Raw genomic sequence first — 72,089 nt, 5'->3', positions numbered from 1 at the left:
GGAACCCACTAAGGGCTTGTTCGGTTAATCCCCATCACAAGGGGATTGGAGAGGATTGAAGGGGATTGAGGTGGATTTTGACTTACAGGGGATTTAATCCTCCCCAATCCACTCCAATCCCCTTCAAATCCGTTGCAACCGAACAAGGCCTAAGGAATACGAAAGGCACGACAATGGTGGGGACGCCATACTCTTCGGAGACGAGTCGGGCGATGGCGCAATCGACCCCGCCAAGATGGGCTGGGTCGTTGACCCAGGTGAGGACGAGGTGCTCCACGACCACCTCGACGTGGATGACTCCAACATTGATGCGCAGGCAGCTCTTGAGCGGGACATGGTGTGCGGGGGCGTCGAAGAAGAGGTTGGGTTGGGTGTCGGGAACAGGTATGGGGCGGCGAAGGAGGAGAGGCGACGGTGCGTGGCGGCCGAATCGGTGTTTGAATCCCACCCCACGGCTGATGAGTTCACTGGGCCCAAGCCGACGGGCAGGGGAAGGCGACGAATGGCTCGCTAGGGCATTTTTTCTGTATGCACGGTAGAAAAAACAGTTTAAAGAACCAAAAACGGGAGGACGGATTGCTGGAAATAAAATCAGCGAGCCAAGTGGTCGTGCGTGCGGAGCGAACGAACGAATGAAAGACGACCTACAGACTGCTTCATTAGAAGTGAGAAAATAAATAGTGAAAGCACTAAAACGGCCGTGCGTTGCAACGGGAGAAAAAAAACATACTCCCTCCTTTCTGGTTTATATGTCTCATTTCAAAATTTTTAGATTTCCATTATATTAGGCTCATTTTGGGTCTAATTGAGTTAAAGTGCTTTGAGTCCCACACCATATTTAATTAATAGAGTTTAGAGAAAAGAGATGAGTGGTTATGCATGCATCATTTTTTACATCCACCATGCAAGTCCAATGAGAAAGAGGATGCTACATTTATTGCCTTGGAAATTAAATATGTGAGAAATATTTCATTGGCTAGTTAAAACTAGTGTCAACCACTCACAATTCACCTTGGTTGATTAGATTTCAGATTTGAGCCTTATAAACCGGAAATGAGGGAGTAATCTTGAATTATGACGACCACATTATGTTCACACATCATCGCTTGATTTTAAAATTTTGTGCACAAATGCAAAAAAATGTTTCTTCTTTTAAATTTATTCACAAGTTGAAGAAATATTTACATTTAAAAAAAATCATGGTTGTCAAAAATCTTGGTAACTCAAATAATTATTCTCAATTTCAAGATTTTTTTAGTAAACATAGAATAATAATTCGATCCATCCAAGAGTTAATTCTTCAAAAATCACATGGGTATATTTTCACAAAGACTTATAAGCATTAATGTTTAACTACATACATTAGATCTTTCATGAACAATTTTACAAATACGAGAACAATTTTAAAATCGAGAACATTTTTTACAATTTACAAACATTTAGTAAAATCGAGAACAAAGACTTAGAAACATTTCCTATAGAGTCATCATCGTTCTAAGCTTTGAGCTGTGAGTAAATAAAAGTTTGATGATCATCATTATTAGAGCATTGTCCCATGTTAGGAAACAAAGAGGCCAAAGTTGCCCACAATAAAAAAAAGAGGCCAAAGAGCCCAAATAAAAAAAAGAGAGAGAAAAAGAGAGAAGGGACAATGCTACTATCTTTTTCCACACTTGTGCTTCATAATAGCACCATGTTCTTCATGATTGAGAGTTTCTTGCTTTGTCACCACCATATACTAGTGGGAATCTTTATTATATAACTTGGCTTGTATATTCCAATGATGGGCTTCCTCAAAATTGCCATAGGTCTTCGTGAGCAAGCAAGTTGGATGCACACCCACTAGTTCTCCTTTTGAGCTTTCACATACTTATAGATCTAGTGCATCCTTTGTATGGCAATCCCTACTCATTCACATTGATATCTATTAATGGGCATCTCCATAACCCTTTGATACGCCGAGTAAATGTGATCATCTCCTCCTTTTTTGTCTCACAACCACCACCACACTCTATTCCACCTATAGTGCTATATCCATGGCTCACGCTCATGTATTGCGTGATAGTTGTATAAGGTTTGAGAAAGTAAGAGTGCAAAAACAATTACTTGCCCAATACCGGGGTTGTGCATGATTTAAATTAGTTGTGTGGGGATGATGGAGCATAGCGAGACTATATGATTTTGTAGGGATAACTTTCTTTGGCCTTGTTATTTCGAAAGTTCATGATTACCTTGTTAGTTTGCTTGAAGTATTACTGTTTTCACACTACAAGAAATATGTCAACTAACGACCTTCAATATTGGTCACTGAATGGTCATTGATTTCCATTTGTGACCTTTTTATTACCAAAAACAGAAGGTCTAAAGCTGAGTGTCTTTAATGAATTATAACGACCTTTTTCTGGATTAGTCGTAGGATTTTATGACCAAACAAAAGGTCGTAGGTTTAACGACCAAATGATTTGGTCACTAGTAATCTGCCCGCACCATGTCAGATCCACCGTGACAGGCTGACGTGGCAGAATTATGACCAAATGAAAAGGTCGTAAATAAAATTCAACCCGGTCCATTCCGGTCGTCTACATGGGCCGGGCCCAATAATTTGGCCTTTTATTTTCTAGAATATAATCTTTTACTGAGCAGGTTTTTTATTAGTCCACTTTTCTTTTGGGCCTTGGCCTACTCTTTTTAGTCCAGTTCTTGTTTGGGCCTTGGCCTACTCTTTTTTTAGGCCCAAGCCTTTTTAGACAAATTCTAATTTGGGGCTTGGCCTACTCTTTTTTTAGGCCCAAGCCTTTTTAGTCTATTTATTGTTTGGGCCTCGGCCTTTTTGCTGTCCAAACTAACTTTAGTGCCCAAACAAAATGGTCCAAACAAAACTTAAATAATTGACAACTTCACAGGTGCGCAGCTTCACAAAATACTTCATCAGGTTCACAGGTTCAAATAGAGCAAGGCATTGTTTCATCACCAGAATGACCAATCAAGTGGGCTACAACTTCACAGCCGCCATAGTTTCTTTCTGCCTTGTGACTCTATCAGGTTCATCAGGATCCTCTTTGTTTGTCCTGGAGGTGGGGCCATCACCCTTCCTGGAGGCATTGCAACAGATGCTTCTGAGCTCTTCCTCTTCTTGCTGGCTGTCTTCTTAACACCAGGCCTCTTCGTTCTAGATTCCTTCAGTGCCTTGTATAAATAGCACAGAAAAAATTAGATCACAAGATAAATATGTGAGCACAAGGAAACACAGAGCATACAAGAACCCAAACCCTCCAAGCAAGACAGAGTTTGCACCTTAACAGTCTTGTGCACTACAACTTCATCCTCCTTAGGATTGTACTCTGGGTCATCACTGATAACTCCACTACCTTCTTCAACCCCATTAGTTGTACCTTCTTGTACATCATTTGTTTTCCTAATCATTGACGCTATTGCATCAATGCCAAGGGACTGGAATATCCGATTGTTCCTCATCATATTTCTAGCACTAACCTTCTCGTACTCGGTGAGAGGATGCTCATCTTTGCAAGGCAAAGTAAACATAATTATTAGGTTAATTGTTGGAATGCTTGGACAGGCAACCAAACATATCTTATGATATTTTATTATCATTTAATCCTACTTACTCAGCCAAGGAAGAGTAACAGCACACAGGCACAGCTAAGCCAGCTAATTCAGATTACAGCAATACATTTGCATAATAAAATCTGACATTATTTTACATCACCAACCTCCAAGATATTTGACTTAGCATATTACATTTCTCTTAGCATATTAAGACACATTTTATAAATCTGACAGTATAACCACAATGAGCAACTTGCATACCACTAGTTGGCCTCGGGTTTGACCTTGTCATCCTTGACATGGATGATCTTGAGGTGGTGCTTGCAAAATAGAATAAACAACAATCAGATACAACTGGGATAAAGCAAAATTATGCACTTATATCAATAAAGGAAAGCATTTAGACGAGCATGCACATACATGTAATACATGTGAAGCAAACTTGTTGGATCAACAATATAGTGATGTAGTTAATGCATCAGTACTAATACATGTAAAACACTTGGACCAGCATGCACATACACATGTAGAAATGCACATACAGTTAATGCATCAGTACTAAACTGACAGTTGAAGCAAGCAACTAAATTTAAGCACTTGGACTAGCATGCACATACAAGTGTAGCAATGCATCAGTATTAAAACATGTGAAACAGGAGGTAGTAATGTACTAAACTGATAGTTGAAGAAAACTATATATGTGAAGCAATGCATTAACTATTTACAACAATTACTTTTATGTTTTAACTTGCAATTTTATCCATGTACCTGCAATCATCTATAAGCAAAGTAATTACTCAATTGTATCCCTAATGGAGGCAAACATATGCATTCATAGCAACTGGTTGCCCAACATTTGGTGAATAAAGAAGCAAGCAGTGTGCAAGCAAGCAAGAAAAGTGCATAAGTGCTACTAATACAAGCAAGCAAGCAAGCAAAGTGCATAAGTGCTACTAATACAAGCAAGCAAGCAAAAAAGAAGTGCTACTGACAGAAACAAGCATAGTGCTACTGATAGAAACAAGCAAGCAAGGAAGAAAATTGAAGAGGAGCAAGCAAGCAAGTACTGTTGATACCAACCCTAGTAGCTTCTTCTCCAAGTGCTACTGATACAAGCAAGTATTGCTGATGGAAACTCTAATTAACCATGTATTCTAGCAAGCAAGCAAGCCATAGTAGTCAAGCAACATGAACATGAACCCTAACCCCATGAAGCAGACTACCAGAGGGGGATAGAACGAACCACTAGGAATAAATCCCATGAACATGAACAAGAACCTCCAGGAGCTCCTAGATTGACTGGATCCTAACCCTAGATCGACCAGGTGGGGGATGTACCCCATTTGTTACCCATCACAAATGCAGGACCCCATGATCCAGCCCCATTGATACAGCCCCATGACAACTACAACCCTAACCCCATGAATCTACAGAACCACGTGAGCGGTCATATTTACCCCATGAACCCTAACCCTAACCCCATGAATGTACCGAACCATCCCCATTGATCTAGCCCCATGAACCCTAGAAGAACACATGAGGGTGATCTATCAAACCCTAGAAGATCTACCAGAAGAACACATGAGGGGATCTATCAACAGGAGATGGGTCGAGGGGAGAGGTACCTATCGTCGTCGATTGTTGATTATGTAGATGTACCCGCTGTCGTCGTCGATGTAGTCGTAGCCGTCGACATCAATGTAGATGTAGCCGTCGTCGTCGATGTAGATGTAGCCATCGACATCGTCGATGTAGATGTAGCCGTCGACGTCGTCGATGTAGTTGTCGTCGGGGAGAGGGGAGAGGGGCGGCGCGGAGCATGGGAGGTGCGACGGGGCGGCGCGGAGCGGGGGAGGGTCGGCGGAGTGGGGAGTGGAATGGATCCCGCGTGGGTAGTGGGGAGTGGAATGGAGAGGGGAGTGGGAGAGGGAGTGGTGGGTCCTGCGTGGTAGTGGGAGAGGGAGTGGAGGGAAATTTTGGTGGGGTGAGAGGGAAAATTTGGTGGGGTGGGAGGGAAAAATTTCACTCGTTTTTGGGGTTTGGACGCAGACTTTTTCTTTTTCTTTTTTTAAACATTGTAGAAATAATGGTTAAAATCATACCGAATAGTTCAAGAAGACATCGGTACTCAAATTTATATATCTTTTCAAGTTGGCAGGTCACATGTGATGATGCGACACGAAGGTTCCCCATTTTTTGATTTTTTTGAATTTTTCATGGCCATTTCAAAATGCGGTCGAAACGGCGGGCATGACCGTTCCTACCTAGTGGTTGAATCTTGGAAACCTTTTGGAGTTTCTATGATTAAATAGATACTTTTGTACCTACAAATGATTTTTGGAAAAAATAAAGAGCAAACTATAAGGCAACCGTAGTTCAAATTTGACCCGCTTCGAGCTGATTCGACATAGATTTGTCTTTTTCACGAGACATGGATAAAAGATTTTTACACCCAACCATTTTGTCAATTTTACATTAAATATGGCCTAGTATGTTACAAAAATGATTTGGACCAATTTTGAAACAACTATATGGTAGGTCCTTCACAAAAAAACTCATTTCGGGAACTTGAAAAATGAAAAATGAATTTTTCATACAAGGAAGATGAAAACTTCCTTAAGCAACATTGTTTGTCATTCCAACATGCACCATTATGCAAAATATGAGACCATTTGAACAAACTATGCCATGAATATAGCCATGAGATTGATAATGTGGCTTGAAAGCCATGAATCTTCACACATGATAGCTCATTTGTGTGAACACTTTTTAAAAATAATTGTCGTATTACAAGTTTATTATTTTACATGGTAACTTTATCACATATGATGACATAATGCAAAGGTTTCCCATTTTTTTGATTTTTTTTTGAATTTTTCATGCCCGTTTCAAAATGCGATCGAAACAGCAGACATGATCATTCCTACCTAGTGGTTGAATCTTGGAAACCTTTTGGTGTTTCTATGATTAAATAGATACTTGTGTACCTAGAAATGATTTTTGGAAAAAATAAAGAGCAAACTATAAGGCAGCCGCAGTTCAAATTTGACCCGCTTCGAGCTGATTCGACATAGATTTGTCTTTTTCACAAGTGATGGATAAAAGCTTTCGACACCCAACCATTTTGTCAATTGTACATGAAATATGGCCTATTATGTTAGAAAAATGATTTGGACCAATTTTGAAACAACTATATGGTAGGTCCTTCATAAAAAAACTCATTTCGGGCACTTGAAAAATGAAAAATAATTTTTCATATAAGGGAGATGAAAACTTCCTTAATCAACATTGTTTGTCATTCCAACATGCACCATTATGCAAAATATGAGACCATTTCAACAAACTATGCCATGAATATGGCCATGAGATTGATCATGTGGCTTGAAAGTCATGAATCTTCACACATGATAGCTCATTTGTGTGAACACTTTTTAAAAATAATTGTCGTATTACAAGTTTATTATTTTACATGGTAAATTTATCACATATGATGACATAATGCAAAGGTTTCCCATTTTTTTTTTGAATTTTTCATGCCCGTTTCGAAATGCGATCGAAACGGCACACATGACCATTCCTACCTAGTGGTTGAATCTTGGAAACCTTTTGGTGTTTCTATGATTAAATAGATACTTGTGTACCTAGAATTGATTTTTGGAAAAAATAAAGAGCAAACTATAAGGCAGCCGCAGTTCAAATTTGACCCGCTTCGAGCTGATTCGACATAGATTTGTCTTTTTCACGAGTGATGGATAAAAGCTTTTGACACCCAACCATTTTGTTAATTGTACATTAAATATGGCCTATTATGTTAGAAAAATGGTTTGGACCAATTTTGAAACAACTATATGGTAGGTCCTTCACAAAAAAACTCATTTCGGGCACTTGAAAAACGAAAAATAATTTTTTCATATAAGGGAGATGAAAACTTCCTTAATCAACATTGTTTGTCATTCCAACATGCACCATTATGCAAAATATGAGACCATTTCAACAAACTATGCCATGAATATGGCCATGAGATTGATCATGTCGCTTGAAAGCCATGAATCTTCACACATGATAGCTCATTTGTGTGAACACTTTTTAAAAATAATTGTCATATTACAAGTTTATTATTTTACATGGTAACTTTATCATATATGATGACATAATGCAAAGGTTTCCCATTTTTTTGTTTTCTTTTGATTTTTTCATGCCCGTTTCGAAATGCGGTAGAAACGGCAGGCATGACCGTTCCTACCTAGTGGTTGAATCCTGGAAACTTTTTGGTGTTTCTATGATTAAACAAATACTTGTGTACCTAGAAATGATTTTTCTAAAAAATAAAGAGCAAACAATAAGGTAGCCGCAGTTCAAATTTGACCCGCTTCCAGCTGATTCGACATAGATTTGTCTTTTTCACGAGAGATGGATAAAAGCTTTTGACACCTAACCATTTTGTCAATTCACTACAGGAATCACCTTCTTTGCCGTCTGCCATCACAGACGACAAAGACAAATACCCGGACGGCAAAGACCGTACCACAGACGGCAAAGATTGTCACGGCCGACAAATTTTCTACGTCAGCCTACGACGGCATAGGACATTCTTTGCCGTCTGCCCCCCCAAAGCGGACGGCAAAGCTCTTTGCCGTCAGCTTCCCTGAGGAGTAGTTGGCAAATAGCTTGAGACGGCAGCCGAGAGGCGTTGCCTCCGTTAGGGGTTAACGGAGGCTCTTTGCCGTCTGCCTGCTGGTCAATCTTTGCCGTCTGCCCTATTGCATATCTTTGCCGTCTGCCGTGTCCTCCCCTCCCCCTCTCTCCACTCCTGCCCCTCCTCCGTGCCCTCTTCTTTGCCGTCTTCCCCCCCAGCAGGCAGACGGCAAAGAGCCTATATGGCCAGCTGCTACTGCCCAGGAAGCATAGCTGGGTGCCATGTGGCACCTTTGCCGTCTGCTGGCTGATGGCAAAGGCCTTTGCCATCAGCCAGCAGACGGTAAAGAGCCCATATTGTCACTGTTTTGTTTATTTTATGTTATTTCACAGCAATAATATATATAATTCATAGCACATATATGATATATAGTTCACAACACATATATGATATACATATAAAGTTCACCAATGTCATTTGTTCATCAATGGACATCCATATATCGAAAGAAACCAACATATACAAAATTTCATCAACTCAACACATTGTTCATCAACACATTGTTCATCAACACATACAAAGAACCAACACATTGTTCATCAACTCAAATGAAAAAGGAAACTAAAGCACTCTAACGCCAGCTTCCATGCATGTAGTACATCCAATCTGCAAAATGGGAATAAGAAAGTAAGTACAAGAAGAACAACAACATATATGACAAATAAGCTAAATTGAAGAAGAAATAGAAGAAGCAATAAGAGAACAAGGAGAAGAAAAACAAGAAGGAGGAGGAGGAGGAGGAGGAGGGGAATGGGAAGGAGAAGGAGAAGGAGAAGAAGAAAAAGAGAGAGAAGAAGAAGGAGAAGAAGGAGGAGAAGAAGGAGAGAAGAAGAAGGAGAAGAAGGAGGGGTCCTTCTCCTTCTCCTTCTTCTTCTCCTCCTTCCTTCTCCTTCTTCTCTTCTCCTCCTCCTCCTTCTTCTCCTCCTTCTCCTTCTATTCTTCTTCTCTTCTTCCTCTTCTTCTTCCTTCTCCTTCTTTTTGAGCAAAATATTCCAATTATGTCATTTTAGAGGAAAAGAAGCTAAGTATATAATATTCATGAGCTAACCAAGGTTCTTATGCCATTTTGAGCTTATTACGGTATTTTGGAGCTAAATGGGCTAACTATGTCATTGTTGGTTAATTAAAGCAAGGATAATATGAAATAGGGAGAAGAAAGAGAGGAGGAGGAGAAGAAGAAGAAATCAAGAAGAAGGAGGAGGAGGAGGAGAAGGAGGAGGAGGAGAAGGATAGAAGGTCCTTGGCCTTCTCCTCCTCCTCCTCCTCCTCCCCCTCCCTTCTCCTCCTCCTCCTCCTCCTCCCCCTCCCTTCTCCTCCTCCTCCTCCTCCTCCTCCTCCTTCTCCTTATTCTCTTCTTCTTCATCTCTTCTTCTTCTTTCTTTTAATTTGAGCTTATTATGGTAGAACAAGAAGAAGAAAGAGGAGGAGAAGAATAAGAAAGAGGAGGAAGAGGAGAAGAAGAAAGAAATCAAGAAGAAGAAAGGAGGAGGAGGAGGAGGAGGAGGGAGGAGGAGGAGGAGGAGGAGAAGGCCAGGGGGCCTTATCCTCCTCCTCCTCCTCCTCCTTCTCTTCTTCTTCATCTCTTCTTCTTCTTTCTTTTCATTTGAGTTTATTATGGTAGAAGAAGAAGAAGAAATCAAGAAGAAGAAGAAAGAGGAGGAAGAGGAGAAGAAGAAAGAGGAGGAGGAGAAAGAGGAGGAGAAGAAGAAGAAGAAAGAGGAGGAGGAGAAAGAAGAAGAAAGAGGAGGAGGAGGAGAAAGAGGAGGAAGAGAAGAAGAAGAAAGAGGAGGAGCAGAAAGAGGAGGAAGAGAAGAAGAAGAAAGAGGAGGAGGAGGAGGAGAAAGAGGAGGAGGAGAAGAAGAAGAAAGAGGAGGAAGAGGAGCCTCCTCCTTCCTCCTCCTCCTCCTCCTCCTCCTCCTCCTTCTTCTCTTCTTCTTCATCTCTTCTTCTTCTTTCTTTTCATTTTGAGGTTATTATGGTAGAAGAAGAAGAAGAAATCAAGAAGAAGAAGAAATAGGAGGAAGAGGAGAAGAAGAAGAAAGAGGAGGAAGAGGAGAAGAAGAAAGAGGAGGAGGAGAAAGAGGTGGAGAAGAAGAAGAAGAAAGAGGAGGAGGAGAAGAAGAAGAAAGAGGAGGAGGAGGATAAAGAGGAGGAAGAGAAGAAGAAGAAAGAGGAGGAGAAGAAAGAGGAGGAGGAGAAGAAGAAGAAAGAGGAGGAAGAGGAGAAGAAGAAGAAATCAAGAAGAAGAAGGAGGAGGAGGAGGAGGAGGAGGAGAAGGATAGGCCTTCTCCTCCTCCTCCTTCTCCTCCACCTCCTCCCTTCTCCTCCTCCTCCTCCTCCTCCTTCTCCTCCTCCTTCTTCTCTTCTTCTTCATCTCTTCTTCTTCTTTCTTTTCATCTTGAGATTATTATGGTAGAAGAAGAAGAAGAAATCAAGAAGAAGCATCTAGAGGAGGAAGAGGAGAAGAAGAAGAAAGAGGAGGAAGAGGAGAAGAAGAAAGAGGAGGAGGAGAAAGAGGAGGAGAAGAAGAAGAAGAAAGAGGAGGAGGAGAAGAAGAAGAAAGAGGAGGAGGAGGAGAAAGAGGAGGAAGAGAAGAAGAAGAAAGAGGAGGAGAATAAAGAGGAGGAAGAGAAGAAGAAGAAAGAGGAGGAGGAGGAGAAAGAGGAGGAGGAGAAGAAGAAGAAAGAGGAGGAAGAGGAGAATAAGAAGAAATCAAGAAGAAGAAGGAGGAGGAGGAGGAGGAGGAGGAGAAGGATAGGCCTTCTCCTCCTCCTCCTTCTCCTCCTCCTCCTCCCTGCTCCTCCTCCTCCTCCTCCTCCTCCTCCTGCTCCTTCTTCTATTCTTATTCATCTCTTCTTCTTCTTTCTTTTCATTTTGCCTATTTCTTCTCCTCTTGTCCTCTTGTTGGAGCTAAATTACCTAATTATGTCTTTTTGAGCTAAATTGGCTAATTATCTCATTTTAGAGGAAAACAAGCTAAGTTTGGAGGAGAAACTTACCGTAGTGGTCATCAAGGAGGAGAAACACCACGGTTGCTCGCGCGGCTTCGTCCTGAGACGTGCTCCTAGAAAAGGGCCCTCGACCCGCGCCCACCATCTTTCAACACCTGCCATGATAAAGATTAAAAGAAATTAGTACAACATAAAAAAATTGAATGATCGACATGAATAATAATATGTACATGAATAGTAAATATTAAAATATATATAATTTAAGTTTTGAATCTTACAAACTAATAATCATCATCAATAAATGCATCATCATCATCACTATCACGCATGTCTTCATGAATGACGTGCTCATCGGGTTCAACGGCGTGAAGTTGTGAAAGGCCTTCCTTTAATCGTTGAAGCATTCACAGGTCATCCGCATCAGTAACCTCTACGAGTTCCAGGTCTTCTGGTTCCGGCTCAGGGCTGGAGTCGGATTCATTGTCGCTGTCTACTTCCATGTTATTGGATGAAGCACGGCGGTTCTTGAAACGTTTCTTGGAAAGACGTGCTTCTTGGAAGAATTCTCCATCATATGTGTCTGGGTTAATGTGAGGTTCATAATCCTGTTCATTTGGGAGAGGTGGTCTGACATGTGGCGGCACTTCATAAACAACATACCAACCTTCCAGATTCTTATCCGTTTGGCATGCCCACGGTAGGTAGAAAACTTGGGTCGCCTGTTGAGCCGTAATATAGACATCGGGAACATCTAAATGGGTGTTTGGATTGATTTCGACTAGTCCTATATGTTCATGAGTCCTTCTAGTCTCCTTCGGCTGGAACCAATAACATTTGAAGACTACGACGTTCGGTGGGTTTTCACCATAGAATTGAAGTTCATAAATTGCTTCAACTCTTCCATAATACTCGATAACACCTTCGTCGATAGCAGAGACACCACAATTTGTAGATTTCCGGTCAGGCATAGATTGCTCTTTGCCAAAGGTACGAAAGAGATACCCGTTGATGTTGTATTTCTCAAATGAACGGACCTTATAGTCAAAACCATTAGCGACTTGTCTCAATTCGGCGTCCATAGACTCTGAATTAGCCTACAAGTTTAATACGAAATGGTTGTTGCATTAGCCGCAAGTTAGACCAAGAATGAAATGGTCCATTATTGATAATTACCGTTTGTTTGAACCAAGAGATGAAACCGGGATAGCCGCCTCCTGTCTTTGACAGAAGCTCATACTCTTCGACGGAATCATTTTCGATCACCGCTCCATCCGAGAATTTGACGACGTAACAACTGTTTGAAATATCCGGGAATAAGAGCAATTCAAATGAATTAGAAGTTACGGGAAAATGTGTCGAGAACTCACTCGATGTACGGCCGCACTTCTGTTAGGTTGTTGAAGATATACAAAGAAATGTTCCGCCATTCTTCGATATCCAACGTTATTGGTTTCGAAGCACCGGCTGGTGCGAGCTTCCCTTTGAATAGGATGAGGTTGGACCCACCTTTTTTAGGGTCTCCATCATTGTGCCGAGGCTTCGGATTATGCAAATGATGATTTTTGGCTTCGTAGTGTGCTGTCACAAAGTTTGGCACCTCCTCAGTAATGAATGCCTCAGCCATCGATGCTTCAATTCTACGCTTATTTTTACATTTAGCTCGAAGGGTCTTCTGCATCCTCTCAGTTGCATAGCACCAACGATCTTGCACCGGCCCACCCAATCTTGCCTCGGTCGGTAGATGTAAAATCAAATGCTGTATTGGATTAAAGAAGCCCGGTGGAAAGATCTTCTCTAACTTGCACAACAACTCCGGTGCAAACTCCTCCATGTCTTCTACCACGCCAGGCGACAATTCTTTCGCACAAAGAACACGGAAGAAATAGCTCAGCTCCGCCAGTACTAGCCATTCATCCTCAGGAATAAAGCCACGTAACATCACCGGCATTACCTGCTCTAGCCATATGTGCCAATCATGACTCTTGAGACCAAAGATTTTTAATTTTTCAAGACTCGCTCCCCTCTTTAGATTCGCTGCATACCCATCGGGGAACATCAAGTGCATTTTGACCCACAAGATAATTTCCCTCATAGCTGGCCTTCCAAGATTGAACCAGGCCTTTGGCTTCGACCACTTCTGCTTTCCTTTGCCTTCTCGCATGTTTTGTAACGGTCTATGACATAGTGTCTCTTGATCGACTCTAGCCTTAATATTATCCTTTGTCTTCCCATCTATGTCGAACAATGTACCAAAAATAGCCTCTCCGATATTCTTTTCAGTGTGCATCATGTCGATATTGTGTGGAAGAAGGAGGTCTTTGAAGTACGGCAGATCCTAGAAGCATGGCTTGTGAGTCCAGGCGTGTTTTGAATTATACCCCTTGAAATACCCTGGACGCTCTGGATCAGGCTCGAGGGCGTTTAACTGATCCAGGATCTGTTGGCCTGTGAACGCATGTGGTGCCAAGTTTTTGACAACTTTACCTTTGGTAAAGTTCTTCTTGTCTTTTTCTGAACTGATGGTCAGGATCCAGGAACTGTCTATGCAAGTGAAAGCAAGAATACTTCCGACCCTCCTTCAACCAATGAAACTGAAGAGTTGCCTTGCATTGGGGGCACGTGAACCTTCCATGCACACACCATCCAGAGAATAGCGCATACGCTGGCAAGTCATGCATAGAGTACATGTACCACATATGCATTTTGAAGTTTTCTTTTCTAGCGGCATCGTATGTCTTGACCCCATTTTCCCAAGCTTCTTCCAATTCATCCTTAAGCGGTTGCAGGTACACATTCATATTCTTCCCCAGATAATTGGGCCCTGGAATTATCAACGTCAGAAATATGTTCTTTCTTTGCATAATCTGCCCGGGGGGGGGAGATTCAGTGGAATGACAAATACAGGCCAACAACTGTATTGGGATGCCGTCATGCCGAAGGGAATAAAACCATCCGTGGCGGCGCAGACTCGAGGATTTCTTGGATCTGCCGCTTTATCCTGATGCAATCCATCGAAATGTTTCCACGCTTCCCCATCCGATGTGTGTACCATCATCTTATTCCCATCCGCATCTAGTTCGGTTCTTTTGCCCAATTTGTGCCATGTCATCTGTCTGGCTGTCTCTTCGACCATGAAAAGACGTTGAAGTCTTGGTACGATTGGCATATACCGAAGAACACTAACTGCGATTTTGGTCTGCCTCTTCTCACCCATACCGTTGTCTACCACAAGATACCTGCAAGACTCGCAATTGGGACAATAGTCCAAGTGTGCATACTCCTTCCTAAATAAGACACATCCTTTCTCACATGCATCTATCTTCTCATAGGGCATCTTAAGTACACGAAGTATTTTGTCCGACTGGTACAGGTTTGCAGGCATGACATGGCCTTTGGGTAGGAAACGTCCAAATAGTGTCATCACCGCGTCGTAGCATTCTCTTCCCAAGTTGAACTGAGCCTTCAGAGCCATTACTTGTGCAATTGCATCCAGCTGACAGAGCTCGGTGTGCTCATGGAGAGGACGTTTTGAAGACTCCAACATTTCATAAAAGGCCTTTGCAGATTCCTCCATCTCATCTTCCGAATCCCGAGCATCATCAAAGTCTTGCACCATGTCTTCGATCCCAGTACCATGCTCGTCCGTGCGACGACGGACCACCTCATCTCTTGTGCGTTGTATAGACTCACCATGAAATGTCCACAACGTATAATTAGGCTTAAAACCCCTCCTCTGCAGGTGTTTAATCATTACAGCCTCTGTCGTCTTTTTATAGTTGTCGCATCCAGGACAGGGGCAATAGTTTCTTTCCTCGCCATTTGCGAATGCGGCTTTCACAAATTCCTTTGTTTTAAAAACCATTCTTTCGTCATCTCTTTCTGACTAGGGTGACCGGTATACATCCACGCACGATCACTCATCCTGCGTAGCTACTAAAGACAGAAGAAATATATTTATATATAATTCATCATCTATATTCATCGGTTAATCAGGTTCGCCATTTTTATTACGTCCACGCAACCTACACGCTAATAGGTAAAGATAGGTCCTAATCCCACCCGAGTATGTGTAGACTGGGTTCGTTTTCCCATGCTCTGCTCCGGATCCAACGCAAAATTTCGGCAGCACCTCCCCGCTGTTCTCCTGATACACGTCTCCGCAATAAACAGAGAGGATGTGCATCCGGAGAACAACAGGGAGGCACTGACGAAATTCCGCATCGGATCCAGAGCACAGCATACGGGAAAACGAACCCAGTCTACACATACTCGGGCTGTCCATGGATAATGTTGGACAATTCGAAAGGATGGCGGTTATAAATATGCAAACACATGCATATTTATAGATGTCGCCCTTTCGAATGGGAGACGCATACTGGTCACGCATACTCATGATTGAAGAAACCTATAGCTAGCAAGTTTCATCGGCACGAAGATCGGGACAGAGCAAATTAAGGGGGTAGGAGGAGAAGTCATTTGTGCTCACCAACAAACGCAAGGGCGGAGCTCGTCCAATGCACGTGGAGGTCGTCGAACAACTGCACATTGAAATTCACCCGATCAACACAAATATGATGTTTTTATAATTAACATAACTATATGACCTAACTCATAACTATGTGGGTCAGTGTCATCGGGGGTCGAAGGTCACTGGCGTCGGGGATTGGGGTCTTTTCGGTCAACAAGAGGCCGAAGAGGTGTCGGGGCTCGGGGGTTGGGGGTCAGTGGCGTCGGGGGTCGGGGTAGGGGGTCGGGGGTCGAGGGTGAGTGTTGTCAGGGGTCGGGGGTCGGGGGTCGAGGGTCAGTGGCGTCGGGCGTCGGGGGTCGGGGGTTAGTGGCGTCGGGGGTCGGGGTAGGGGGTCGGGGGTCGAGGGTGAGTGTTGTCGGGGGTCGGGGGTCGGGGGTCGAGGTTACCTATAAAACTTTCTAGGTTACCTATAAAACTTTCTAGGTTACCTATAAAACTTTCTAGGTTACCTATAAAACTTTCCAGGTTACCTATACTACTTTATAAAACTTTCCAGGTTCCATAAAAAAATATTTCATGCCGGGGTGTCGTCGAGATGTCGTGTCGGGGCGTCGTGTCGGGGTTTCGGGGCATCGTGTCGGGTGTCAGGGGTGTCGTCGAGATGTCGTGTCGGGGCGTCGTGTCGGGGTTTCGGGGCATCGTGACGGGTGTCAGGGGTGTCGTCGAGATGTCGTGTCGGTGCGACAACTACTATTGCGAGCTGTTGTAATATCCTCAACGTTGTGGCTAGTGCAAGCATAGGCGGCGACCGGAGGGCTCTACACGGTCAACTGCAAACCTAACAACTAACCTAACACACAGTAGGTAATTAACAACTAACCTAACAACTAACCTAGCTCGAGGGGTAATACCACTAACAACTAACCTAATTACCACTAACAACTAACAAGTAACCTAACTAACCTAATTACCAGTACGTAACCACTAACAACTAACCTAACTAACCTAACTAACAATAGGTAATTAACAACTAACCTAACTAACCTAATTAATGAATTAAACAAAAAAAGGAAAAAAGGACTCACCGAGGAGGAGGAGGGCCGCAGGAGGGGGGGGGGCGCAGGGCGGCGGTGGGGTGTGTAGGTGGGGAGGTGGGGGGGGAGGCGGCGGCGGCGTCGGCGCTGGGGGCGCAGGGAGGAGGAGGAGGCTCGCAGGGGGGGGAGGGTCGCAGGGCGGCGGTGGGGAGGTGGGGGGGAGGCGGCGGCGGTGGGGCGGCGGCGACGGTGGGGCGGCGGCGGCGGCGCTGGGGGCGCAGGGAGGAGGAGGAGGCCCGCAGGGGGGGCGCATGGCGTGCGTGGGAGAGAGAGAGAGCGCGTGGGAGAGAGAGTGCGTGGGAGAGAGGAGAGAGGTAGGCGCGCGGCGCCGTTAACTTTTCGGGGGTCCATGTCCTTTGCCGTCTGCCACTGATCCCCTTTGCCGTCTTCCACGGACGGCAAAGCTACTCAGGCAGACGGCAAAGGGGTGGGTGGGGCCGGGGTGGGATGGGGAGAGAGGAGGGGTGGGGTGGGACAGCTTTTCCGTCGGCCATCCCTACCTTTGCCGTCTGTCAGCAGACGGCAAAGAGGTGGCTGATGGCAAATATTTATTTTGCCATCAGCCTCCTCTTTACCGTCTGTTTTTTGCCAACACACGGTAAAGAGGTTCTTCGCCGTCTGCTGGCTGACGGCAAAGATTTGGCGGACGGCAAATATAGGAATTCCAGTAGTGATTGTACATTAAATATGGCCTAGTATGTTAGAAAAATGATTTCGACCAATTTTGAAACAATTATATGGTAGGTACTTCACAAAAAAACTCATTTCGGGCACTTGAAAAATGAAAAATGAATTTTTCATATAAGGAAGATGAAAACTTCCTTAATCAACATTGTTTGTCATTCCAACATGCACCATTATGCAAAATATGAGACCATTTCAACAAACTATGCCATGAATATGGCCATGAGATTGATCATGTGGCTTGAAAGCGATGAATCTTCACACATGATATCTCATTTGTGTGAACACTTTTTAAAAATAATAGTCGTATTACAAGTTTATTATTTTTACGTGGTAACTTTATCACATATGATGACATAATGCAAAGGTTTCCCAGTTTTTTTGATTGTTTTTGAATTTTTCATGCCCGTTTCAAAATGCGGTCGAAACGGCAGGCATGACCGTTCCTACCTAGTGGTTGAATCTTGGAAACCTTTTGGTGTTTCTATGATTAAATAGATACTTGTGTACCTAGAAATGGTTTTTGGAAAAAATAAAGAGCAAACTATAAGGCAGCCGCAGTTCAAATTTGACCCGCTTCCAACTGATTCGACATAGATTTGTCTTTTTCACGAGAGATGGATAAAAGCTTTTGACACCCAACCATTTTGTCAATTGTACATTAAATATATCCTATTATGTTAGAAAAATGATTTGGACCAATGTTGAAACAACTATATGGTAGGTCCTTCACAAAAAACTCATTTCGGGCACTTGAAAAATGAAAAATGAATTTTTCAGACAAGGAAGATGAAAACTTCGTTAATCAACATTGTTTTTTATTCCAACATGCACCATTATGCAAAACATGAGACCATTTCAACAAACTATGCCATGAATATGGCCATGAGATTGATCACGTGGCTTGAAAGCCATGAATCTTCACACATGATAGCTCATTTGTGTGAACACTTTTTAAAAATAATTGTCGTATTACAAGTTTATTATTTTACATGGTAACTTTATAATATATGATGACATAATGCAAAGGTTTCCCATTGTTTTGATTATTTTTGAATTTTTCATGCCCGTTTCAAAATGCGGTCGAAACGGCAGGCATGACCGTTCCTACCTAGTGGTTGAATCTTGGAAACCTTTTGGTGTTTCTATGATTAAATACTAGTAAAAATGCCCGTGCGATGCAATGGGAGATATAATTGATGTGTATCTAATATTAGCTAGAGTTAGATGGCAAAACACAATGATATATAACTTGCTATTTTGTGGGTCTACAAATTTTGAAAGGGGAGAGCTCCTGTTAATAACAATATTAACATGAGAAATGTCATCTATTGTTTCCTTGCGAGATGAGGAGATGCTAACTAATTAACCTGTGAAGAAAATTCAGCTTGTATCCTACAATAGCCATAAAATCTTAGTTCCTTGCTAACGGTTAAGGGTTTACATATCTCACTCTTGTGTTTCTATAGTTGAATAACCATTTCACATTTTTTGACATGGCATACCAAGGATTTGCTAGTGGTGATCCAGAGAGAGATGCCAAGGCAATCCATATATTCCTTGAAGATGGACACTAAATTGGATGTGCTCAGTCATATGCAAAGAAGATGCGTCTTTATGGACAGAGGAATATCTATCTTGAAGGAGCTAATTCTTCAGGTTGTGGTGTTCTGCACACACTCATCTAGAGAACATGGTTGTGTGCAGGCAGACATTCAGATTGCACATATCGTTCTCCTGTACAAATTAATACAACTTCAGATGCATCAAGATTATATCTTTTAGAGCTGTGTATGTGAGCTCAGTGCGAAATATATTAGACACACACTGGCTAGGATGCATCTATAATAACCATCAGTCCCATCTACATATTACATAAAGTCAACGTAGTCGAGAGAGCGGAACAAAATAAGGAGGGGGAAAGGGCACAAAGGATTTAGCAAGTTGAAAAAATTCTTAGTTGGACCTGTGCTGGGCAATGAGTAGTAGTACACGAATTGCAAGTTTAGGTTCAAATTTAAATAGTAGCAGATCATTGTATGAGCCATATGACAAAAGAACTAATGTGCCTAATAAGCAAGAACATACATGATTAGATGTCATTGAACCATCGGGTTTAACTAAAAATTGGTGAATACACCACACCATGTGTTAATACCCTTCAATTCTCGAGGGGCAAGGGCTGGCTTTAGCTCTTATGACCATGACAACAAATACAAGCATTTAGTAAAGAAGGTCCGAAAATAGTATGATATGTATCTTCTCTCGCTTCAGACATAGCCCGGTCTTGGCTTCCCTCCTCATTACCAGCCACAAGATAATTCTGATCTTAATTTTTTTCTTCCTTGGAGAAAAATAAATATTTGTGCGGGTTCTTCACAAAATCATAAAAAATTACAAGGTGTACCAGTTTTGTCTCTTAAGAATGCGAGAAGTGTAATCGTAACCACCAAACCGTAGTTATCTTTATTCAAAGTTATATCATAAAGTCATCCAACAAGAAATACACGCCCACTCAAAGGACAAGGACCTTCTTCAAATCTACCGGATACAGGTACATATTATATCATTATTAAGCAAATAAACCTTCCAAAGGAAAACATTAATTAACTCATAGCAAGTGGCAACTCTATTTTCACGTAGTAGCAATTGCCAACTCATGCATGACTCACCGACCTTCTATGTAATGTAAGGTGGAAGCATCCCTTTCAGGAAAGAGGTCAACATTACCAGCGCTCTCTCAGGCTGGAAGGACGGAACAAGAGGACCGACACCTCTCACTGATAGAAATGTCAATCCTCCGGCGTACTGCTGAACATATCCTGCCACCTAACCAGTGATTGAAGCCGTCAGTTTCAGAGTAACCAAAACATTGTAGATGAATAATGTTTTCGATGATGGGATTTAATTACCTCCCCCTTTGCCACCCATGGGCGCCATGGAGTGGTCACAGGAAGGCCAAGGTCTTGAATAGAGTACCTCGTCGCCGGAAGAGGGCATACGGAGTAGTACAATAAACTTTCCTGCATTTTACAGTGGTGATTTGCACATGCAATACATATATACCTTAAATGTAAAAAACCAAGTGTGAGAGTGAGACAGCTGTGAGTACCCCATACATGCATGCAGTCGTGCACGAATTTGGATTACTTCATATAGGCTTGTGACATGCATGCAATTCGATGGACTAAGGTTTGTAATATCCGTGGGTGGAGGCAGCTGGTGAAGCGACAACCTGCATCTGATGATGTAACCAATAAGTTCACTGAGTATGTCATGTATATCATTAGAAAGAAAGCTGATCAAGTAACGGATGTCAGCGATACGACTATATGTCCATGCTTCAGCTGTGGCATATAAAAATGCAGCCGGTTAAGCGACGAACCTGCGACTGATGATAAGAGTAATCAGTTTACCAAGAGCTCCTATATGTCACAGATTCATATGTGTTTCTTAATTAGTATGAATATTTCCTTAGAGTCAATAATTACTATTGGCAAAACTATAGAGATAAATAACTGGTAGAAAGGTTCACTGGCCATCATGAAACGACTTTGGATTGATGGATGTATTTCTCTACATGCTGTCGTATGTACCCGACCCCTAGAAAAACGGACACATGCTTCAGTTTATTCATAGGCATACGGTTGTGCCAGTAATGCATAGTAAGAAAATTCCTATACATTAGTAGTATCATTGTGCATATCTGATGATCATGCTTTTCATTGCCGATTGAACTAGACGGAAGCAGGTTACACGCTCACCAAAGAAACTTGTGTACTACAGGAGTGGCCGAAGCTATCACAGGTATCCATCATGGGTATGGGGTCGAGGCTGATGTACGAACACACACTCAGCTAGCAGGATGTTCGCATATCTTGTCGAGCATGCTTACACTTCATATGTCCCCTCAGGCTGTGGAGGAACGTGGGTAAATAAAAACACGGACACGGCGGCCACTAATCCTGCATTTTCATTTTGTGTGGCTAATGCAGCAGCTGCGGACACACAGCCGACACATCTACATCTTGACTCAAAGCCAACGAATGAACCCTTGATTACCCATCTCACACTCACCATATTTTCCCACAATGTTGAAATTGCACTAACAATGCCACCAAAGGTGCATCCTGATGCTCTGCACCACTCAATAATCCTAGTAAAAAAGTTAATATGAATAATGTCCAGTAAGAAAATCTAATTGTGCCTTCATTTGTTTCAAACACATACAAGTTACAAATTGATTAAACAGAGTAGGAGTAAAGACTCAAAGCACCAACCAAGTTTCAGAATCTACAAACCTTGGTCAGAGAGTAAAGACTCAAAGTAGTTACTTTTCCTCTATCCTGTGAAGGGACCACAAGCAATATATTACCTCTAAGAATCTAAATACATCAATTCTTATGTGAGGAACTGAGCGGACGATATTGGCGGTTGACACTCTGGATGATTATCTTCATGCTCCTGTTACTTAGTGAGTAATCCATCAAAAGAAATTAGTTACCTACATCGGTGTTTTCTTAGACAATAGTTCAACACATGGTGAGCAGCTAGATACGGGAGGGATAGTTGGGGCTGGCTAGAGCACATCAGAATAATGCAAACAATTGTTGCGCTAGTAGGACTAACATACCTGGTGGTGGATATTGTCCTCGTGGAAGTCATGGATCGTGAGGTCAAGCTCGTGCTGCCTGGATGGAACATGCATGGCCGCTGTCCAGCCTAATCGACCATCGCTTCTGCCCTTGTGCTCCTCCGCCTTCGCGCCGTCCACGCCCACGAACACGCGTTGCTGCTGTCATTGCGTCGACACAAGCAAATGGTCGAACACGTGAGCTTCATGGATTGGACTGGCATAGAGCCGCGAGATTGAGTCGGGGGAATGGAGGGTTGGGTTTCGATGATCTCACCGAGCCGACGTTCACCGGCTTCGTCACGCGATGCTTCAGGTAGCCTTTGGAGCGGATGGAGATGCTCTTGGGCATCGCCGCGTGCTTCTCGGCCGGGGAGGCGGGAAGCACCGGGGGAGCCGGCACGACCTGCGCCTGCGTCTGCCCGACGTGGGGGGGGGTGGAGCTTCTCGTCCGAGGAGGCGAGGCACGCCATGGGCATGGGCTGCATCTGCCCCGAGGTGGAGGCGGCAGAGCTGGTCGGCCAGCGCGACGGCGGAGGCCTGGAGTCCGTTGGGGTTGGGGCGGTGGGGGTCGACGGGGACGAAGGCCCCGGGCTCGAGCTCCACGGGCTCCTCCTCCTCCGCGTCCGACACCGTCTGTGGGTACCGGTCCGCCAGCCACCTGTAGAACGCCGGGACTCCCACCTCTCGGAACCTTCCGGCCGGATCCCTCTCCTCTCTCGCCTCTCCTCCTCGAGGGGCGGCGCTTGCCGGGGGCTTGTGGCGGGGGCGGCGGGGGCTCCCCTCTTCTTCTTTCTCTGGTTCGATCTGGATACGAAGGGGGCAGGAGGTGTGCGGGGTGGGGAAGACGGAGGTAACGGGACAGGGTATTTTTTCCACTTAATGAAGGACTGCAGGTTGATTTCAACAAAATACAGGGGGTTTTCTGCAAAATTGCCACGACGGACGGCAGAAGCGCTGCGCGCTTTATTATTAGGGGAGAGATACTTGTGTACCTAGAAATGATATTTGGAAAAAATAAAGAGCAAACTATAAGGCAGCCGCAGTTCAAATTTGACACGCTTCCAACTGATTCGACATAGATTTGTCTTTTTCACGAGAGATGGATAAAAGCTTTTAACACCCAACCATTTTGTCAATTGTACATTAAATATGGCCTAGTATGTTAGAAAAATGATTTGGACCAATTTTGAAACAAATATATGGTAGGTCCTTCAGAAGAAAACTCATTTTGGGCTCTTGAAAAATGAAAAATGAATTTTTCATACAAGGAAGATGAAAACTTCCTTAATCAACATTGTTTGTCATTCCAACATGCACCATTATGCAAAATATGAGACCATTTAAACAAAATATGCCAGAAGATCGACAACTTGTGGCAGTGTTAATAGGCCTTTCACTACCCCAAGATTTGCTGCCGGAGGTTCATCATCATGTGCTCGTGCCACAAGATTTGCTGCTAGAGCTTCATCATCATCTCCTGGAGGTTCATCAGCTGCTCCTACACCAAGAAACCATTCTGGCTGGATGTCATTTTTTACTGCCAGTGGAAACCATGAATAATGATGTGTATTTGGAGTATCTTCTGGTTGTATGATCAGTACTAAGTGATGTGTGATAACTGATCAGTACTAAGTTCTATGATGTGTATTTGCTGGTTGTATTTGCTGGTAGTAAGTGATGTGTGATAAGTATTAAGTGAATTTGCTAGTTGCTGGTTCTATGATGTCTTTTTATGTGTGATTGATGGTCATGATCTGTTTATAGCAACATGTTAGGACACTTCATTGTCATGGACACTTGAACACATAATACAACAAATTAAGAGCTCTCTTTAACTAGCAGATTTCACATAATACAACAAATAACATATACCCGTCTAGTTCTCTTTAGCTAGCAGATTTCACATAATTTTCATGCGCACTTAAATAGATTTGCAACAAATAAGAAGTCACTTAAACCAATCTATGAACAAATAAGATACATCAAGTAAGATCAACCAATCTATGAACATACTTGGGTTGAACAAAGATAAAGTCACTTAATCATACATAATTAAGAGATTCTTCTCATCTTGCATTACAACATTAGTACAAAAGAGCAACACACCAACAATAGCATAGTATAATTACAAACATAGCATAGTGGAGTCACTTAATCATACATAATATAGATATTTTGATCATCTTGCATTACAACATTGGTACAAAAGAGCAACACAGCAACACAACAACACAACAATACAACAACACATCAACCATATCATAGTGGACTTCATCTTCATCTGGCCAGCTCATCCATCCGAAATGTCCATGATCATCTTCAACTTCTCTTGGTTCTTCTCCAATGCCTTCAACTGATCAACAATCTGGATCTTCATCTCATCCCTTCGTTTAATCAGATTCTCAATTCCTTTCTTTAGACCATCATTGTGAAGGTTGAGAACCACAATTTCATCATTAAGTTTGTCCTTCTCCTTCAAATGATTTGCCTTCTCGGTCCTAATGACCCCGCCGTGAGCTTCTGCAAGGTTGAGCAGTTGATTCACATCTTCTACTAGTTTGTCATAGTTTGCATCAAGATTTCTTTTCTCCTCTGTGAGGTGGTGAATTTTCAGTGAATTCTCCAAATTATCATCCCTCCTAGCACTCTTGCTGTCTTCCAACATTTCCCACAGTTTTAACAATGCATTTTGCATTGTGGGAGGCGACTCTTGGTCTACCCAACCAAAAAACCACAGTTTTGATGTGGCTGCAATACAAAATAACCAGTACTTCAGCAATACAAAATAACCAGAAAATAACAAGCTAGAATTGTGTAATAAACATGAAATGACAGTGCTGTAATAAACAAGCAATGATAGTGCTGTAACAAGCCAGAATCTTTTAGCTAAACTAGCAATGATAGTGCTGTAATAAACAATGACAGTCTGAATATTTGAGCTAAACAAACAATGACAGTGATGTAGTAAAAACTGACAGTCTGAATCTTTTGAGCTAAACAAACAATGACAGTCTGAATATTTTAGCTAAACAAACAATGACAGTGATGTAGTAAACAATGACAGTCTGAATCTTTTCAGCTAAACAAACAATGACAGTCTGAATCTTTTGAGCTAAACAAACAATGACAGTCGGAATATTTTGAGCTAAACAAACAAAATTGTAGGGAACAACCAGATAGAAAAAACAGAAGCAACTTCATGCATGTCTAACACTACAGAAGATCGAACTAACCGGCTGAGCACACACTAAAAATCTTCTCCCTGTCTCAAATCCTTCGAATTCTATGCGACGCTCAGGCGACAGCCCATGCTCCAAGCAAACATCCAGGGCAGAATTCTCGATGCCCATGTATTCTTCGTCGTCGATGCTAGCAGGGATCTAAAGAAGAACCAAGAAACAGAGATAAATCCTCAATGTGAAGAAACCAAAACCCTAAACCTAACCCTAGCTCTACAAATTACCCGCTACATCATGCCGTCCGAGGAAGAGCTGATTTCCAGGCTCGATAGGTCGTTGCTACTCTCATCCTCGTAAACCATGGTGCGGCGGAGGTGGTGGCGGCCGACGAGCTTCGGCGACAAGGGGGGCAGAGCGCGAGCAGAGAAGAAGAGCTGATGCGGGAAGGAGTAGACTGGCTCGGTCGACCAGGTTCGAGCGAGACACAAAGACCGACCGAACCGGTTCATGCCGACCAGGTTCGAGCGGGCCATTTGTTTTTTGAAGGTGTCTATGCCATTTTTTTTTGTAAGATGTCCCGGACGGCATGTGGCAGACGGGATGTTGCAGGAACGATCACATCGTATAAAGAGGGAACTACCTCCGGGCGCATCGTCTCCCTCGTCGCCTCGTCTCCCACTCCTCCCACTTAGTCTTCTCGCTCTCTCCCATCGCACCATATCCCCGTTGCTCTCGTCTCCCACACCCAATGGAGAGTGCTCGTCGCGCCGTCGCCGTTGCGGATCTTGAGGTGCCGAAGCAGGAGGACACGACCGCAACCGATGTTGCCGCTGCGGATCTTGAGAAGGAGGTGCCGAAGCAGGAGGACACGACCGCAACCGCTGTCGCTGATGACCCACAAGCATAGGGGATCAATCGTAGTCCTTTCGATAAGTAAGAGTGTCGAACCCAACGAGGAGCAGAAGGCTCTGATAAACGGATTTCAGCAAGGTAATGACTGCAAGCACTGAAACTAGCGGTAACAAGTGATTGTGTAGCGAGGTGAAACGTAGCAAGCAAAAACTAACAAGTAACAAGTAGTAGCAACGGTGCAGCAAGTAGCCCAATACCTTTCGTAGCAAGGGACAAGCCTGAACAAAGTCTTATAGGAGGAAAAACGCTCCCGAGGACACACGGGAATTTCTGTCATGCTAGTTTCATCATGTTCATATGATTCGCGTTCGTTACTTTGATAGTTTGATATGTGGGTGGACCGGCGCTTGGGTACTGCCCTTACTTGGACAAGCATCCCACTTATGATTAACCTCTCTCGCAAGCATCCGCAACTATAAAATAAGAATTAAGACAAAGTCTAACCATAGCATTAAACTAGTGGATCCAAATTAGCCTCTCACGAAGCAACACATAGACTCGGGTTTAAGCTTCTGTCACTCCAGCAACCCATCATCTACTTACTACTCCCAATGCCTTCCTCTAGGCCCAAATATGGAGAAGTGTTATGTAGTTGACATTCACATAACACCACTAGAGGAAAAGACAACATACATCATATCAAAATACCGAACGAATATCAAATTCACATGACTATTATTAACATGACTTATCCCATGTCCTCAGGAACAAAAGTAACTACTCACAAAACATAATCATAATCATGATCAGAGGTGTAATGAATAGCATCAAGGATCTAAAAATAAACTCTTCCACCAAGTAATCCAACTAGCATCAACTACAAAGATCGTCCTGCCGGAGCTCTAGATTGGATCTGCTCAAGTTCCGCCTCGTGGCGGCGGCGAAACCACGAAAAAGCTCCCGTCTGATTTTTTCGAGACCAAAACCCTTCATATAGAAAAAGAGGGGGGCTAATGGGCCGTCAAGGAGCCCACAAGCCCCCACACCGCCACCACGGGTGGTGGCGGTGGTAGGGCTTGTGGCGCCCTGGCAGCCCCCCTCCGGTACTTCTTTCACCCAGTATTTTTTATATAATCCGAAAAAAATCCACGTAACTTTTCAGGGCATTTGGAGATGTGCAGAATAGTGGACTAGGATTTGCTCCTTTTCCAGTCCAGAACTCCAGCTGCCTGAATTCTCCCTCTTCAAATAAACCTTGCAAAATAAGAGAGAAAAGGCATAAATATGGTACCACAAAGTAATATAACAGCCCATAAAGCAATAAATATCAACATGAAAGCATGATGCAAAATGGACGTATCAACTCCCCCAAGCTTAGACCTCGCTTGTCCTCAAGCGAAAACCAAGTTCCATAAACATGTCCACATGTTTGGGGACGAAAGTGTCGATAAAACATAATACGGACATGAGGGCATCATGATCACACATAGGACAGCAATACATCATAAAGATTCTTATGGAAAATTAACAACTCCTTCACAAAGCAAAGCATGAAGTAAAAACCTTACCAAGAAGTAACCAACAATAGTCCAAAGTCATTGAAGCAATTGCAATTTATCACAACATCAGAAAGAGTCAAGTAAGAGCTTGTAAGGCAAATCCACATACTCAATCGTCTCTTTTGTTTTCCACAATTGTTACAACTCACGTGGTACTCATGGTGTCGAAGTTTTAGCTGGACACAGAGGAAGATAGGGGCTTATAGTTTTTTCCTCCCAATGATTTACCTCAAGGATAAAGTCAACAATAGTAAATCATGAGTACCCAACTCCAAGTTGATATATGAATATAGATCTTTCCCAAACATGTGACGGTAGCCAAGACAAAGGAAAAAAAATAGGGAATTGGTGATGATCACCATGACTCTTACAAGGGAAAAAAGTAAAGGTACAAGATAGGCCCTTCACAGAGGGAAGTAGAGGTTGTCATGCGCTTTTGAGGTTTGGATGCGTGTCCTCTTAGTGTGGAGGAACGTCACTTTATATTGCCTCCTGTGATAAAGAACTTTATTATGCAATCTGTCGCTTTTATGTCTTCCTCATCACAGGTTCGTACAAATTTTATTTTCCACACACTAATAGATCATACATATTAGAGAGAAATTTTTATTGCTTGCACCGAAGACAACTTACTTGAAGGATCTTATTCAATCCATAGGTAGGTATGGTGGACTCTCATGGCAAAACTGGGTTGGAGGTTTATGGATGCACAAGTAGCATCTCTACTTGGTGCGGGAGTTTTGGCTAATATGAGGTGGAAGCAATCGCACATGCTAAGGGATCTCTAATCATATAAAATTGCTTGGAACCAAGCAAACACAATTCATTATGTTGTCTTCCTTGTCCAACATCTACTCCTAAGCATGTAATAGTTTGGTGAGTGCTCACAATTGTAAAAAGTGTCTAAGATGATATATTTATATGTGAACCTCTCTTTCCTTATTACTTCTTATTAATTGCAACAATGACTAAGGTCTATGTTGATTTATTCTCAACAAGTTTCAATCATCATACATGTCATATGTGAAGCTATCACTTTCCATAAGATCGTCTCATGATCTTTCATGCTATTGTTCTTTTCATGCTATTGATCATGGCACAAAGCAAAGCCCTTGACTAAGATACTCTTTATTATATAGCTCGTAAGCTCGAATACATCGGGGGAGAGACAAAAGCAAAAGACTCAAACTAAAAACTAAAGACTTATTCCTCTAAGAGAAGAAATAAAAACTGAAAAGGAAATAACAAAAACAAAGGTAAAAGCAAAAGATATAAAGGTGATACGATACCAGGGCAACTCCCCCAAGCTTGGCAGAAGCCAAGGGGATTGCCCATACCAATGCTTAGTTGTCTTCCTTCCGTGGTGATGGTGGTGGAGTTGTTGAAGCAGTGTTGAGCTTGTCTAATTTCCACTTAAGAAAAAAGTTCTGCTCCCTTAGATCGTCATTTTCTTCCTCAAGTTTCAACACTCTATGGCAAAGTTCCTGCTTACTCTCTTGCAAGAAACGAGAAGGGATAAACAAGGTCTTAGGCTTCTTCCTATGGTCAGGGAGAATTGACTTCTTGAACTCCACATGGGTGTTTGCAGGTTGAGGTAGAGGAGCCTCCTCTTCATAAGAAGTCGTTTGCTCCTTCCCTTTGGGCTCATAGTCCTCTTCCTCATCAGTGGTCCAGCCATATGGTTCCAAGTCCCCATAGACCTTGGGGTTAGCAAGGTAGTCAGCCACATAGCTGTCCCCCTATGAATCCTGGGAAGACATCTTGACCTAGATCTGCGGTAGAAACAAGATCGAAACAAAAACAGAGGAAAACTACGCGATACGGAGATCAAAACCTTCGGATGAGTATATATTGATTTTTTCTGGACCAGAAGGAATGCTCCGCAAGAAAACGGAGCACGGGGGGCACACGAGGTGCCCACAAGCTTGCCCTCCGCCACCAGGGGGTAGGGGGCGGTGGCAGGGCTTGTGGCCGCCTCGTTCGCTCTCCAGACTGCTTTTTATTTTTCTAATTTTCCAAAAATTCCAAAACGGAGGAAATTTCCTATTGGAAAAGCATCAGAGTCCAATTTCTTACCGAAACAGATACATCTTCGTTTTCAGGGTCTGAAACAGGCTGATAAACATCCCTTATGTACTCCTGTGGAGTTACGACATTGATGATATTGGTCTCAATATTTATGGGAGTACCAGAGATGTAATGCTTGATTCTTTGCCCATTTACCACTCTAGGAAAATTTCCTTCCGTGTTATTGATTTTGATGGCACCAAAACTATATACTTCCTTGACAACATAGGGACCTTCCCATTTAGAGAGAAGCTTGCCTGCAAAGAATCTCAAACGAGAATTGTATAGCAGGACATAATCACCTACATTGAACTCTCGTTTCTGTATTCGTTTGTCGTGCCATCTCTTAACCTTTTCCTTGAACAACCTGGCATTCTCATATGGCTGGGTTCTCCATTCATCTAACGAGCTGATATCAAACAACTGCTTCTCACCGGCAAGTTTCAAATCAAAGTTGAGCTCTTTGATTGCCCAATAAGCTTCGTGTTCTAGCTCTAGAGGTAAATGACATGCTTACCGTAAACCATTTTATACGGCGACATGCCCATGGGATTCTTATAGGTAGTCCTATAAGCCCATAGTGCATCGTCCAGTTTGTTGGACCAATTCTTCCGAGATCTATTGACGGTCTTTTGTAGGATCAATTTGATCTCCCTATTACTCAACTCCACTTGACCGCTAGACTGAGGATGATAAGGAGATGCAACTCTATGGTTGACATCATACTTAGCTAGCATCTTGAGGAAAACACCATGAATGAAGTGTGAACCGCCATCAGTCATCAAGTATCTAGGGACTCCAAATCTTGGGAATATGACTTCTTTAAGCATCTTAATAGAGGTGTCGTGATCAGCATTTTTAGTGGGGATAGCTTCTACCCACTTAGTGATGTAATCCACAGCAACTAAGATGTGAGTGTACCCATTGGAACTTGGGAAGGGTCCCATATAATCAAAGCCCCAGACACCAAATGGTTCAATGACAAGTGAATAGTTCATAGGCATTTCCTGACGCTTACTGATGTTCCCTATTCTTTGGCATTCATCACAAGACAAGACAAACTTACGAGCATCCTTGAAGAGAGTGGGCCAATAGAAACCTGATTGCAATACCTTATGGGTAGTTCTATCTCCAGCATGGTGTCCTCCGTAGGCTTCGGAATGACACTTCTGGAAGATCTGTCCCTGTTCATGTTCAGGTATACAACGTCTAATAACACCATCTACTCCTTCCTTATAAAGGTGAGGATCATCCCAAAAGTAGTGTCTCAAATCAAAGAAGAATTTCTTTATTTTGCTAATAGGTGAAACCGGGTGGTATGTATTTGGCTACGATATAGTTTGCGTAGTCGGCATACCACGGTGCACTATGTGAAGTGCGGATGACATTCAATTGCTCATCAGGAAAGCTGTCATCAATAGGTAGTGGGTTATCAAGGACATTCTCTAGCCTAGACAAGTTATCTGCTACAGGGTTATCAGCACCCTTTCGGTCAACGACGTGCAAATCAAATTCCTGTAGCAGGAGAACCCATCTGATCAGCCTAGGCTTAGCGCCCTTCTTCTCCATAAGGTACTTAATAGCAGCATGATAAGAGTGAATAGTGACTTTGGAGTCAACTATATAAGATCTCAACTTTTCACATGCAAACACGACTGCTAAAAATTCCTTCTCTGTAGTGGCATAGTTTCTTTGGGCACTGTCTAGAGTTTTACTAGCATAGTGAATGACATTCAACTTCTTGTCAAGTCTCTTTCCTAGAACAACACCAACAGCATAATCACTAGCATCACACATGATTTCAAAGGGCAAGTTCCAGTCAGGTGGTTGAACAATAGGTCCGGTTATCAAAGCCTTATTAAGTATTTCAAAGGCTTCCTCACAATCCTCATCAAAAACAAAAGGAACATCCTGCTGCAAGAGGTTGGTAAGAGGCCTAGAAATCTTAGAGAAGTCTTTAATGAACCTTCTATAGAAACCAGCATGACCTAGGAAACTTCGTATACCTCTGATATCTGTGGGGCAAGGCATTTTTCCAATTGCATCAACCTTAGCCTTATCAACTTCAATGCCTCTTTCAGAGATTTTGTGTCCTAAGACGATACCTTCATTGACCATAAAGTGGCACTTCTCCCAATTCAATACGAGGTTGGTATCTTCGCATCTCTATAAGACTTGATCAAGGTTGCTGATGCAATCATCAAAGGAAGACCCGTAAACGGAGAAGTCATCCATGAAAACCTCGACAATCTTTTCACAAAAGTCAGAGAATATAGCCATCATACATCTTTGGAAGGTGGCAGGTGCATTGCATAAGCCAAAAGGCATACGTCTATAAGCAAAGGTACCGAAGGGACATGTGAAAGTGGTTTTCTCTTGACCAGATTGTGCAACAGGTATTTGCGAGAAACCTGAATAACCGTCTAGAAAGCAGAAGTGTGTGTGTTTTGATAGCCTTTCTAGCATTTGGTCGATGAACGACAAAGGATAATGATCTTTCCTGGTTTCCTTGTTCAGTTTCCGGAAGTCTATCACCATCCTATAGCCAGTAATAATCCTTTGTGGGATTAGTTCATCCTTATCATTAGGAACGACGGTGATACCTCCTTTCTTAGGTACGCAATGTACTGGACTTACCCAATCACTATGAGCAACATGATAAATGATTCCTGCTTCCAGAAGCTTTAATATTTCTTTTCTAACGACCTCTTTCATCTTAGGATTTAATCTCCTTTGATGATCAGCAACTGGTTTAAAGTCAGGATCGGTTTTAATCTTGTGCTGACATAGAGTAGGACTAATACCCTTAAGATCATCAAGAGTATATCCAATCGCAGCACGGTGCTTCCTCAGAGTTCTTAGTAACTTCTTCTCTTCGTGCTCTGAAAGGAGGGCACTAATAATGACAGGATATATCTCCTTCTCATCAAGGTAGGCATACTTAAGAGTATCACACAACTGTTTAAGCTCGAACACAGGATCACCCTTTGGTGGGGGAGGATCCCCAATCAATTCAACAGGCAGATTATTCTTGAGAATAGGATATTGTTCTAAGACAATTTTATCTATCTCATCTCTCTCCTCCATATGCATATCATTTTCATGCTCAAGCAGATATTGCTCTAAAGGATCCGTAGGAGGTACGGAAATAGAAGCAAGAGCAATGATTTCATCCCTACCAGACGACTCTCTTTCATGGGGTTGTCTTCCAAACTTGGAGAAGTTAAATTCATGAGACACACCCTCGAAACTAACTGTGACAGTCTGCTTAATGCAATCAATGTGAGCATTGACAGTGTTGAGAAAGGGTCTACCAAATATGATGGGACAAAAGCTATCTTGTGCAGTACCAAGGACGAGGAAATCAGTAGGATACTTCGTCTTACCACACAGTACTTCTACGTCTCTCACAATTCCCAGAGGGCAGATAGTGTCTCTATTAGCTAGCATAATAGTGACATCGATGGGTTCTAACTCAGCAGGTGCAATCTCATCTTTGATTTCATCATATAGAGAACGGGGTATTGCACTAACACTAGCTCCCATATCACATAAACCATGGTAACAGTGATCTCCTATCTTGACAGAAACAACGGGCAGGCCAACTACAGGTCCGTGTTTGTCTTTCGCGTGAGGTTTAGCAATTCTAGCGGAGTCCTCACAGAATTTGATAACATGCCCATCTATGTCTTCGGCTAAGAGATCTTTGATAATAGAACACTAGGTTTAACTCTAATTTCCTCAGGGGGTGCAAGTTGTCTAATGTAACCCCTACGTATCACAGTTGGAGCTTTAGAATAATCCTTTATCCTAGCAGGGTATGGTGGTTTCTCAGTGTAAGCACAAGGAACAACAGGATCACTAAAAGCAATGACTTTCTCCTCAACTAGATTGGTTTTGGCTATGTTGCTTTCTACAGGAGGATGATATTTAAACCACTTCTCTTTCGGAAGATCAACATGACCAGCAAAAGATTCACATAGAGAAGCTACTATCTGAGAGACAAGTCCATACTTAGCGCTAAAATCTCTAGAAGTGTTTGTCTCAACAAAAGATTTAACGCAATCAAACTAGAAATTCATACCTCACTCCTTACCTTCCTCCAGCTCCCAATCTTTAGAGTCACGTTTGATTCTCTCAAATAAATTCTACTTGTGATCAATATCCTTCTTCATAAAAGAACCGGTACAAGAAGTGTCAAGTATGGTATGATCTTCATGAGAAAGCCGAGTATAAAAGTTTTGAGTGATGATTTCTCTTGAGAGCTCATGATTGGGGCATGAATATAGCATTGATTTAAGCCTCCCCCAAGCTTGAGCTATGCTTTCCCTGTCACGAGGCCAAAAGTTATGAATAAAGTTTCGATCACGATGTACTAAATGCATAGGATAGAACTTTTGATGAAATTCCAATTTCAACCGATTGTAGCCCCATGTTCCAGTATCATCACATAGCCTATACCATGTCAATGTATTATGCTTCAAAGAAAAAGGAAATAATTTCTTCTTTACCTATCCTCAGGAAAACCTGCAAGCTTAAATAAACCACAAACTTCATCTACATAGATTAGATGCAAGTCTGGATGTGAAGATCCATCTCCTGCAAAAGGATTAGCCAACAGTTTCTCAAGCATACCCGAAGGAATTTCATAAAAGATATTTTCAGTAGGTACCTCAGGTTGAGGAACAACTCCTTGTGCTTCCGTTCGTGGTGAAGATACCCCGAACAAACTCCTCAAAGGAACAGTTTCCATAGTGACAAGTGACAATAAATTTCAGCACAGTATATAAATGTTTCCTTACCAATTTCCACTTACCAAAGGCGCTTCACTCCCCGGCAACGGCGCCAGAAAAGAGTCTTGATGACCCACAAGTATAGGGGATCAATCGTAGTCATTTCGATAAGTAAGAGTGTCGAACCCAACGAGGAGCAGAAGGCTCTGATAAACGGATTTCAGCAAGGTAATAACTGCAAGCAGTGAAAGTAGCGGTAACAAGTGATTGTGTAGCGAGGTGAAACGTAGCAAGCAAAAAGTAACAAGTAACAAGTAGTAGCAGCGGTGCAACAAGTGTCCCAATCCCTTTTGAAGCAAGGGACAAGCCTGAACAAAGTCTTATAGGAGGAAAAACGCTCCCGAGGACACACGGGAATTTCTGTCATCCTAGTTTCATCATGTTCATATGATTCGCGTTCGTTACTTTGATAGTTTGATATGTGGGTGGACCGACGCTTGGGTACTTCCCTTACTTGGACAAGCATCCCACTTATGATTAACCTCTCTCGCAAGCATCCGCAACCACAAAAGAAGAATTAAGACAAAGTCTAACCATAGCATTAAACTAGTGGATCCAAATCAGCCCCTCATGAAGCAACGCATAGACTAGGGTTTAAGCTTCTGTCACTCGAGCAACCCATCATCTACTTACTACTCCCCAATGCATTCCTCTAGTCCCAAATATGGTGAAATGTTATGTAGTCGACGTTCACATAACCCCACTAGAGGAAAAGACAACATACAACATATCAAAATACCGAACGAATATCAAATTCACATGACTATTATTAACATGACTTACCCCATGTCCTCAGGAACAAAAGTAACTACTCACAAAACATAATTATAATCACGATCAGAGGTGTAATGAATAGCATCAAGGATCTGAACATAACCTCTTCCACCAAGTAATCCAACTAGCATCAACTACAAAGAGTAATCAACACTACTAGCAACCTTACAAGTACCAATCGGAGTTGCGAGACGAAGATTGGTTACAAGAGATGAACTAGGGATTGGAGAGGAGATGGTGCTGATGAAGATGTTGATGAAGATGCCTCCCCTCCGACGAGAGGAGTGTTGGTGACGACAATGGCGATGATTTCCCCCTCCGGGAGGGAAGTTACCCCGGCAGGATCGTCCTGCCGGAGCTCTAGATTGGATCTGCTCAAGTTCCGCCTTGTGGCGGCGGCGAAACCACGAAAAAGCTCCCGTCTGAACTTTTCCAGACCAAAACCCTTCATATAGCAAAAGAGGGGGGCCAGTGGGCCATCAGGGAGCCCACAAGCCCCCACTCTACCACTAGGGGGGTGGCGGTGGCAGGGCTTGTGGCGCCCTGGCAGCCCCCCTCCAGTAGTTCTTTCGCCCAATATTTTTTATATAATCCCAAAAAAATCCACGTAGCTTTTCAGGGCATTTGGAGATGTGCAGAATAGTGGACTAGGATTTGCTCCTTTTCAAGTCCAGAACTCCAACTGCCTGAATTCTCCCTCTTCAAATAAACCTTGCAAAATAAGAGAGAAAAGGCATAAATATGGTACCACAAAGTAATATAACAGCCCATAAATCAATAAATATCAACATGAAAGCATGATGCAAAATGGACGTATAAGTCGCCGCTGCGGATCTTGAGAAGGAGGTGCCGAAGCAGGAGGACACGACCTCGAGCGGTGCTGCGCAGGCTCACGACGATGAGGTGGGTTTTTTAGATGAGGTTTTCTGGGTTTTTTTATAGTTGATTCGTGCTTGAATGCTACATAGATTTATTGAGACTTGGATTTCTTTAATTTCAATCTTGATTTGTGCATGTGGATGTGGTAATGATTCCCGTTCCCCTACTTTCATAGTTATCATTGATAAGCAGGAGATTTAGCATATATTCAGAGAGCAGAACACACTCTGCTTTTGCATGTGTTGGCGAACTTTTGCATTTTGTTGGCTTGAATCAACAGAATCTTTCTCTTATTAGTAAAGATTTGACCTAGGTCATGTGCTTGATATATACGAACACCCATTCCTAAATTTCGTCTAGGTCTGCCCCTCTCTTGTATTTTATTGGGATTATTATTAAGTATTTAATAATAGTTAGGTTTTGAATTGGGATCTTGATTGCTGCATGTGCTTAGATTTTATTATGTGCCGGATATGTTGATAGATTTGTTGTGGTTATCCCCTCACCAGGGCACAACAGGGGCTGAGCAGCCCAATTGTGCAATATTTAAATTTTATTTTGTATAAATCAGGCTATGTATGTTCGTGAATGGGGTGGCTGATGCAGCAGCACTATGTATGTAATTAGAAGCACATTGTTGAATGCTTGACTTTTTGAATACTGTGTTACATAGTTTGTACTAATCGAAGTACTTATATTGTAGGAAAAGGAAGTTGCAGGCATGAAGAGGAAGCTCGCCAAGACTGGGTTCAAGAGCCCGTATGACTCTGACTACTACGACGACGACGACGACCGTATGAGGTAATCCCAACTATTTTAGTTCAGCGTAAGCACTATATGAGTGCATGTTGGTGGGCTTTTTAATGAAATTGATGTAGAGAGTGTTTTAATGTTGTTTGTTTAATTAGATTATTGTACATGACTTTTTTCTTTGTTTGTTCATTAAAATTAGCTAAATGGGAATTATCTGATGTTTGTTCATTGCATCATTCTAAATCAATAGTGTGTGTTATGGCTCCATAAAGCCTATATGAATGCATAATGTGTTCCTGAAATTAATTTGTGTGTGCAGTATAACTCTAGAGATGACGTGGAGGACGGCAACAAAGAGTCCTTCATTGAGAAGGAAGCCTAGAAGATCAGGGAGAAGGGGAAGGCGGCGTACTTCAAGAGGGGAATGATCAGATGCCCATACTACACCACAAAGCCAAAGCCCAAGGATGGGATTTATGAACACCTTATGTCGCATGCACGCGGTTTATCGATGAGTGCTGCAGACATCAAGACCAGGGCAGAGCATGCGGCCCTCCTGAAGGCTCTAGGTCCATTTAGTCACCCTCCATGATCTAGATGTCGTTGTGAACTGGTTTACTTTTGCGCAAATGGCAGGTTGTTGTGAACTGTTGGAATGTTATGGCAGGTTGTTGTGAACTGTTGGAATGTTCTACTTTTGATGTTATGGTAGGTTGTTGTGTACTGTTGTTATTATGAGTTTATGTGCTGCAACGATCACGGTAGCTGCTTCTATTTTGCTTCACTGATCATAAAGAGTGGGTCGACTGGTATGATGTATTGAAAAGAGTGGGCATAGAGTAGAAAACCAACAGCCTGTTCCTAGCCGAGTGGTAGATACCCAGTGAAATGAGCGACATGTCGTGGGTTCGAGCCCCCGCTCGCGCATTATTTTTTGTCAGAAAACAACAACTATCTGAAAACTTCAGGAAACAACAGTTCTGAAAACAACAACAACATGCAACATCTCAATTCAGCTCTCTGATGTAGATAGCAACAGAAACAACTGTCTGATGTAGTTAGCAACAACAACAGTAACAACAACAACTGCCGATGGGTGAGGTGGCCGTGGCGTCAGCACCACCACCGCTGGTCACCGCCCCCGTCGGTTGCCGCCCCCATCCCCATCGGTCGCCGCCGCCCCCATCCCCGTCGATCTCCATCGCCCCGTCCCCGTCGGCCGCCGCCGCCCCCATCCCCGTCAATCGCTGCCGCCCCGTCCCCGTCGGTCGCCGCCGTCCCTGAGATCTAGATTTGCTCGTCCCTTGTTGGAAATTGGCTAAGTATTGGCCCCTGTCGGATATTGGCCAAGTGTTGGCCGTCCCCGTCGGTCCCACTTGTCAATGATACGAGAGACCCGCGATTTAATATAATATACCCCAAATACGATACCTAAGCAACAGTCCCTCTCTAACCCAGCGGTAGCGAACACTTAGCGGAAGCGCTCGATCGTGGGTTCGAGTCCCCGCTCGCGCATGGTTTTTTCGGGAATTAAGCGAGGCTCGCGCATGTCCCCGCTCGGTCCCCGGCCCCTCACCTGCCTGTCAAATGGGTCCTACCTCAGTGACAAGTAAGCGAGGCTGCTGAGGTGGCTGCGTAACCAGTCTAGTGCATTCGAACTATTTAGTAACGACCATTCATATTGGTCATTATCACCTATAAATAAGGTAGTGCCAGGTGCTGTCCGCTTTATGACCTTTTCCAGTAAGCAAGTGATGACCTTTCTGATGAAAATGGTCGTTGGTTTTTGGGGCTAGGACCCCTCCAGACAGCTTACGACCAATTGGTGTCAAATGGTCATAGATTTATGACCATTCCTTCCAGCATCACTGACAAAAGGTAGTTAGTTGACATATTTCTTGTAGTTTCATATCAATAGCAAACTATTGTTTTGAATCTTACGGATCTGAACATTCATGTCACATGAAAGAAGTTACAAAGGACAACTATGCTAGGTAGCATTCCACATTAAAAATTTAGTCTTTATCACTTCCCTGCTCGAGGACGAGCAGGGGTTAAGTTGGGGATGCTTGATACGTCTCCAACGTATCTATAATTTTTGATGGTTTCATGCTATTATCTTGCCAAACTTTGGATGTTTTGTATGCCTTTTATATCTTTTTTGGGACTAACTTATTAACTCAGTGCCAAGTGCCAGTTCCTGTTTTTTCATGTTTTTGACCCTTTTCAGAGGAGGATTTTAAACGGAGTCCAAACGGAATAAAACTTCCGAAAATATTTTTTCCGGAACAGAAGATACGCAGAAAGCTTGGGAACCAAGGCAGGGAGTCCCGGGGGAGGCTACAAGCCCTCATGGCGCGGCCAGGGGGGCTCGCGCCTCCCAGGCTTGTGGGCTCCCTGGGCCTCCCCTGCCCTAGCTCCTTCGCCTATAAATTCCCTAAAATCCCAAAACAAAATTAGGAGATCCACGAAAATACTTTTCCTCTACCGCAAGCTTCTGTCTCCACAAGATCCCATCTGGGGCACGTTCTGGTGCCCTGTCGGAGGGGGGATTCGCATACGGAGGGCTTCTTCATCAACACCATGACCTCTCCGATGATGCGTGAGAAGTTCACCATAGACCTACGGGTCCATAGCTAGTAGCTAGATGGCTTCTTCTCTCTCTTGGATCTTCAATACAAAGTTCTCCATGATCTTCATGGAGATCTATTCGATGTAATCTTCTTTTGCGGTGTGTCTGTCGAGATCCGATGAATTGTGGATTTATGATAAGATTATCTATGAATCTTATTTGAGTTTCTTCTGATCTCTTATATGCATGATTTCATATCCTTGTAATTCTCTTCGAGTTGTGGGTTTTGTTTGGCCAACTTGATCTATGATTCTTACAAAGTTCTCCATGATGGTGAAAGGTCACTATTAAGAAAAGCTAGACTTATCACAAAGATGTTTTCGACAAGTTCAAAGGGTTGACTATGATGAGACTTTCTCACTCATAGCGATGCTAAAAGTCTGTTGGAATTAGGTTAGTACTTGCTGCATTATTTATGAAATATTGCACATAGGATGTCGAAACATTGTTTCCTCGATGGTTTCCTTGAGGAAAGGTTGTATGTGATACATCGAGAAGGTTTTTTCGATCCTAAGGATACTAACAAGTAAGCAAGCTCCAACGATCCTTCTATGGACTGGTGCAAGCATCTCGGAGTTGGAATGTACGCTTTGATGAGATGATCAAAGCTTTTGGGTTTGCACAAAGTTTATGAGAAACTTGTATTTCCAAAGAAGTGAGTGGGAGCACTATAGAATTTATGATAAGTATATGTGGTTGACATATTGTTGATCGGAAGTGATGTAGAGTTTCTGTGAAGCATAAAGGTTGTTTGAAAGGTGTTTTTCAAAGGAAGACCTGGATAGAGCTACTTGAACATTGAGCATCAAGATCTATGGAGATAGATCCAAATGCTAAAATAGAACTTTCAAATGAAATGCATGTCTTGACAAGTTTTTGAAGGAGTTCAGAATAGATCAGCAAAGAAAGAGTTCTTGGCTATGTTGTAAGGTGTGAATTTGAGTAAGACTCAACAGCCCGACCACGGCGGAAGAAAGAGAAAGGACAAAGGTCATCCCCTATGCCTTAGCCGTAGACTGTACAGTATGACATGGTGTGTACCGCACCTGATGTGTGCCTTGCCACAAGTCTGTTAAGAGGTACAGAGAGTGATCCAGGATTGAATCGCTGAACATCGGTCAAAGTTATCCTTAGTAAGTAATGGACTAAGGAAATTTTCTCTATTACGGAGGTGGTTAAAGAGTTCGTCGTAAGGGTTACGTTGATGCAAGCTTTGACACTAATCCGAATAACTATGATTAGTAAAATGGATTCGTATAGTAGAGTTGATATTTGGAGAATTTTCGAATAGCACGTAGTAGCAGCATCTATAAGATGACATAAAGATTTGTAAAGCACACACGGATCTGAAAGATTCAGAACTGTTGACTAAAACGTCTCTCACGAGTTAGACGTGATCAGGCCCCAGAACTATATGGGTGTTGGATTCGTTAAAATCACATGGTGATGTGAACTAGATTATTGACTCTAGTGCAAGTGGGAGACTGTTGGAAATATGCCCTAGAGGCAATAATAAATTAGTTGTTATTATATTTCCTTGTTCATAATAATCGTTTATTATTCATGCTGAAATAGTATTGATTGGAAACTCGAATACATGTGTGGATACATAGACAACACACTGTCCCTAGTGAGCCTCTAGTTGACTAGTTCGTTGATCAAAGATGGTCAAGGTTTCCTGGCCATAGGCAAGTGTTGTCACTTGATAACGGGATCACATCATTAGGAGAATCATGTGATGTACAAGACCCAAATTATATACGTAGCATATTGATCGTGTCATCTTATTGTTATTGTTTTCTGCGTGTCAAGTATTTATTCCTATGACCATGATATCATATAACTCACTAGCACCGGAGGAATACTGTGTGTGCATCAAACGTCACAACGTAACTGGGTGACTATAAAGGTGCTCTACAGGTATCTCCGAAGGTGTCCGTTGAGTTAGTATGGATCAAGACTGGGATTTGTCACTCTGTGTGACGGAGAGGTATCTCGGGGCCCACTCGGTAATACAACATCACACACAAGCCTTGCAAGCAATGTGACTAAGTGTAAGTCACGGGATCTTGTATTACGGAACGAGTAAAGAGACTTGCTGGTAACGATATTGAAATAGGTATGAGGATACCGACGATCGAATCTCGGGCAAGTAACATATCGAAGGACAAAGGGAATGACATACGAGATTATATGAATCCTTGATACTGAGGTTCAACCGAAAAATCTTCAGAGAATATGTAGGATCCAATAATGGGCATCCAGGTCCCGCTATTGGATATTGACCGAGGAGTGCCTCGGGGCATGTCTACATAGTTCTCGAACCCGCAGGGTGTGCACTCTTAAGGTTCGATGATGTTTTAGTATAGTTGAGTTATATGTGTGGTTACTGAATGTTGTTCGGAGTCCCAGATGAGATCACAAACGTCATGAGGGTTTCCGGAATGGTTCGGAAACGAATATTGATATAAAGGATGGTTTTATTTGGTCATCGGAAAGTTTCGGGCAATTCCGGAAGTGTACCGGGAGTGACGAATGGGTTCCGGGAGTTCACCGGGAGGGGCCCACCCACCCGGGAGTGAGTCCAAGGCACTAGGGTGGCGCCACAAGTCCTTAGTACGCTGGTGGAGTCATCCCTAGGGGCCCATGGCGCCACATAAGAAAATACCAAAAGAAAATAAAAGGAAAAAAGGGAAATAGGGATGTGGGATGGAAGAGGAGGACTCCTCCTTCCCAAACCGAATTGGAGGAGGAGTCCTCCTCCTCCCCTTGGCCAGCGCACCTTAAGGGCTTGTCCCTCAAGGCTAGCGCTCCCCCTCCCTCCTATATATAGTGGTGTTTTAGGGCTGATTTGAGACAACTTTTGCCACGTGCAACTCAACCCTAGACCACATAGTTTTACCTCTAGATCAGATTTTTGCGGAGCTTGGGCGGAGCCCTGCAGGAGTAGATCATCACCACCACCGGAGCGCCCTCACGCTGCCGGAGAACTCATCTACTTTTCTGTCTTGCTTGCTGGATCAAGAAGGCCGAGATCATCGTCGAGCTGTACGTGTGCTAAACGCGGAGGTGCCGTCCATTCGGTGGTAGATCGGAACGGATCGTGGGACGGATCGCGGGACGGTTCGTGGGATGGTTCGAGGGACGTGAGGACATTCCACTACATCAACCGCGTTTCTTAACGCTTCCTACTGTGCGATCTACAAGGGTACGTAGATCCAAATCTCCTCTCGTAGATGGACATCACCATGATAGGTCTTCGTGTGCGTAGGAATTTTTTTGTTTCCAATGCAACATTCCCCAACAGTGGTTACCTAGCTCAACACATCACCCTCGGGCTTTAGTGGCACCCGACGGGGTTATCATAAAACATGTGAAATTAGCTCCTTTTACCGTCTTCGTGCATGAACCCAATCCCATGCATAGCCTTACCAGCGACCTAACTACTTACCACCTGCACAACACTCATAGGAAGGTAGGTTCTTGTCCAGTTACAACTAGCAACGAGGAATTTCTGGAGACAACCCACTAAGGTGGTCACCGACTCAACATGATTCAATGCATCAGAACGATGTGCTAATTGACATGCGTAAAAGTAGTTTCTCAGACATGGTTAAAGGGCTGCTTGCCTTGCTCAAATATGTCTCTGGGGTCTTCGAGGTCTTCTGGTACAAGCCCCTCACCAGCAATGCAATCTATCGCCGCAATATAAACAGGCAAGAATAAGCACTCAACAAAAAACAGGGGAAACTATTGTACTCACAAAAATGTCACACCATTTTTGTTAAATACTAGGGTGACTGTAGGTTCTGTAAAAAATATTGCGTTTTACTTTTGGACTGCAAAAAGTAGCAGAAACTATTTGAAATCGGTGTCAAAATATCTAAAACAAGGTTTTAAAATAATACAGTGCATGTAACCTTTGTAAAAATTGCACAAGTGGCACTCTAAAATACTACATAATATTACAAGATCTGTGGTGGAGGGATAATTGAATTTGGATAAATATTTAATCCTGTGGAATTTTTGTAAACAAAAGTTAAAAGAAAAAGGGAAAAAGGAAAGGGCATAGTGCCTGGGCCTGGAGCTGCTGGCCAAATCGGCCCAGCCAGCGAACCAACCCAAGCGGACGAGGCGCGCGCACCCTCTAGGGTTTAAACCCGATAGGCGGGCCCCAGCCGCCAATGGCGGAGAGGGAAGGCAAGGGAGAGGTGAGGATGATAGGTGGCCAATACCTGTCATCTTCAACCTCGGGACAAATAGGGTGGAGAGCTCATCGACGATGACAGAGGGCACGATGAGCGCGACTAGGGATGGAAATGGATCCAGGGACGAGCTTGTCGAAAGTATGTCTAGAGGGGGGTGATTAGACTACTTGACAAGATAAAAACTTAGCCTTTTCCTAATTTTAAGTGTGAGACAGTTTTAGAAATTATGACTAGTCAAGTACCCCCTACACATGCACATCTAAGATTATAGAAGCGGAAAGTAAGACATGCAAATGTAAAGTAGAGGGTAAGGTAGGGAGATCAAACGCAAAGGTTGACATGATAATTTTTGGCATGGTTATGATAGGTGGTGCTATCGAACGTCCATGTTTGTGGAGACTTCAACCCAGAGAGGGTAACGATTGCGAGAGTCCACGGAGGGCTACACCCACAAGGGGTCCACGAAGAAGCAGTTTTGTCTATTCCACCACGGCTTTCTCCACGCAGGACTAACCCCGCTCATGGTAGATCTTCATGAAGAAGGCGATCTCCTTACCCTTACAAATTTCTTGGTTCAACTCCACAACACGAAGTAGGAGGCTCCCAAGAAACACCTATCAAATCTAGGAGGCACCACCCTCCAAAAGGTAATAGATGTGGTAGAACGATGAACTCCTTGTTCTTGTGCTTCAAAAGATAGCGTCCTCAACACTGAATCACTCTCTCTCAGATTTGGCAGGGGTAGGAGAGATTGATCTTGTGGAAATCAACTTGGGAAGGCTGGAAATCAAGGTTCAAATGGTTGGAATAGAATTTGTTGATCTCAACACATGAGTAGGTAGCTCTCTCTTAGAAAAATGAAACTGGCACGTGTAAGTTTGTTCTGAGTGCTTCGTGTGTGAATGAGAGGTAGGTGGAGGGGTATATATAGGCATACCCCTCCAACCATTAAAACATTATTGCCCAACTTGGTGACACCAAAATGAATCTCATTGGTACCGAGTTGCACTAAATGTGGCCACTTTAGAATTCTTATTGAGACCGATATAGGAATCTCGGTGGTACCGATTTCAATTGGGAAATTCCGATTATTGAAATCTTCTCAACAGAAAGTTGGTCACTGAATCTCGGTGGCACAGATAGGAATGTTGGTGGTAACGAGATGGTAGGGTTTGGCATTGGATGTGTCAAGTGTATAATTGGTACGACCGAATGGAAATTGTTGGTGGCACCGATTTTTCTGGTTTGGGTTTGGACAAAGATATTTTGTGGGAGAATGGCTGAGTATTTTTGGTGGCTACCTCTAAGCGCTTGAGAAACCAATTCATCATAATACATCATCCTCTTTTAATAGTATTGGCTTTCCTATGGACTCAAAGTGATTTCTCACAAATATAATGTGTAGAGTCTTGTTGCTTGAAGTTTGAGCCAATCCTATTCCTTCCTGGCATCAAGGGGCATCTGCTAACAATCCTATACCCAAAGCATCTTTCAACTTTTTTGAAATATACTTGAATAAACTCATTACTCCAATGATGTATGTTGTGACTAATTACCAAAACCACCTTAGGGAGCAATTGTGCTTTCAATCTCCCCCTTTTTGGTAATGGATGACATCATATAGATCTAAGCATCGACAAAAGATATAATCTATGATTAGCATCGACGCTTTGAGAAGTATGTGAAAAGCAAGAGCTCCGCCTAAATTTGTGCATTATTTATGATTTGCGTTTGAATGCAAATGCAAAATCGATTAGGATCATGGGTTACTCTTCCATGTCACATACAACTTGTTGGTGCGCATAAATGATATGAATGAATAGTAATGCACATAAAACCAAACAAGACGTGAATGATAAACATGTAGATAGCTCAAAGGTAATAACGTGGTAGCATCAAACAACCATATCATATGATGAAACACACCTCTAAACAGATAAAGTCATCCAAAAGACCAAAAGTTTTGAAAAAACCAAAAGAGAGCAAATAAAGTGCAAAGATCTCTCTCTCTCGATGCCCTATTTGATCTATAAATTTCTCCCCCTTCGGCAAAAAGTTACCAAAAAGATCAAAGGTCTAGAACTAAGTGTGTCTCTAGTTACGATCTCCTCCGGTAATTGAAGATGGAGTGGACAAGAGAGCATTGACGAAGGCTTCTGCAGAAGTTGCTGAAGCTGGAGGTGTAGATACTTGAGGTGCAGGAGCAGGAGCTGAAGCTTGAGCTAACGAAGATGGTCTTGCTTCCGAAACTAGCATAGCTACTAACCTAGTCTAGGTCCTGAACTCAGAGGTAGTAGGAAGGGGCGACTCATCATCATTATCACTGCTGGAGTGTGGAATCTTCAGTGAGTCAACTTCATGCTGAAGTTGCTGAACAGTGGTGGTGAACTCCGCCACCTTAACATACAGGTCATGGAATTTTGTCTCCGCGATCCTCTCTAGTCTCTTCCAATTCAGCAAAATCTCAGAAACTTTCTTCTCCATCCCTTGGATGGTGCTGACCAAGAAGGACATCTTCTCATCTCTGGTTCTAAGGTATGGGGGTTGAGCTAGAGCATTCCTTGCAGCTTCTGTAGCTGCTACCTCTATTGCCTCTAGAGCAGTAGATGAGCTGGGATGGGTATCGTCCATCGCAACTTCACTGTCTTCAAAATCAGGTTGAAGTGGCAGGTGGGGACGATCAAGTAGATATGCATGCTTGCCAATCTTGGCATTGATGAGCATCTGAATGTATGGAGCATATCCACAAGATCTCTTGAACCGGGTGTGGGTGTCTAGATGATGCAGCATGTTGATGGAATAACATATAATCATCTTGTCATCACCTGATTTGGGCATCAGGGTGTATCTCATGATAGTGTTTGTAGTGGGTATTCCTGCTTGCAAAAAGTAGACAAAGACAAATTTGTGAGATGGCGGCGATTCATGTGGAATTGGCTTGTACATGTTGGCCATGGAGTTGTGATTCACCTTGAGCTGTGAATACACATCCAAGTCTTCTTATCGTGCTTTAGGAGCACCAACGATAGTGGCCCATTCATCAACAGTTGACTCATACTGGTGACCCTCAGTCATCCAAACAATTCTTCCATCAAAATAGAAATGAGCGATGGAATAGAATTGCATGATCATCTCATCATTCCATGCAGCCATTTCCTTGCCAACAAACTCTTTAATATCAACCATCCTGCAATTTTCTCTCACATGAGGTAAATAGTCTTCATTTGCTTTGATGTATTTCCAATCGACATATCTCATGTCACTGACTGCAGGACTCTTGTCAAGCAGAACTGTCTCATAGAAATCTTGTTGTTCCCTTGTATGAAAGCGGGGATCAACAACAGTTCTCCTTCTCATAAAATATGGATCAATGGATCTCCACTTCCTCAAACATGCATCTCTCCTCTTCTGCATGTCTTCAGCAACTGGGTGAGAAGCATCATGGGTTGGCAGATGAGTTCTCAGCTTCATAAGCACACGTGCATCCTCATATTCCTCTACAACAAAATCTCTGGACGCAGAGCCATTGTTTTTCTCAGCTGCAGGAATATCCTTTGTAGTCCCCTTGGGAGCTACATGCTTCTTGGGAGCTGAAGAGTTCTTGGGAGCAGAAGGCTTCTTTGTCATAGCATCAGGCATCAACTTTGTCTTCTTTAGAGGAGGGACCTCAACTAGAATTTCTTCCTCATCATCAGCAGCTTCTTCTACATCTTCATACATTGAGATTTGCCTTCCAATAACGTGGCTAATTCTCTTCCTGGCTCTCTTCACACCTGGCTCCTTTCCAAGCCTAGCTTCCAGAGCTCTGGTGTCAAAAGGTTTATCATACTCCTTCCTCACAGTCTTCCTGACTATGGTCTTCTCCTTCTGCTTCTCGGGAGCAGATTCTTTAGGGATGAAGTTAGCATCTTCTTCATCAGAATTTAGCTTCCTTCTGGACCTGGTAGCTGCGTTGGACCTGCCATGGAGCTGGGAGTACCTAGGTCATAAGGGGTCCTCTAAGGACTAGTGCGTGAGTCAGTTTCAGCATGGGGCTCACTGAAGTTGTTCTGACTAACCCCTGAACCTGACATCTTGCAAGACCAAGCAGACAAGCAGACCCTGTGAAAAGATATAAAAGAGGTGAAAAGGATAATCATCACAAAATTGTAGAAGTTTTGGTAAATTTGAACTGTGAAAAATTTAGTTTTAACTTTCAGCAAAATAGGATTTTGGTTCCACCTAGTCAGAAATTTCGGAGCCATCGAGACACATGTTCTCTTATACAGAAACTTGGCACCTTTTTCGGCTCTGTTCTCCCGAGAACTTTCTCAGTACCCCTAAAACCAAAATCGGTAAGACCGATTTTTGCAACTCGGTGACACCGAGATTCAATCTCGTGGACTGCTAACCCTAAAATTTGCTTTGTTCGCTAGACTAATGGGGTTCTGTGCTGGATATAACTTGTAGCAATATTGGATAGATAATGGAAGTGCCTAATTGCGCAAAGAATTAGATTGGAGCGCAAAAGGAAATTGAATCTGTACCCTAACTCGGTGCAGATTCACTGTGGCAGCAACGGCGGTGAAGATCCCGATAACCGCGATGACACTTGGCGAAGGCACACGTGAGAATCAAGTAGATATCTAGGGGACTAGGGCGCGACAGAAAAGGGGCGCGGCTGTTCGGCGTTTGAAGAAAATTTTCAATCATCGGGTTCCGCTGGTGTATATATCCCCTCGCTGTCGGTGACACTAAGATGAGATTTTCGGTGCCACTGAGTTCCACAGCTGTCAACTCATAGTGAAACTCGGTGAGGCCAAAAAGCAGAACTCAGTTACACCGAGATGATAAAACCTAATCAACCCTAGGCTTTGGTGGGATTGAAATTTTGAGGTTGGTCACTCTGAGATGTTGTTAGAGCATATTTCTCCATATGTGGTTTTGGTAATTGATGACACTCACTATGGACTAATGGTTGCCTTAAGTTATATTTGAAGGATTTGTCCATAGGTAGTTCTTGAAGTCCATCTGTTGGTTTCAAGGAGTGTATATGATGACCAAGGTGGTATTCAAAGTATTATCCAAAGATTGGTCATAAAGATACAAGGTTGATCAAGACTAAGGAGAGAGTAAATCAAGATGAACAACACACAAAGCATACAAGATGTACCGAGAAGGACCAAGTGATCCCATGGTATGTTAAGCATTGTCCATAACACTTTTGTGTACTAACCCATGTCTTCGTGAGAGTTCTATGTGGGGTTAGGTGTGTTTCCATGGGTTTGCATCAAGAGGAAGATCTCATTCTACATATGAAGGATGACATCAACTTGTGATTGTCATCAAGATTGCGGTGTGCAAGTTCAAGTGGAGCATCACGAAGATATCATGCTTGAAGCTCACCGTTCATTGTGGTGGCAATGGACTTGTGAAGAATGTGCTAAAGAGTGGTTCACCCATAATGAGTATGGGGGAGCAATCAAGAAAGGTTGTCCATCTTGAGGAAGCCAAGATCATCATCATCTAGCTCAAGAGGACTAGGTGCAAGGTATAGGTTTGCCCTTGATAGTTTTTCTATTGTAGGATAGTTTGTCTTACTGTCAAGGGGGCTTTCAAGTGAGTAGCTTGATCGTATCATTCGTTGAGAGCTCAAACCATTTGCATCCTTGCATCATATCTTGGTTATTGTTTGGTGTTTCTCCTTGTGAGTTTTAGATCTTATGGTCATTTTCATGACAAGCTCGAGTTCATCAAAAACGGAGTCTATATGCATCTTCTATGATGTTTTCGATGTTGGAATATTTTGCCGGTTCTTCATTCATGGAGGTCTCACATCTCTATATCATTGGCATTCTCATAACTGCACGTTCTTAATATTTTATGTTGCTATTGGATAGCTCTTGTCATCGTGAATTCAACAAGCTTGAGTTTACTCGATTCGGAGTTCGTATGCGAAAGTTATGGCAGTTTGAGTATCCAGCGGTAGTACCGCTCCTGGTGCGAGCGGTAGTACCGCTCCTGGTGCGAGCGGTAGTACCGCTCCTGGAGTGGTAGTACTGCCCCTGGAGCGGTAGTAATTTTTTACTACCGCTCCCGGGCGGTAGTACCGCTCCCTCGGATATTCTGGCAGTGGTAGTACTGCTCCTAGCAGCGGTAGTACCGCTCCGGTCGGGCTATGGGTGGGGGTAACGGTTGGATTCTTCCCCCACTATTTAAAGGAGGTCTTCTTCCCCATTGGACCTTATCTATCCATTGAGCTCGTGTTCTTACCCCATTGTTGACCTTCTTAGAGCTTGCTAACTCTCAATCCCTCCAATGATTCTTGCTAGTTCTTAAGGGAAAAGAGAGAGGAGATCTAGATCCACGTCTCCACCAATCACTTTCTCCTCTATGTGAGGGGAACCCCTTGGATCTTGATCTTGGAGTTCTTTGTGATCTCCTTGTTCTTCCTCTCATATTTCTCCATCGCTTTTGTTGTTGTGGAGGGGTTTGAGTGTGAGGGACTTGACCACTTCGTGTGTTCTTGTCATTGCATTAGTTGCATCGGTTTGAGTTCTCTATGATGATATGTGGAAGTGAGAAGTTGAGAAGCTTATTACCCTTGGGTACTTGGTACCCCTAGATATTGTTCTTCGTGGATGCTTTGGCATCCTAGAAGCTTGGTGGTGCCTCAGAGCTCAATCATTATGGTGTAAAGCTCCGGGCAAGCATTGGGGTCTCCAATTAAGTTCTGGAGATTGCCCCGAGCATATTTGGTCACCTCGAAGCCATATGCCATTGTGGTGAATCTTTGTGGTGTTGTTGGGAGCCTCCAATTAAGTTGTGGAGATTGCCCCAACCTTGTTTGTACGAGTTCGGTGACCGCCCTCAAGGGTCCCTTAGTGGAATCACGACATCTTGCATTGTGCGAGGGCGTGAGGAGATTATGGTGGCCTTAGTGACATCTTGGGGGAGCATTGTGCCTCCACACCTCTCCAAATGGAGATTAGCATCCATAAGGGTGTGAACTTCGGGATACATCATCGTCTCCGCGTGCCTCAGTTATCTCTTACCCGAACCCTTTACTTATGCACTTTACTTTGTGATAGCCATATTGTTTCTTGTCATACATCTTGCTATCACTTAGTTGTTTATCTTTCTTAGCATAAGTTGTTGGTGCACATAGGTGAGCCTAGTTGTTTTAGGTTTTGTTTTTGAGAAATCAAACGCTAGTTTTATTCCGCATTTGTTCAAGCCTAAACCGTAATTATTTTAAAGCGCCTATTCACCCCCCTCTAGGCGACATCCACGTCCTTTCAATTGGTATCAGATCTAGGTCTCTCATTATTAGGTTTAACCACCTAGAGAGTAAGGATGTCGACTAGGGGATTAGGATTCTGTGACACTCTTAGTTTTGATGGCACAAATTTTGATGTTTGGATAATTCACATGTTTAATAACTTTAGGGTCATGGGCCCAAATTTAGAGGGAATTGTCGATTTGGGTTTTTCTTCTCCAAAGGATTCTCAAAATATATCTTTAGAGGATGAGAAAAACTCTTATCTCAATGCTCCAGCTTCTAATGTTCTTTTTGATGCTTTGAGCAATGTAGTTATATTTCAACTCATGCCATTCTGGGATGCTCATGAGTTGTGGATGAAGCTTAATGATAAATATGGTGTGTCCAAGATTTGTGGGAATGATTGTTCTCCCTCCACCTCCAGTCGTGTGGTCTTCTCAACTTCATCTACTTCACCTACATGTGGATTGCCACAAGGTAATGAAATGGTGAGTAGTGGTGATCATTGCAATGATGATAGTGGGCTTATTCTTGACGATCCTTCATCACTATATTATTGCAATGCTTCATCTTTGGGCGTTAACACTTCAAGCACTCTAAATGTTTTACATGCTTATGTTGATAGTCCTTGCATATCATGTAAAAATTGCTTGACTAAATGTCATGATGATATGCTTTCTATATCTTGTTGCCATGATAAAAATGTATCTATTTCCTCGAGTTGTTGTGCTAACAATGTAGAGGAAATTCATCACTCCATGTAACAAGATGTGGCCTTGAGTGATGCTTCAAGGGATCCTACATCATCATCTATTGTTTCTCAATTTTGCTTTATGGATAAGGCTTGAAAGGTATCTCCTACCTTGAATCCCAACGTATCTCCTGATGATGATGATGATGATGATGATGATAATGAGGATGAGGATAATGATGAAGAGAGTGATAATGTTGCATCCTTAAAAATTAAGGGTGAAATGATTTTTAAATCTCTTTATAAGAATAAACTTGCTTGTTCCAACTTCATGGAAATCATGTCTATTTCCACTGAGGGAAAGAAATACATTGAGGAGTTGGAAGCTCATATCGAGGAGCATGAGGCCACCATTGAGACAACGGAATGTCATTAGCGTGATTATGTTGATGAGATAGTGGAGCTATCCCAAGCTCTTGAAAATGAAAAAACCACCAAGGAATCTCGTGAGGAGACCTTTCCTCTAGAATTATCTAGATTAAAGGAATTCCATGATAGAGCCCTCGAGGTGGCTAATGGTTTTAGAACTAAAAATGATAAGATTGCAGTTGCTCATGCTAAACTCCTTGAGGAATATGAGCACCTCGAAAATGGCTCAAGGGCTATTAAGAGTTCGCTCATCGACCTCATCGAGTCTCATGACCAACTTGAAGCTTCTTATGCTAAAGAGCTTGCCAAGTTGCCTTTGCCTCTTGTTTTTAATGATGATGCTTGTGCTACTAACTCTCGTTCTTATGAAGCATCCATATTAAAGGAGAATGTTGAGCTAAGGGATCAACTTGAGTTGCTATCTAGCAATTATGGGAAATTGCAAGAAAGTCATGTAATGCTCACAAGCTCTCATGAGGATCTTCTAGTATCCCATAATGTGCTAAAATTAGCTCATGAGGCTATTACTACCAAGGTAACATCAAGTGAGCCTCATGTGTACATTAGCACTACTTCTAGTCAAAATGTTATATTTCCATGTGCTAGTCCTCGTAATTCCTCTACTCATAATGTTGCTACATCTTGTGATGAATTACTTTCCATGCCCTGTTGCTCTAATAATGATGCTTATACTTCCTCTGGTACTTGTGTTGATACTAACCATGTAGAGGAAATCGTGAGCTCAAGGCCCAAGTCACATCCTTAAAGAAAGACTTGGAAATGAGTCATGAAGGGATGTAGACACTCAATAATACCTTGTGTGGGAAAAAAAAATCCTCAAATGACAAAGGTGGATTTGGATTAAATTCCAACAAGAAGAAGGGCCAAGAACAAGTCAAGAATTCAACCAAGATTGTTTGCTTCAAGTGCAAAATTGAAGAGCACCATGTTAGATCTTTCCCATTAAAGAAGAAGCCTCAAAGTCACAAGCAACAAGGGAAGCGGACACAAGTTCAAACACATACTCAACCACAAGTTGAAGAAATGCCTCTCCCCAAGAAGACTCAAGACAACACTCCTCAAGTTGAGAAATCAATTGGGAAGAAAGTAAAGGGTAGATGTTTCTACTTATGTCATGAGAAGGGTCACTTTGCTTCTTCTTGCACGAGAGGTAATTTATCCAACCCAATCATTATTGATGATATCTATTCTCTTTGGAAGGATAAGGTTGGCAATGTGTTCGCCAAGTTTGTTGGTACTCAAAGTGGTGTCAAGAAAAGAACCATTTGGGTAGCCAAGCCTATTTTGACTAACCTCTTAGGACCCAACATGGTTGGGGACCAACAAGCTCAAACTTGATCAATAGGTGATATTGGAGGACATTGGAGACTTGGATACATAATGAAGAATTAAGGGGTCTTCATAATTCATGTTATCTCAAGCCAAGTCATTTATATTATCGAGTTTCTATCTTATATCCAATGTGCCTCCTTACGGTAACTTGTACTTAAACTGTTTACATTGTTAGTTACTTGCCCCTTTGCATGTTGTGGATTTGTACCGTGCATGTGTGTATATGTTATGCTTCCAACTTGCTTATCTTGAGTAATCAAGTATTTGTATACTGGTTTGCACATCATGTATATGCGAGTCTTGTGTTGAGCCTTTTTGCATCCTCTTTGCATCTATGTTGGCTCTTTTGAGGGATTAATGGATTATCCCGTTGTGGGGGAGTGATGTGCTCTGCACACCTCACAATCCTATAAATGTGTATACATGAGTAATACCACTTAGTATGGATATTACAAGTTTATCTAGTCTCTATGTGGTATGTCCTACTCATGAGAAATTCAAATTCTAAATGGTCCATTAATTATCTCTTGTTTGTTTTCATTTTCCACTTGCTAATAAATTTTGGGTTATCACATTATGGGGGAGTAATATGCTATGTGCATATTAGAAGCCTAGAAAATGTGTATATTTGAGGTATTGCCACTTAGTGTTGATATTGTAAATTATCTTGTTCCTAGGTGGCATGTTAGCTCTACAAGTGTCATTTGCTTGCGTTTTAGGAGTAAAGATGATGTTGGATATTTTTTAATCTAGCAATGGGAATTGTTTCCAAATACTTCTTTTCCTGTGACAATTGGTATTCCCTTCACATGGTAGAAATTGCTAATCATCTTTACATTGGATTTTTGATGTATCGTTTGTCTTCCTTGGCTCTTATGGATTGGTTTTAACATGTCTTGTGTTTCTACAGATATAGAGAAAGTGATGATACCATATTGTGCATTTTCTATTCAGATGGAAATTCTATATAATGCACATCCCGTGGGGGAGCTATCCTATTTTCTTTGGAACACACTCTTTATACGTCTATCATAAAATCTTTTGATCCCCATCAAGTGTGTGTTGATGGGAGGCAAGTATTGCTCTTTATGATGCTTTGTGCCATCATGAAAATTTGTCGAGGGTTTGGTTTGTTTGGAACCTAGCTCTCTTTTGGAAACTAGATACCTCGTGCTTGTTTTCCTTCAATTGGTATCTTGTTTCCTTTTGTCTGGACGGCTATAATCGGGAATAGATGAGCCGACCTAGTCCTCCTAAACTTGGGGTACACGCCAATCTTCAGGATATTCCTTCCAGAGTAGAGGCCGTCATCAAGCCCAGTCTACTCCAGCGCGGCCCAACGGGCTCATCCAATATCGGCCATCCAAGGACCCTAATATTCCGAACTCCCTCAATAGCCCCCGAACTACACTTCAATGCCGGTGTGTTCAGTCTTCAGCTGATCCTTACCCATATAGTGATCGTATTGCAAGGTGAGTTCCACCCTTGTTCGGCTGATTCTGACCTGTTCCTCTACACATTCTAAAACTGGCATCCTTCTCCGCGAAGGCATTTAAACGTCCATGTGTGAATGGCACCTTATTTGATAGGCTTTCCTAACGAAGGGCCACCTCAAACCGTGGCCCGGGCCGTGTCTCGAGGGTCACGTCCTCTCAAGGAGATCATGTCTCCGCATTTACTAGGATACGAATAACTACACAGGTTCACCCACGTGCGCAACGGCTTGATGATTTTTCGGAAGTAGGTGGAAGGTCAACCAACATAGTAGGGCCCTTGCTATTATAATCCCTTATAAAAAGGAGCAAAGATCCAAAGATTTCTCCACCTGCATCCTCGGCTTCTCTCTTGCCTCCCCTAAGCTCGAGCGCCTAGATCCGATCCTCTTTTTCGCCCTCTCTCCCCCCGTCGTCTTCGAACCCACACCATGGCCGGTTCTCACGGCAAGTGGGAGGTGTCGACTATTGGAAATATGCCCTAGCAATAATAAATTAGTTATTATTATATTTCCTTGTTCGTAATAATCATTTATTATCCATGCTAGAATTGTATTGATTGGAAACTCAAATACATGTGTGGATGCATAGACAACACACTATCCCTAGTGAGCCTCTAGTTGACTAGTTCGTTGATCAAAGATGGTCAAGGTTTCCTGGCCATAGGCAAGTGTTGTCACTTGATAACGGGATCACATCATTAGGAGAATCATGTGATGGACACGACCCAAACTATGAACGTAGCATATTGATCATTTCGTTTTATTGCTATTGTTTTCTGCGTGTCAAGTATTTGTTCCTATGACCATGAGATCATATAACTCACTGGCACCGGAGAAATACCTTGTATGCATCAAACGCCGCAACGTAAGTGGGTGACTATAAAGGTGATCTACAGGTATCTCCGAAGGTGTCCGTTGAGTTAGTATGGATCAAGACTGGGATTTGTCACTCCGTGTGACGGAGAGGTATCTCGGGGCCCACTCGGTAATACAACATCACACACAAGCCTTGCTAGCAATGTGACTAAGTGTAAGTCACGGGATCTTGTATTATGGAACGAGTAAAGAGACTTGCCAGTAACGAGATTGAAATAGGTATGCGGATACCGACGATCAAATCTCGGGCAAGTAGCACATCGAAGGACAAAGGGAATGACATCCGTGATTATATGAATCCTTGACACTGAGGTTCAACCGATAAGATATTCGGAGAATATGTAGGATCCAATATGGGCATCCAGGTCCCGCTATTGGATATTGACCGAGGAGTGTCTCGGGTCATGTCTACATAGCTCTCGAACCCGCAGGGTCTGCACACTTAAGGTTCGGTGACATTTCGATATAGTTGAGTTATAGGTGTTGGTAACCAAAAGTTGTTCGGAGTCCCACATGAGATCCAGGACGTCATGAGGAGCTCCAAAATGGTCCGGAGGTAAAGATTGATATATAGGAAGTCATGTTTTGGTCACCGGAAAAGTTTCGGGCTCATCGGTAGTGTACCGGGAGTGCCAGGAGGGGTGCCGGGGACAATCGGGAGGGGTGTCACGCCCCAAGGGGTCTCATGGGCTATGGGAAGAGATGAACCAGCCCCTAGTGGGCTGGAATAAGTTCCCACTAAGGCCCATAAGGTTTGAGAAGGAAAAACACAAGGTGAAAAGAGTTTCCAAGTGGGAAGGTGGAATCCTACTCCAAGTAGGATTGGAGTAGGACTCCTCCACCTCCAATTTTGGCCAAGCCTTGAGGTTTTGAGGCTGCCTCCTCCCCTCCCTCCCTCCTATATATACTAGAGGTATTGAGGGTTTTTGAGACAGAACTTTGCCACGTGCTGCTCGACCCTATATCACGTAGTTTTTCCTCTAGATCGTATTTCTGCGGAGCCTAGGCGAAGCCCTGCCAGAGTAGATCATCACCACCATCGGCCGCCGTCACGCTGCCGGAGAACTCTTCTACCTCTCCACCCCTTCTTGCTGGACCAGGAAGGTGGAGATCTTCATCGAGCTGTATGTGTGTTGAATGCGGAGGTGCCGTCCGTTCAGCACTAGATCGGAATGGATCGTGGGACGGATTGCGGGACGGTTCGTGGGACTATTCGTGGGGTTGATCGAGGGACGTGAAGACGTTCCACTACATCAACCGTGTTTCTTAACGCTTCCTGTCGTGCGATCTACAAGGGTATGTAGATCCAAATCTCCTCTCGTAGATGGACATCACCATGATAGGTCTTCGTATACGTATGAAATTTTTTGTTTCCCATGCAACGTTCTCCAAGAGTGGCATCATGAGCTAGGTTCATGCGTAGATGTTATATCGAGTAGAACACAAAGGGTTTTGTGGACAGTGATGTTTGATTTGCTACCCTCCTTAGTATTTTCTTGATTCGGTGGTATTGTTGGATTGAAGCGGCCCGGACCGACATTATTCGTACGCTTACGAAAGACTGGTTTCATCAGTTGACATGCAACCTCGTTGCATAAAGATGACTGGCGGGTGTCGGTTTCTTCAACTTTAGTTGAATTGGTTTTGACCGAGGCGGTCCTTGGAGAATTTAAATAGAAATTTGCACATCTCCATTGTGGTTTTTGCGTAAGTAAGATGCGATCATACTAGATACCCATAGCAGCCACGTAAAACATGCAACAACAAATTAGAGGACGTCTAACTTGTTATTGCACGGTATGCTTGTGATATGATATGACCAATGCTGTGATGTGATATATTGGATGTATGAGATAGTCATGTTGTAATAGTTAATATCGACTTGCACGTCAATGGTACGGCAATAGGCGGGATCCATAGAGTTGTCTTTAAACTAACGTTTGTGTTTGCAGATGCGTTTACTATATCGCTAGGACGTAGCTTTAGTAGTAATAGCCTAAGTAGCACGACAACCTCAATGGCAACACGTTGATGGAGCTCATGATGATGGAGATCATGGTGTGGCGCTGGTGACAAAAAGGTCGTGCTGGTGCTTTGGTGATGGAGATCAAGAAGCACATGATGATGGCCATATCATGTCACTTATGAATTGCATGTGATGTTAATCCTTTTATGCACCTTATTTTTCTTAGAACGATGGTAGCATTATGAGGTGATCTCTCACTAAACTTTCAAGACGAAATTGTGTCCTCCCCGACTGTGCACCGTTGCTATAGTTCGTCGTTTCGAGACACCACGTGATGATCAGGTGTGATAGACTCAACGTGCACATACAACGGGTGCAAAACAGTTGCACACGCGGAACACTCGGGTTAAGCTTGACGAGCCTAGCATGTGCATACATGGCCTCGGAACACATGAGACCGAAAGGTCGAGCATGAATCGTATAGTTTATATGATTAGCATCGAGATGCTTACCACTGAAACTATTCTCAACTCACGTGATGATCGGACTTGAGTTAGTGGATTTGGATCATGTACCACTCAAATGACTAGAGAGATGTACTTTTTGAGTGGGAGTTCTTAAGTAATATGATTAATTGAACTAATTATCATGAAATAGTCTAATGGTATTTGCGAATTATGATGTAGCTTGTGCTATAGCTCTACTATTTTTATATGTTCCTAGAGAAAATTTAGTTGAAAGTTGATAGTAGCAACTTTGCGGAGTGAATCCATAAAACTGAGGATTGTCCTCATTGCTGCGCACAAGGCTTATGTCCTTAATGCACTACTCGGTGTGCTGCACCTCGAGCATCGTCTGTGGATGTTGCGAACATCTGACATACATGTTTTTGATGACTACGTGATAGTTCAGTGCATAATACTTAATAGCTTAGAAGCAAGGCGCCGAAGACATTTTGAAACGTCGTGGAATATATGAGATGTTCTTAGAGATGAAATTGAGATTTCATGCTCGTGCCCTTGTTAAGAGGCATGAGACCTCCCACAATATTCTTTGCCTACAAAGTAAAGGAGAAAAGCTCAAATCGTTGAGCATGTTCTCAGATTGTCTAAGTACAACAATCACTTGAATTAAGTGGGAGTTAATCTTCCAGATGAGATAGTGATGGTTCTCCAAAGTCACTGCCACCAAGCTGCTAGAGCTTCGTGATGAACTATAACATATCAAGGATAGATATGATGATCCTTGAGCGATTCGCAATGTTTGACACTGCGAAAGTAGAAATCAAGAAGGAGCATCAATAGTTGATGGTTAGTAAGACCACTAGTTTCAAGAAGGGCAAGGGCTAGAAGAGATACTTGATGAAATGGCAAACCAGTTGCTCCTCTAATGAAGAAACCCAAGATTGAACCCAAACCCGAGACTAAGTGCTTCTGTTATGAGGGGAACGGTCACTGAGGCAGAGCTACCCTAGATACTTGGTAGATGAGAAGGCTGGCAAAGTAGACAGAAGTATATTTGATATACATGATATTGATGTGTACTTACTAGTACTCCTAGTAGCACGAGGGTATTAGATACCGGATCGTTTGCTAAGTGATTAGTAACTCAAAACAAAAGCTACGGAATAAACGGAGACTAGCTAAAGGCGAGGTGACGATAAGTGTTGGAAGTGTTTCCAAGGTTGATGTGATCAAACATCGCACGCCCCCTCTACCATCGGGATTGGTGTTAAACCTAAATAATTGTTATTTGGTGTTTGCATTGAGCATGAACATGATTGGATTGTGTTTATTGCAATACGATTATTCATTTAAAGAGAATAATGGTTATTCTATTTGCATGAATAATTACCTTCAATGGTTTATTGAATCTCGATCGTAGTGTTACACATGTTCATAATATTGGTGCCAAAAGATACAAAGTAATAATGATAGTACCACTTACTTGTGGCACCCCCGCTTGAGTCATGACGGTATAAAATGCATGAAGAAGCTCCATGCTGATGGATCTTTGTACTCACTCATTTTTGAAACGTTTGAGACATGCAAACCATACCTGTTGGTATTAACGCATGAAGAAACTCCATGCCGATGGATCGTTTGGACTCGCTTGATTCTGAATCACTTGAGACATGCAAAACATACCACATGGAACAAGAGAGTAACTTGTTGGGAGTGATACATTTTTTATGTGTGCAGCACAATGAGTGCTGAGGCACGCAGTGGATATCGTTGTGTTCTTACTTCACCGAAGATTTGAGTAGATACAACATATTTCCTTGATAAATCACAAGTCTGAAATATTGAAAAGTTCAAAGCTATTTCAGAGTGAAGATCGTCGTGACAAGAGGATAAACTATCTACGATATGATCATAGAGATGGATATCTGAGTTTCGAGTTTTTGGTACACAGTTAAGACAATGTGGAAATTGTTTCACAATTTATGCCACCTAGAACACCATAGTGTGATGATGTGTCCGAACGTCATAGCCGCGCCCTATTGGATATAGCGCATACTATGATGTCTCTTATCAAATTACCACTATCGTCTATGGGTTATGCATTAGAGACAACCGCATTCATTTTAAATATGGCACCGTGTATTTTCGTTGAGATGACACAATATAGATTATGGTTTGGAGAAACCTAAGCTGTTGTTTCTTAATAGTTTGGGCTGCGATGCTTATGTGAAAAAGTTTCAGTCTGATAAGCTCGAACCCAAAGCAGGATAAATGCATCTTCATAGGATATCCAAAACAGTTGGGTGCATCTCTATCTCAGATCCGGAAGAGAAGTGTTTGTTTCAAGAAACGGGTCCTTTCTCGAGGAAAGGTTTCTCTCGAAATAATTGAGTGGGAGGGTAGTGGAACTTGATGAGGTTAGTGAACCGTCACTTCAACCAGTGTGTAGCAGGGCGCAGGAAGATTTTTGTGTGGCGCCTACACCAATTGAAGTAGAAACTAATGATGGTGATCATTGAGCTTCAGATCAAGTTACTACAAACCTCGTAGGTCGAGAAGGTCGCATACTACTGTAGAGTGGTACGGTAACCTTGTCTTGGAGGTCATGTTGTTGAACAACAATGAACCTACGAGCTATGGAGAAGCGATGGTGGGCCTGGATTCTGACAAATGGCTGGAGGCCATGAAATCCGAGAGACGATTCATGTATGAAAACAAAGTGTAGACTTTGGGAGAACTACTTGATGGTCGTAGGACTATAAAGTAAAGATGGATCTTTGAAAGGAAGAGAGACGATGATGGTGAAAAGTCACCATTAAAAAAGGCTCGAGTTGTCGCAAAGATGTTTTCGACAAGATCAAAGAGTTGACTATGATGAGACTTTCTCACTCGTAGCGATGCTAAAAGTATGTTGGAATTATGTTAGTAGTTGCTGCATTATTTATGAAATATTGCACATAGCATGTCAAAACATTGTTTCCTCGACAGTTTCCTTGATGAAAGGTTGTATGTGATACAACCAGAGGGTTTTGTCGATCCTAAGGATACTAACAAGTATGCAAGCTCCATCGATCCTTTGATGGACTGGTGCAAGCATCTCGGAGTTGTAATATACGCTTTGATAAGATGATCAAAGCTTTTTGGTTTGTGCAAGGTTTATGAGAAACTTATATTTCCAAATAAGTGAGTGGGAGCACTATAGAATTTCTGATAAGTATATGTGGTTGAGATATTGTTGATCGGAAGTAATATAGAATTTCTGTAAAGCATAAAGTTTGTTTGAAAGGGGTTTTTGAAAGGAAGACCTGGATAGAGCTACTTAAACATTGAGCATCAAGATCTATGGAGATAGATAAAAAATGCTAAACAGAACTTTCAAATGAAATGCATGCGTTGACAAGTTTTTGAAGGAGTTCAAAATAGATCAGCAAAGAAGGAGTTCTTGGCTGTGTTGTAAGGTGTGAATTTGAGTAAGACTCAAAAGCCCGACCACGGCAGAAGAAAGATAAAGGACGAAGGTCGTCCCCTATGCCTTAGCCATAGACTCTACAGTATGGCATGCTGTGTACCGCACCTGATGTGTGCCTTGCCACAAGTCTGTTAAGAGGTACATAGAGTATCCAGGATTGAATCACTAAGCAGCGGTCAAAGTTATCCTTAGTAACTAATAGACTAAGGAATTTTTCTCGATTATGGAAGTGGTTGAAGAGTTCGTCGTAAAGGGTTACGTTGATGCAAGCTTTGAAACTAATCCGAATAACTATGAGTAGTAAATAGGATTCGTATAGTAGAGTAGATATTTGGAGTATTTATGAATAGCACGTAGTAGCAGCATCTATAAGATGACATAATGATTTGTAAAGCACACACGGATCTGAAAGATTCAGAACCATTGAATAAAACCTCTCTCACGAGCAAGACGTGATCACACCCCAGAACTATATGGGTGTTGGATTCCTTAAAATCACATGGTGATGTGAACTAAATTATTGACTCTAGTGCAAGTGGGAGACTATTGTAAATATGCCCTAGAGGCAATAATAAATTAGTTATTATTATATTTCCTTGTTCATAACAATCGTTTATTATCCATGCTAGAATCGTATTGATTGGAAACTCAAATACATGTGTGGATGCATAGACAACACACTATCCCTAGTGAGCCTCTAGTTGACTAGTTCGTTGATCAAAGATGGTCAACGTTTCCTGGCCATAGGCAAGTGTTGTCACTTGATAACGAGATCACATCATTAGGAGAATCATGTGATGCACAAGACCCAAACTATGAACGTAGCATATTGATCGTGTCGTTTTATTGCTATTGTTTTCTGCGTGTCAAGTATTTGTTCCTATGACCATGAGATCATATAACTCACTGCCACCGGAGGAATACCTTGTGTGCATTAAACGTTGCAACGTAACTGGGTGACTATAAAGGTGCTCTACAGGTATCTCCGAAGGTGTCCGTTGAGTTAGTAAGGATCAAGACTGGGATTTGTCACTCCGTGTGATGGAGAGGTATCTCGGGGCCCACTCGGTAATACAACATCACACACAAGCCTTGCAAGCAATGTGACTAAGTGTAAGTCACGAGATCTTGTATTACGGAATGAGTAAAGAGACTTGCCGGTAACGATATTGAAATAGGTATGCGGATACCGACGATCAAATCTCGGGCAAGTAACATACCGAAGGATAAATGGAATGACATACGGGATTATATGAATCCTTTACACTGAGGTTCAACCGAAAAGATCTTCATATAATATGTAGTATCCAATATGGGTATCCAGGTCCCGCTATTGGATATTGACCGAGGAGTGTCTCGGGTCATGTCTACATAGTTCTCGAACACGCAGGGTCTGGACAATTATGGTTCAGTGACGTTTCTGTATAGTTGAGTTATAGGTGTTGGTAACCAAAAGTTGTTCAGAGTCCCAGATGAGATCTAGGACGACACGAGGGGCTCCGGAATGGTCCAGAGGTAAAGATTGATATATAGGAAGTCATGTTTTGGTCACCGGAAAAGTTTCGGGCTCATCGGTAGTGTACCGGGAGTGTCGGGAGGGGTGCCGGGGAACATCGGGAGGGGTGTCACGCCCCAAGGTGTCTCATGGGCTATGGGAAGAGATAACCAGCCCCTAGTCGGCTGGAATAAGTTCCCACTAAGGCCCATAAGGTTTGAGATGGAAAAACACAAGGTGGAAAGAGTTTCCAAGTGGGAAGGTGGAATCCTACTCCAAGTAGGATTGGAGTAGGACTCCTCCACCTCCAATTTTGGCCAAGCCTTGAGGTTTTGAGGCTGCCTCCTCCCCTCCCTCCCTCCTATATATACTAGAGGTATTGAGGGTTTTTGAGACACAACTTTGCCACGTGCTGCTCGACCCTATATCACGTAGTTTTTCCTCTAGATCGTATTTCTGCGGAGCTTAGGCGAAGCCCTGCCAGAGTAGATCATGACCAGCACCGGCGTGCCATCACGCTGCCAGAGAACTCTTCTACCTCTCTGCCCCGTCTTGCTGGATCAAGAAGGTGGAGATCATCATCGAGTTGTACGTGTGCTAAACGCGGAGGTGCCGTCCGTTCGACACTAGATCGGAACGGATCGTGGGACGGATCGCGGGACGGTTTGTGGGACTGTCCGTGGGGCTCATCGAAGGACGTGAAGACGTTCCACTACATCAACCGCGGTTTTAACGCTTCCTGCTGTGCGATCTACAAGGCTACGTAGATCCAAATCTCCTCTCGTAGATGGACATCACCATGATAGGTCTTCGTGCGCGTAGGAATTTTTTTGTTTCCCATGCAACGTTCTCCAACATCGACCGTCTTCGACACGGATATTCGGGAGATGAAGTGCTCTCGATACCTATCCTCCGATATCGCCCATCGAGCGGTGGAGGTTGATCATGTGATCCCGACTCCCAAACCGGGTGAGCGGGTAGTTTTTATCCCCCATTTTCTTGGGGGTCTAGGCTTTACCCTTCATCACTTCATCAGGGGTCTCACGTTCTATTACGGGCTAGACTTCCACGACCTTCCCCCAACTCCATTATGCACATTACCTCTTTCATTGTTGTGTACGAAGCATTTTTGCAAGTCCACCTGCATTTCGGGCTTTGGCTAAAGACATTCAATGTCAAACAAAAGTCCGTGAGCAACCATCATGCTGATTGTGGCGGGGCAGTGATAAGCAAGGTCCCCAAGGTGATATGGACGGATGACACCTTGATGGATACTATCAAGGGATGGCAAAAGGAGTGGTTCTACATCACAGAACCAAGGGGGCGAACTAGGCAGCCCTTGCCGAATTCAAGTCCGGCCCTCGAGAGATGTGAAGTTGATGCAGAAGCGCATCAAGAAGATGGTGGACGCCAACATCCAATTAACCGACATGATCCAAGTTTCTCTGTGGCGACGCATCCTAGCGTTCGAACATCGGGCAAATCCGATGTGGACCTACAAGCCCGATGACCCTAAGGTCATCAAGTAGTTCTTCCGCGTAACCCATGAGGACGTGTGGTGGATTCTGTTCAAGCCCCAGCCGATGTGGCCAGCCGAGGACGAGGGCAGGGGCCTATACAACAAGAATCCTCTAGTCGAGGTACGTCCGAACACTATTCCCCTCCTGAAGTTTCCGATCTCTTTTACAAAGATCTCATCTTTCCCCGAATGGTTTTGACAGGAGTGGTTGGCCCTTGCCAAGAACATCGACGGACCATCTCCTCTTCGTGAGGAGCCAAGGTCGAAACTATTGGCCGGCATGTTGGTTCCTAAGCCATACAAGGCTCCGGAGGTGAAGAAGTAGGAGACCCGCGAAGGTCTCCGTTCTAGGGGTCCTCTGGATGCTAAGTCCGAGGATATGTGTGTTTCCTCTACCCACGAGGCAGAGGAAGCGGAATAGGAGGAGGACATGGACTCCTCCCAATCAAAGAAGAGGGCGCCGTAAGTGGCGGGGAAGGAAGCCTTGCCTCCTAGGGCCCCAAAGAGGTCTTGCAAAGGCAAGGCCGCCTCGCTTAGCATCGGTCCGAATTCCGACGACGAGATCGGGGAGTTTGAAATGATTCCCTATTTAGCCCCCAGGGTCAAACCCCTGGCCCGAAGGTACGAACTCTGACGAGTTTATTCAGTAAGTTTATACTAAATCCAAATTGGGTGATAAATATATTTCTTTGCCTATTACAGTCCCATCCAAGATCTGTCAACAAATCAGGTCTTGAAGGGAGATTCTCTGCCAGCCGAGCTGGTGGAGAGAGGGAATTCATCCTGCACCTCTGATGACGAGTTGATAGATATACTTCTCACCCCTTGTTGGTTAACCCAAGTGGAAGGTGGAGATGTAGTCAGCAGCAAATTTCCCTTACACAGAGACTGTAAGGTTTATCGAACCAGGAGGACTCCTAGGCTCAACAAGTAGGTGTCTTCCACCCTGGCGCTAGGAGAAGATGTGGACCTGCACACACAACAAATAAGTTTGCTCCCAACGAGTAGAAAGAGGTTGTCAATCTCTCCGGCCTTGTAGTTTGCAAAGGATCAAAACACAAGGGGGAAAGTAATAGTGATTGCAAGGAAAAGTAAATGAAAGCGGTAAATGATGGAGGTGTAAACAATGATGGTGATATGGACCGGAGTTACATGAAGTTCACTAGTGGTGTCTCTCTCCCAAAAGACGATAAACAACTATGCTTAGGTAAACAAATCACAGTTGGGCAATTGACAGAATTATGATCGCACTGCAATGCTAATTATGCTCCTTGATAGTTAGAGGTTCAATAGTAATGGGCAGTACGCCAAGACAAGTAGCCGGTTATTCATCAACATCTACTTACTAATCATCCAAAAGATCATGGAACAAGCACTGAGTTAGTAGGTTAGTCCAAATATGTGTAAAATGATATAAAAGTGTAGCAAAACATATAAAAATTTCACCCAAAAGATCATGGAACAAGCATAAATTATAGCTACGTTTGGGACGTATCAACCTCCCTTCCCCAAGCCTCCGAGGAGGCCATGGAGGTGGCCTCCCTCCCGACCTCGCTTAATGCGGAGATCGGGGAGGTGATGGCGGAGGTGAATACCTTGGGAGCCAAAGACCGCGAGGTCCCGGTTGCCGAAGATACGCCTGCAACCACGAGCGAGGAGGTTCCAATTGGGACGAATTCCCCAGTTGATACTTCCCGAGATATCTGCCCCTCAGAGGACAGAAAGGAGGGTCAGAATTCGGCTAAAATCCCTCCTACATCCTCGGAGCTGCCCTCGACGCCGCTCATGCCAGAATGGGCCATGGTTGAGGGGTCAGCAACAATGGAGGAGATCCTAGCGAATTCCTCCATTGTTGAAGATCACCGCACCTTAATGGGTGCGGTTTTGCGGAACATTCAGTCTGTTAACAGTGGACTGAATGAAGCCTCTTCAGGCTTATTAACAGGCTTTAAGGTAAGTCGCCCATTTTACTAGTGTTGTGTTGTATTTGAAATATGTTTGTACCGGTATAACAGCCCCCGAGCCAGGGGAGGCTTGAAAAAGCTAACCCGCGGCTTAGAGAAATGCATGAAAAGGTGCTCGAGAATGATGCCTGGAATGTTTATTTAAAGAAATTTTGACCAAGCATATTCTATTTAAATAAGTTCGAATCGTGCTGACAAACTATGCATCTTGTAGGCCTCATCATCGGCTACCAATGGTAACGCATTGGAAATAGTCGAACTTACTCGAAACTACAAGTGTTCGATGAAGAGCTTGACCATCTTAATGGCCCAGTCATCTGACTTTTGTTTTCTCTCGTTGGTCAGCAGCTCAAGACTGAGAGCTTGAAAATCTCCGGGCCGAGCTGGAGAAGGCCAAGCAAGAGGCCACTGCCCACAAGGCAGTAGCCGAACAAGCGACTGCCGAGCTCGATGCCCTGAAGTCCCTTAGCAAACAATATGAGGCCAGGGTGCCCAAAGTTCAGGAGGAGATGAAGGAGGCGAGCTTGAAATGCGAGGCCTTTGAGCAAAAGTTCAAGGATAAAACCGCCGAGCAATGCAAGCTATCTGCCGGCCTCCAATCATAGCGGGTAGAGCGATGATTCTTTGAATAAGAAGAGCAGCAAGTCAAGCAGATGGCAACCGGTAAGCCATACTTAATGCAGTGTGCCTTTGGTGGGAACCGATTTGCCTTTCTTACGCGAATATGGCGTTTCCGCAGGCGCAGAGTGTCGTAGATGCGGCCAAGAATTATGCGGCTAATGACGGGGATCCCGAGTAGCGGTTGTTCTGGGCACAGTTTGAGGACCCTGAGGCCAATCCTAGTCTGAGTTATCACATGAAGCAACTCCTAGAGCTGCACAGGATGGCCAAGCCGCCCATGAAGGACCTATGCGTTTGGCTGTGGCCGGCCGAACCCTCACCGGCCAGCTAGTTTGCCCTGATGCGGAGGCTAATTGACGCCGCACCTCGGATTGAAGCCCTTCGACGCTCAGCATGTATAGAAGGGGCTCATATGGCCTTTGCACGGACGATGTTGCACTTCCCAGGGATGAGGCCTCTGAAGATGGCCACTGATCTACCGACCACCGGAAAGCAGCATAGGCGCCCCGAGCTGTACTTCAGTGCTACCATGGAGGGTGCTCGGGTGATTGAATCGCAATGCTGAAGGATGTATTATTAGAATAGGTTTTTATTTGATGTAACTGAGAACGATCTGCTCAAAACAGTATATGTTCTAAGTTAATTCTGTTTTATCTGATTTTAAGTCCTGTTGTGGCCGTTTTATTTGAACGTTTCTAGTCTACGGCTTCAGCCCCCATGTAGATACTACTTAAGGTGTTTAATTGTCCGTACACGTCCCTTAGCCGATTTAATCCATACCCAAAGGTGGTAGTGTAGAATGGAAATGAGGCAATCGGACTATGAGGCTTTATTGCTTTCACTTAGCCTTAGGAATATTATAATGCGGGGGCTAATGACAAGCCACCAGCCTTTATGGTGGTAATGAGAGAAACCCGAGATCGGGATGACTAGTACGGGGTTTGTTGAATAGTAACAACCCATCCATATAACACATAATATCCTCTAACGACTATGGAAATAAACCCGGATTGCAGACCAGTTCACGCTCATTATGACAGTCAGTTTTCGGCTTTGTCCACTGAGGTATTTCAAGACCAGGGAAGCTGGGAATAGAATCGTAGTGGTTCTCCCTTTTACCCCTTTAGCCGAACTAGGGGAATGTAAGGGGGTAAGCACATTAGCGAGGCAATCCAACTGTGGACCCAAGACATAATTCAAAACCGATGCATATAATGCAAAATCCTGAGAGACCGAACACTTCTATAAGAGTGATGGTGGGGTGCATGGGGCGGTCCATATATTCTAGCCCCCGGTTACTGGCCGTGAGCGCATTCTTCTTTTGTTTTAACAATCAAAAAATGAGATTGTCCTGTCAGCGTCGTATGGTTGGGCAAAATAATTAACAATAAGTTCCTCGAAAGAGAAGCAACTAGAACACACATTTGGCAAAGAATTTTTACAATTCTTGGCCGTAGGGCCGCTATGAAACTATAAAAATTGACCAACATCTCCTCTGCAGCCGCCTTTAGAGAGACTTGACATGCATCTGGTAGATTTTTCCTTAAAAGGTTGTGGCAGATGGTAGACAGGCTTTCGACCGAGGAGCCGTTAGAAGCTACCGATGAAATATAGGTCGACACTTGGAAAGGTCTCTATAGTATCCCCTGCATATCAAGGAAGAATTTGGCACCTTAATTTGGTCTTGGACGGTCATATGGTGCTTGTTCGGCTCTCCCACAGTACCCCATAGTGTTTGGAAAACGATGATTGTGTACACGAGAAACATACCTTGATGATGCTCGGGAGATGTTGTGGGAGATGTGTCTTTATATGTTCGGGGACCAAGAGCTCTCCAGGAGGACTGAATGTGCTCTAGATCGCTTGGCTACTTGTCGCGACTTGACATGCTTGTGACTTGATGGTTCACCACCGTGCTCGCCCTCCGCTGCCAAGGCAGCGCTGTGTTCTTCGGTTTGGAGAGATCGTTGTGTGTTGCCTTTGACGGTGATGACTCCTTGGGGTCTAGGCATCTTTAGCTTGAGATAAGCGTAGTAGGGCACCACATTAAATCGGGCAAAGGCGATGCAGTAGGGCAGTGCGTGGTATCCGCTGCGGAAGGGGACAATATCGAAGATCAAATCTTCGCTGTGGAAGTTATCAGGTCAGCCGAACACGACTTCCAGTGTAATGGTTCCACAGAGTGGGCCTCGATGCCTGGAATTACTCCTTTAAAGGTAGTGTTGCTTGGTTTTATTCTTGATGGGCCGATGCCCATCTTTTTCACCATACATGCGTACATCAGATTAAGGCTACTTGCACTATCCGTGAGGACTCTACTAAGGTGGTACCCATCTATAATGGGGTCGATGACGAGGGTGGCCGACCCTCCATGACGGTACTATTCGGATGGTCCCTGCGGTCAAATGCAATTGGGAAAGCCGACCATGGGCCGCCACCCTCCAGCATCTAAACGATCATACTCTCAGGTTGCTAAATCTTGCGTGGCACCCAGCAGGTCGAGTCTTCGAATCAAAAACATATCCTTAAGATGAGAGCCCTGTTCTGGAACATTAGAGGTTTCGATGCTAGGGGGCGCCAGGACCAAATTAGGGACGTGGTTCGAGGTGAAAATATTTATATTGTTGGGCTGGTGGAGACTTTTAAGGGATCCTTCTCCCCCAACGAACTCTCAGCAGTGGCGGGGAGAGACACATTTGACTGGAACTTTGTTCCCTCTTCGGGACACTCTAGTGGGATCCTTCTAGGCACTAAGCGCTTCGTCTTTGACTTTGTGGCCTTTGATCATGGCATCTTCTCGTCTAGCTCGGTGGTGCATTACCGGAGTCTGAATCGTCTTTTGGAAACCGTGGTGGCGTATGGCCCTGCGGAGCATTCTCCCTCTTCCCTATTCCTAGATGAGATCGCGTCCAAGATCGAGGCTTGTGCGTTACCTCTGTTGGTGGTGGTGGGTGGGGGAACTTTAACCCTCTTCGCTCTCCTGCTGATAAAAGATCTAGAAACTTCTCTTGGCCTCTGGCGGATGCCTTCAACGCCTTCATTCGTGAATGCGTGCTGCGTGAACTCCCTAGGGTGGGAGCCCGCTTCACCTGGACTAACCGCCAGGCTACCCTATTAGGTCAGTGTTGGACCGGGCCTTTGTCTTCCCTAATTGGGCTCCTTGTTCCCCCACGCCTCTCTCAAAGTCAAATCCATCGTCGGTTCGGATCATGCGCCTCTCATCCTAGATGCAGACTTGATCTATCCTGCTATTTCCTCATGCTTTCAGTTCGATGCGTCGTGACTTCTGGTAGAGGGCTTCCCCTAGATGCTAGCTGACAAGATATCTGGGCTACTCACTTCTTTCCAACGTTCCTTTGGGCCCATGGATGACTCGCACAAGTGCTCCTATGCTCTCCGTCAGTCCTTGCATGGTTGGTCGTGCAATAGGATGGCAGAGGACCCTGCAATAAGGGTTCATTGGAGACCCAGAGGACGAGGTTAGACTCAAAGTCTGATGGGTTGGGTTTATCTCCGGGGCAGTGGATTGTTTGTTACGGACTTGAAGAGGCCTTGATGTTATGGCACCAGCAGTCGGAGCTGTATTGGCGCCAAAGGGGGACCCTGAATTGGACATTGAAGGGGGACGCCCCTACAACCTATTTCTTTGCGGTAGCAAATGGTAGGTGGAGGAGGTGTGTTATCGACAGCTTGCTTATTAACGAGGTGAGGGTTGCTGATGAGACACATATTTCGACGCATGTGGTCGAGTTCTTCTCATCTTTATATCCGGCTAAGCCGGAGTCTGGTCTGACCATCTTGCACTCTCACTGGGACGCCACGTCTAAGATTTCTCCGGTTGAGAACGAGGCTTTAAGCCTACCCCTCTCAGACGCGGAGATCTGGGAGGTCATTAATTCTGCCAATCCGAACGTTGCGTCGGGCCCTGATGGTTTCTCCATCCCTTTCTTCAAAAAATTCTGGTCGCAGTTAAAGGCCCTCGTCTGTACCATCATCCAAGGATTCTGCCTTGGGATGGTTGATATCTCTCGTCTTAACTATGCTGTTATTTCCCTCATCCCCAAGGTCAAGGGCACGGAGCTCATGTCCCAATTCACGCCGATTGCCCTGATCAATAATAGGGCCAAATTTCCGGCAAAAGGGTTCGCCACTCGCTTTTGTCCGGTGGCGCACCGCACGCTTAGCCTCTTTGAGTCTGCTTTCGTTAAAGGGAGGTTCATTCTTGATGGGATTCTCTGCCTCCACGAGATAGTCCATGACCTTAAGGTCCGTCATTCCAAAGCGGTGATCCTAAAGCTGGACTTAAAAAAACCTTATGACTCGGCCAGCTGGCCTTTTCTTAGGCAGGTGTTGCTGGCCAAAGGTTTAGACATGGCTTATGTTCATCGGATTATGCAGCTGGTATCCGGTGCCCATACGACGATTTTGATTAATGGTAAGGTGAGCAAGTTCTCTGCCAACGGTAGGGACCTAAGGCAAGGGGATCCAGTGTCTCCTCTCCTCTTTAATTTTGTAGCGGATGCTTTATCATGTATTCTATCGAGGGCTGCTGCTTCTGGTCACATCTCTCCCATCACACCTCATCTCATTCCCCATGGGGTCACTCACCTCCAGTATGCGGATGACACCATTATCATGCTAGAGTTCAATGACTCCTCCCTCGCCCATCTCAAGTTCATCCTGCTCTGCTTTGA

General features: G+C 43.5%; 1 pseudogene; it reads right to left on the bottom strand.

Moving 5' to 3' along the window:
* Window positions 1-21,607: 21,607 nt before the first annotated feature.
* Window positions 21,608-38,187, bottom strand: LOC123408718 (annotated as a pseudogene).
* Window positions 38,188-72,089: the final 33,902 nt, after the last annotated feature.

Source organism: Hordeum vulgare, chromosome 7H (genome assembly GCF_904849725.1).
Source record: "Hordeum vulgare subsp. vulgare chromosome 7H, MorexV3_pseudomolecules_assembly, whole genome shotgun sequence".
Classification (NCBI taxonomy): Eukaryota; Viridiplantae; Streptophyta; class Magnoliopsida; order Poales; family Poaceae; genus Hordeum; species Hordeum vulgare.
Note: the sequence above shows the minus strand (reverse complement) of the source record. Positions and strands in the feature narration are given on the sequence as shown.